The sequence below is a fragment of the Gavia stellata genome, chromosome 1, assembly GCF_030936135.1.
Source record: "Gavia stellata isolate bGavSte3 chromosome 1, bGavSte3.hap2, whole genome shotgun sequence".
NCBI classification, from domain to species: Eukaryota; Metazoa; Chordata; class Aves; order Gaviiformes; family Gaviidae; genus Gavia; species Gavia stellata.
Window position 1 is genome coordinate 115,774,112 of NC_082594.1, and position 72,089 is coordinate 115,846,200.

Below are 72,089 nucleotides of genomic sequence, written 5' to 3' on the forward strand. Positions count from 1 at the left end.
GAGTCCAACTGTTTGGAATGGGGAAAGGAAAATGCTATTGCCACTTTAAAAGATTGAAAATTCTCCTTGCAAGACCTATATATTGCTAAATGCCCAGTCACTGTTGTAGGCAGCCAGTTGGTAAAAATGGCTTGCCTGGCAGGGACTCCCAGCTCCAAAGCTCTCTTATCCAGAGATAATGTTAAGAGCCCTTATTGCTGAAATGTAGGTGTTGGGGTTTTTTTCTTCTAGAAACAATATTTTTTCCCCATCACAAGATGTGATAAGAAAAGATACTCTAATTAAAAAGATATACAGCCTCTTCTCCCTCTCTTTCACAACATAACATAAACATAGTGCTTTCTTTTTGCCAAAAGACCATAAAATTTACATAAATACACAATAGTTACGCTGGGCAAGATGGTCTTTGAATTTAGCATACCCTACAGCTTTCCTAACTTCAGCAATGTGAGCAACCTCTGTCAAGAGATGGCCAAACTAATTTTTTAGGAGTCAAAGGTCATGTTTCTAATAAAGTTTCTGCATGCTCAACGAGCCACTCCTATTAGTAACCACTAATCACACTTTGCTGACTGTAAATTGAAAAATGTTGCTACATTTCCACTAACACTTCGTGCTTGCTAGTATTTTATCCACCAGACTACACAGAGACCAGCTTTTAAAAATGTAGAAGATGCTAAGTGATAAATTAGCCACCAGAGAAGCGTCTCCAGCTTCATAAATATAATCCAACCCAACAAAGACTGACAAAAGAAATACACCTGAACATTAACATATTTTAATGCAGGCAGTTGCAGGATTCAAAGTGCAATCCAGGTTTCACTCTGACCCTTGTATATGTAATCAAAGGTGTGGGGGGGAAATCAGATTTCATTTCCTTTTTTCTTTCCTGTAAAAGCAGAAAAATAGCACATTGCATCACATGTTTATCTGTTACTAACACACCTCTTAAAATTTTTAGAAGCAGCGCTACAATGAATGGTGCTTATATATCAAAGAGCTATAAAGTAAACAACTGAGATTGGCTCCCCAATTAACATAAATCCTGGGTAAAATTCTGATAAATCCCAAAAGGGGAGAAGAGACATGCAAAGGTAGCAAAGAGCATCCTCTTTACGAAGAGAGATCTTGGGACAGCGGTGCACAAGAAGCAACTGGAATGATTACTACACGTGCTCATCCGGCTAGTGAAGCGAGGCAGTTTAATCTCCGCTGAAGGCACTATGGGCTGACATTTATGACATTACAGCATAAATGTTAAGTGCTGCAATTACATTTTACGCTGTTTATAATTCTTGTGTATTGCTTTAGTTTTCTCTTCTAATTCTCTTCTAATTCTCTCTCTGGAGCTTCATTTTATTTTTGCAGACAAGGCTATCAGTTGCATTTTCACAAATGTTTCAGCCATTCAAGCTCTTCCCTAGAAAAGCCCTATACCAAATAGCAATGGGTTTATTCCTGTTCTCTCTGCCTTCCAAGAAAACCCCACATGTACTAGACAGTAATTCCACAAGGGGGTTTCTCCGTTTGCTGCTATAACTGAACACAAGCTTGATCTTCTGCTTTCCAGAATTTTTGGTTTTGTTACTATACAAGAGGTTACACAAAGTCCTTTAGCAGTACTAGCAGTTATGTGTGCTGCCTGAAGACAGCATGATAGATGTCCTAAAGAACAGAAACCAACGAGGTTAGAAATTCTATAGGAAACTGGAACGTATCTGCACATAAGCTGAAGAGAACATAACAGTATGGGACAATATGTGAAAAGCATATTAATACAAGGTTTTTCCAGTCAACAAATAAATTAGAAGGCACAGACCAATACAAGTTAAGTTTCTGTCAAGACCGCCAGGAAGATAGTAAAAAATAATCCCTTACCCGTAATAAAAAGGTGAGCAATAGAGATACAGAGCATGAAAGCTCTCAGATCAAAGATTTATCCCTGGGAACAGCAATAAAACTAGCTACTGCAATTTAATTATGAGAGGGAAACATCTTGGACAACAAATTTACAGTGAGGTTCCAACACACAAATTAAGATGCACTACTTTGTATCTTATGGAATTATCCCTACTCACCATAAATCAACAGAATATGAACCTCATGCAAAGCCCAGCAAAGCTAAACAGCTACCACTGCCTTCCTGAGGCTGCAAAGCAAGCCCTTACACAGAAACTTTCCTTTAGATTCAGAGGAAAAGGAACAGCTGCACTTTTTCTCCTGCCGTATTATCAAATAATAAAGGAGTGCATATGAGACAACTGCTGGCTTCTTCCCTTTTTGAAAAGTCAGGTTAAGGAAAATAACTGTGACATAAAAAGCAAGAACGCCTCAAAAATCTACAAACTATGCTGGAAGCTGCATAGGGTGAGGTTTTTGGGTTTTTTTAGAATTTAGAAATGGTGTTTCTTGTTCTGAAGCTTTCACTCTAGCCCTTAGGTTTTTATTCCATGAATAGCATAATTAAGAAGTGCTGAATTTCAGAATTCTGCATAAAAATTTGGATTCACATCCACTCCTTTTGGACTTCTTCATAGGCGTTCTGAGGGAGTGTAAAATATAAAGATGTGTATGCTGAAGGAAATCTAAAGCTTTCTGGAAAACTTTTAAGAATCCAAAGGCCTGATGCTGCTCCCTGTTGACTTTAAGGAAAAATTCCATTAACTTCTATTGTGTCTTTGAAATCAGACCTAAAATGAAGAATAATTTGTTCATATATTACTGCTGATTTTCAGCAGCTTAAGCCAATCAAAAAGAAAAAAAAAATAAATCTATACTTATAAAGTAAACCTTACCTCAGCAAAGCACTGATGAAAAAAGGGCTAACAAATCCTAGCTTAATAAAGTAGGTATTTATTAACAGGTTCTGATTTTGCAACCTTTTCTTGCATGTAACCCAGCCTAACTACAGCTTAAGTACTTCATAAAATCTGACTGGTTTTGAGCATGTGCTTAAATGGCGTGCTGACACAGGCCTTGGGGATGTCTGAACAGGATTTACTGTGGAACAATACATTTATTTAGCATCTGCTGAAGAAGGATTTCTGTCTGTCATGGAACACACTGTATTATGGTACAGGAGAGGCTTTGGATGGTGTGTTCGTTGCCTTCCCTCCATTCACATCCCTGCTGGATTTCCATCTTATTAAGTTTTCACATTGAACAATTCCCTAATCTAGTTTAAAGCGATATAGTGTGAGTGAACAGCAAGCTAGTGACTTAAGCACCCAGTGAGGTGGGATAAGGAAAGCAGAGTGGCTGTGCAGGATTTAAATGCACCACAACAGACTCATTTTTAGCTACTCTTTATAGTCTATAATTACCCCTTATGCTATCATTCTAATTACCCTGATAGATGTCTTCTGTTGACAAGCACCTATAATCATACAGCTTAATTAAAACATAACTGAAATACCTGTGGTGATAAAAATAACTCTAGGAAAAAAAAAGTGAAAAGCCTTGAGTATAAAGGAAGCTTACTTTACATTTGCTACTAGTCCCTGTGTCTGCCTTCCTGCACCCTCACAGCAGAGTTTGTCTTGGTGCTCTGCAAGTTAAGCATATATTTGTACTCAGCCACCACAAGGAATTTGGAATAATACTGCTGTATTCTTATTAGAAAATAAAACCTGGTTCCAAACCTTACTAACATTTTATTTACTCACATACATTTATGCAAAATCAGTCAACAACTGGTGAAACCAAGCAATTCAGAGCAGTAGTACTTCAGAGATGCTTTGCACCAGGTACATACTGATTATTCAGGGAGGACAACTGTGGAAAAGCTGGCCTACGGCTGCCCAAAGTACTCAGGCTGATAAACATCTTTATGCCATGGTTGCCCTTTCAGAAAACAGGCTATATACTAAGAGCAGTTAACACCTTTCAGGATAAAATAATAAATAGTAAAACTCAAAAGCAACCTTTATATCTTCTGAAAGTGACACCATCTTGTCCAAGTAGCTGGAACTGCCGTGAAAGAAAAATGGTGTGCTCTCTGTGAACATAGGGAGGTGATGCTTCCCCTCAGCCCTGGTGAGAGGACATCGGGAGCACTGTGTCCAGTACATGACAGGGACATACTGCAGCAAATCTAGCAAAGGGCCACAAAGATGAAAAAGGGACTGGAGCATCTCTCATATGAGGACAGGCTGAGAGAGCTGGGACTGTTCAGTCTGGAGAAGGCTCATGGGGATCTTATCAATATGTATAAATGGGGGAGTGATGTTCGAGATGGTGGGGGCAGACACTTCACAGTGGTGCCTGGTGAAAGGACAAGGGACAATTGGCACACATTGAAATACAGGAAATTCCATTTAAACGTAAGAAAAAAACCCCTTCTTTATTGTGAGAGCGGTAGCACACACAGTGTAGCCTCAGCAGTCTTTGACAGTAGCTAATCAAAGATAGATGTCTACACTACACAGCATTTATCCCTTCAAAGCCACATCATAGTGCCTTTAAACTCTACATTGATTTCTCTTTCCTTGTGACTTTATCTTTTTTTCCCCCTCTGTGTCCAGGCAGGTCTTATTCCTGACACTTTCTCAGTAATGTCTCATTCTGAAAAATCTCATTAGCAATGAGCAAAATACAGGAGAAGGTGGCTTCTATAAGTCGTCATTTTTATCAGTTGATGCCGTTTTCTACAGATCCTGAAAAGGCATCCTAAAGTTACAGAATACTATCAATATTTACTATACATTTGAGAAAAGAGAAAGGTAGAGTTTCCAGAAATTAATGCAGTATACTTTTTACGCAACTTAGCTTGTTCCATCAATTTTCAAACTGCTTTTTAGCTCTCCACGATTGTATGCACCTGTTAAACTGAGAGGATCACATGCAGTGCCTTTTCTACTTAAATTATTCGAATTCAGACTTGAATTCTAAATCTCTCAAAAATCAAGAGTCATTTAATACACTAGCAGGAACATTACAGGTTAAATTTATGAATATATATCCTTATAATTTGTTTCATTCCACATGTAGGCATGCACAGATTTTAAGCACTATTATAAGACATTAGGAATTTAAATTAAATATTAATTAGAAAGAAATTACTGAATTTAGCAGCAGAGAGATCCGGACAACAGTTTGCTTGAGATTCGTTTCCAAGCCACAAGAGAAAAGGAGACTGATAGTGCCATCTGTTGGTCAATTTAAAATGGACATAATTTAATGGAAGTTTGTGGTCTAAGGTATTGTCTATTATGCTTAATATAACACCAGCAAGGTATTACTCTTGTTAGCCACCTGAATAGTCTTAATAGTGAACCACACTGTACTCAGTTCACAGCTGTGTGTGCAGCACACAGTGGGTCCACAACACCCCAACACAGAGATGGGGAATTAAAGCTCTGCTCAAACAGGCACAGTTGACCTTAAGAAGCTTTTAAGAGTGGATTTTTTTGATTGATACACCATGTAGAGTACATATTGGAAGACAGTTTTTCAGAGCAGGGCTTTGTTACTGTTTTAAGGCACTTGAAGCAAATCCCCTGATCATCCCTGCTAACTGCACACAGGTTCAGATGGTTGAGCGGTGCACAAGAACTGGATTGCTGTTCATGATGTGCTCCAGGTGCACACATAGCACACTCCAGTGGCTAATGGGATGAAAAAAGTCTGAACTAATGAGCAGGCCATACAAACTTGAAGCCCTCCAGCATGTTCCCAGCTTGCATGATGCAACAGACTGCTCTCCAACTGCTGAAGGCTCATATGACATCCCAAAGTACTTCTTATGCTATGTAAAAAGTCATATGGCACCTAGGTCGTTACAGCTCGCCTCTGATGGGCCATGGTAGCACATTTCAAATACAGGAAGAGGTTCCTGAAATGGCTTCTGACAATGCTCCAGCTCTGGTGCCAGGTCCCAGGAGACAGCATTGACTGTGCCACTCTGCCCTAAAGTTCTCCACGCACTGCTGTTTTCTCCACATCCCAAGGACTATGTGGTCCCCCAGTACCGAGTACATTGCCCAGGCCCACAGCTTCCTGCCAACTGAGGACATAGGATTCTCTTGACAAGGACTTCCAGACTGTTAGTGTCCATCAGACAACAGGACATCTAGGATGGAGAGAATAATTTCACAGTGTGTGTGTATGCTTCCCAGAATAGCTGCCAAAGCCTCAGAGGGAAGAAACATTTCACCAGACAGCACTTCTGTTTGCCCCGTGACAAGACTCAGCATCAGAAGCTGGTTGAGTAGTAGGCACCACGGCGTCATTTGTAAAGATGCAGGGACAGAAGTACGGCAAGAACACAAGGAGGAACAGAAATAAAACTTCTTTTGTATCGGCATACAACCCACATGCACATACATACTTACAGGCAAACATTATTTCTCTATGAATCCTCACACAGGAATTAAAAGATTAAATAGCTAAGGAATATGCTGGCAGCAAGTAGGAACAGTAATAGGCTTAGACAGGATGCTGAGCAACAGCATGATATGAAGACAGAGTGAGGGTCTTTTAAAGATTTAATGTCAAGGACATCACTTTTGAAATACATTTACATATTTAGATTTACCTTTGGTCTCTGGTCTCTTTTTCCATTCACAGCTAATTTTTGCAACTAAGACATTGATCAAGGGGGTGGGAGATAGTAGGGGAACAAAACAGATATTAACAGATTATGAATTTCATGTCCACTCACAAAAAAGTAGAATTATGCTGAAGAACAATAATGTTTCAGTGACTATTAGCAGGCCTGTCCATATATATTGAAGCCCTTGTAGGGAGAGGAGGAGGAAACCACTCTATAAAACTTTCTTTTCACAGCATATATTTTGGGTTGAGAATTAAAAACACTGTCATATCTCAGGATTATTTACTCCATATACATATGGCCTCTTGCACATGAAACTGTCAATGTACTCTATCGTCACAAAGTATTTATTCCAGACAGCTGGACTATTCCAGACTATTGAAAGATAGTACAGCAACACGTTACACTCCATAACAGCTTTTAGTCAGATCAAAGGACATAAATGACTGTAAAAGCATTTGCACAGTTTCACTGAATTCAGTTTGATTTCAATAAGGATCTGACCTTTTACATTTGCCATAGCAAAGACACGCTCTGTTACTAAATATTTATTTCCTTTTTTAATGTATTTAAATAAGGAGTAGTATATCTGGGGGCAGGGGGAAGGATCTTTGGGCAATTGGCTTTTCCAAAACGTTTGCAGATATAATTGGAAAATGTCTTGAAAATGCTGCCAATCACCTTAATAGATGCAAAAATCTTATATACTTCCTGAGAGACAGAGATGCTCCTGAGGGACAGCAGGAGACAGCTAGACTGTATTTGATAAGAAGTCTCCATTGGAAAGCAGTTTCAGAGTACACCATAATTTCATTAATACTCCATGTCTTATGTCTTCTCCCAATCATTCTACTGTACCTGCTAATTATTACAGAAGAAACCTTTTTTCTTCTGTTACACAGGAAAACATTAAACACAAAACCCCTCTGAATGAAAGCACTTTAAGAATTTTGTAGTATGAAAACTTTCCTGAGGCAGAGACAAACAAGCACAGCAGTCAAAAAAAATCAGTAGTAAAACACATACCTATATTATTTCACTACTTCTTTACAAATTTTCTCTCAGACCTGCAGTATAAGACTGTTTCAAATCTTTGTTTGATATTCACTTGTCCAGTGCCTACAGGGCCCTTTGTCACCAACTATAGAAACACCCTATCTTTCTTGCATCTCTGCATATATTGAAACCTGAGATACAAGAGTCAAATGATGTTACAGATATTATTGCAGTATTTTGTATTGACTAAGAATCCTAGAAGTTTTAACAGACCCTTTTTTCCTTTTAAACTTTACACAAGTAAAAAACCTTGAATTAAAAAAAGTCTGTTATGTTCCTACATAAAACGATCGAAAAATCGATCTTTTACAGATTCACTGCTTTTGCAGCACAGTTTGCCTCCACTTACCATTTGGAATTCACCAGCTGATATATTTGGATTAGTCTTCTCTGGCTACGTACCAAAGAGAAGGAAAAACCATCACAAAGAAACAGACCTTTCACCACTACTGGTATGTTTTCCAAAACAAATGCTACAGAAAACAGAGAAGGAAACGGATAATTTGCTGATCAGCAAACCAGCTCAAACAGTAGGAGTTGAATCCAGTAAATTGGCAATGTAGAACCTTGCATAGAATAACTGCTAATTTTCAGAAGGGCAAGTGGCTCACTAGGTATGTAGCACAGTTCTGACTTAAGAGATAGTTTTCTCTAAGCCCTACTGACAGTTAGCCCAAGCCACATTCATCAGTCAAAGCAAGCTATGGCACATACCGCTCTTTATTCAGCTTCTGTAATCCTGTCTCAAGCCTTTGGTGCGCATCAAGAAGAGGAGCACGTTTATATGCCAGACTGACACGTCGTACAGTAAAACATTGTACCAAGCTGTCATTCTTCATACAAAAAAAATGAAACACAAGATTTACTACTCCCATCCTCAGTGAACTAGAAGAGCAATCACAACAGCAGGTGGTTAACTATTTTGACTTAGCCGTTATCTAATAAACTCCCATAAAACCCATTTTGCATATTTAAATCTTCATTACAATGGCGCTGAGTAAAACTGTAGACCAAAACAGGGCTCCAGTGTTTGATAGCTGAAAAGGTCTGGCCAGAGAAGTTATCAAGGATCACAGAAGTTATCAAGAATTACACAAAACTGTGGCAAATAACAAGCTATGTATTTGCTTTCTGACAACAGCACACAAAACAACTTCAGACTAACACATTTTTGAGCTCAGACAGAAGCTACTTGGCTACAAATGAACAAAATGGCAAATGCACATATATAAAAAGAGACCCATAGAATGTGATCCTCCCTCTCCAAGGGCAGTCTGAATGCCATCAGCTCAGTTTAAATTTTAATTAGATTTTACTGTAACAAATACCATAGACTGTGCTGCAGCATGCATACCTGAGTACTGCTGCCAAGACTGCTAATAAAATATTATGTCTCTTCACAATTTAGATAATCACAAATCTGTCCTTTATTTTCAGCCAAAACGCATTCTTAAAATTCAGAACGATAGGTTGTTTTAGGTTGATGAAATAGTCAACATAATTGCAGAAACAGCTTGTTTCTCTCCCAGATGAAAAAAAAAAAAAAAGATACAATGACCATTTCTCAACCACAAAATCCTATTTATTATTTCTTAGGACATTTGCACAAATTCTGGAATGCAGCTTTATGATGCTATTTTTTTGACCATGCCATTATATCCTCTTTCACACAGTGTTTTGAAACACATGCACATTAGACACTTTCTTGCTCTACATAGAATATTTATGGAAGATTTTAACTGCAAGTCATAAATTAATTAATAATGGTAGACAGTAACACCAAGAGTCAAAAACCAGTCCCCGCTAAGTACTATCTTTTCAAAGTAGTTAATGACAACCCTTTATACAAGACACCAGCCTATCCGAGACAAAATTTTTATCCCAAAAAAAAGAGATTGCTTAGACTATCTATGTTCGTTTTTATATATTCAGCTTCCTCAGTGTGACAATACACTCTGTACAGGATATCTGAATTAAAAAAAGATATAATTTGAATCTGTTACCCAGTCATAAAACTGGACCTTGTGCCTTTCTTCATGGCAATGAGAAACTTTGTTTCAGATTTATGTGTCTGCATTGAAATAGTTTTATGTTGCAAATTTTCTGAAGTTCTCACTCTTCAAATGTCATAGGGGTCCTTTATATAAGGGCAATACTTTCCAGATAGTATTGGCTACTTTTATGTCTCTACTTCAAAGTACACATTTTTGTTGTCCACTAAATATTAAAGTGATATACTCTTCTTTCAGATAATTGTTTAAGAAATTTGCATCAATCAGTTGATATATGACAGCTTGCAACTAGATGTAACTTATGTCAACATCAAGGATATTTTGTATGCTAATGAGAAGGTTTTTTTGGTAATACAATCAGTTGTAAATGGAAGATGACATTACAATACAAAACTGATTAACTGGTTAAATTTAGAACTATTTAAGTTTAAAGACTAATATTTGTTCAAATATAAAAAGTTTGTTTTAATTTATTGAAGGAATATAGCAAAAGAGGAGTTGTTTTTGGTTTGGTGGTTTGTTTTTTTTATTCATCATATTAAAACTCTTTCTGGAGCTGAGTTAATGTCACAGGTGAGGTAAAACTCTAAACATGTTCTTACATCTTCCTGACCAAAAGACAAAAGTAAAGGAACTAGAAAGTTGAAGAGTCATGACCTTCCTAGATGTTCTTGAGCTGGAGCCACCAGTAAAACCATCCTATGACACCTTTGAGCCCAAGAAAAGATGACAGCGATACTTGAACTGAAGCAGTATTGAAAGAAATGGTCTTCCACCTCCTAAGAGATCTTCAATCAGAAGAATATATATTCATCTGAATATGGACATTTCTGCAGTATGACTACTAATTCAGGGACAATCATGAGATGGAGTTTCTAAAAGCACAAGAGATTTATTTATTTATCAGCATTTTTTATTGATTTTAAGCAAATTGAAGTTCCATTAAAACTTAAAATGCTAGCACATTGTCCTGGCACAGACCAGATTGTTCAGGCTATGTTTCCCCCAAAAAAAAGAGATGTGAATTGACCTTGTTAAAAGGCAAAAAATAGTGGAATTTAATTTGAATGCAAGTGTGTTAATACCAGTTGGTTGGTTGTTTCAGTATGAGACTCTGAGGAGCTGTTTTTAAGCGACAAAGTTTAAATACTTTTGTTAGGTTTGCAGGCTGTGATTAAGATCGCTACCTTTTCCCATTGATGCACTCTATTAGTGATAGAAGTGGATTCACTAACGCTTAAGTATAAATTCCTTTGCCAATTCATAAACTGACTTAGTTACCCCTAATATACTTCTACAGAGTAGAGTATGGCTTGGTCTTATTTTACTTTAGTGAGATTATTCCTTCAGATACACACTTTTCTCACTGAACAGGAACATTTTAGCATTTGTCAGCTATGCTTTGCTGAGATGATTAATAAAGTTTATAACTACACTTGGGGCTGATAGGTGTCTACACAGATCTGCTTTTCTTTAGTGGGATGGAAAACACTAGGAATTACCCAGTAAAAAGCTTTGAAGCATTAACTGGATAAAAATAGATGACCATGAGCAAGTAAGAATAAGCAGACAAGAATACAATAAAACTCAAATGTCATACAAATAGTTTTTGTGACTGTATTTAGCAAAAGAGTGCCAAGAATCCTCCATCTGTTCCTGCAAGTGTTCCCATTATTCCTGTCCCAGTGTTAATGCCCTTTTAGGGGTACTGATAACTTTGATATCGAAACCTAGATCCAAAAAGCTAAGTTAAAAAAATTGTGAAATTCACTGTTTTTCAATTAGCTGTGGAACTTCAAGATAAATTAAATTAGGGTTTTTTTCATTTACAGAAGAATTTTTTAGAGTAAAATAGTCACAAAACAAACTCTCACCATTTTGCAGATCTATTCATTTATAAAGGATTCACTAAGTAACCAGAGAACGAAATTCTCTTCCAACTTCCACCATTCTAAATTAGGACAGCTGAAATTAAACTGAATCACAACATTGTAACAATGGCATAAATTACAAAAGGGTGTCAATTTTATTGCCTACAGCTTTCAGAAAACTGTAGAGGATACAACAAATGTGTGAAAAGTCTTGCATAATCCCTCATTTTCCCACCAGCCGAGGGTGCAATCTCTGCAGTGCTCTAAGGGTTGAGCTGTGCATCATCTATTACTCCAGCACTTTAGAAAATCCATATATTTTGAAACATGCAATACCTCAGATGCTAGTGATTAAAACAGATAACTGTTTTGTCCAGATCGCTGTGAGCATTAAAATGTGCATTTGTCTAAGAAGGCTAACTCTAGGCAAATACATCTCTCTCGAGCTGTGTGAAGGTAGCACAAGGGTTAAGAAAAAGTTTAACAGCCACGTTATATTGGAGCAATCATTGTGATGCCAGTGCTCTGGGCAATGACAATCTGTTAGCTCTTTTCTAAACACAGTACAAGCATTTGTAATGCAAATGTTAGCGCGATGAATATATGGCACTGTTTCTACACTCATTCATACGAGGGAGGGGAAGAAACCATGTGGCTCCATCCTCCCTCCGCAGCGATTTGCTCCCTTTAGTTCTTGTTTACTTCCCTCTGTTTTCGCTAATCTAGTTTTAAATGTCATTAAGCACAGAGATTGTTGTTCAGGACTGGTTATAGTGTTGGTTAGCCTTGCCTCTCCTTCCCAGCATATAGTGGTGGCACTCCAAGTTTAGTGCTCTATAAACAATTACCTTTTTAGAAAATGGGAACAGGAGTAATGGTCAAGTGTTTTGAGAAATTTATGGCTCGATTTCCTTGAAATCTGTACACTTGGTAAACTACTCAAAAACTGGGAAACTGAGTCTCCAACTGAGAAAGGTTCAAGGTTAAAGAAGAACAGTATGAAGGAAAATGGTTCCTACTTGATGTTGCCATTCAGTTAGCTGCAGAAAATATACAGAAAAACGATATGCATACAGCTTTTTGTGTGCATGTGTGCAACACCACCCTATAGCACTGGTTTGCAACCGTTTTTTGTTTGGAAGCCACCACAAGAATTTTATTGTATTACATTTATTGTGTTCCTAAACATATAAAACAATTCCATTTTGAATGGAAACAAACAAATAAAATTATTAATGGTTGAAAACAACAAAGTTCGTATTTCTTCCCCATAGTTAATTAAAGACATTATCATGAGACCTTAGGGGCAAAAAAAGAAAAAGAAGATACAGTTGCATTTAGCATGTCAATGAGATCAGAAGGGAAGTCCTATTTGAAGGACTAACTCTCCTTAATGCCCTTATTCTTCCTTCATTATGTCATCGATGTCTCATGACAACAACATTAATTTGACAGGGATGAGTTATGACCCACTGTTTCTTGCACAAGTCTCAAGAAGCCCAAGGCAGGGTTTTCTACTTTGGGTATTGGGGCCAGAAAGACCATGCATAAAACCAGTGCAGCAATTAAGCTACAGGTTGTTTTGCTGTAAGCAGTTAACCAGCTGTGCCTAATAAATTACTTGATTATACAACATCCTATAGTTTCAACATCGATTGTAACCATGCATAAAACTAACATTCAGTGATTTTGTATATTTGCTTGTGTGATTATATCATTAATTCCTCCTGGCACTCATTAGTGCACCCTGCCAATCCAGCACAATTGGGTTTTCCATACAAGCGGTCAGCATGCTCACAGCACCTCAAAAACAGGGACTAATAAAATACAACAATGCTGGGAAGAAAGCAGGAAATGATTGCTCTTCCTATTTGCTGACGAGAAAGAGACCTGTGCAAGGCCACTCGCACACAGAGTAGAAATGAATAAAAGAGTGAAACTGAGACATGTATACATCATATGTGTGTATGTATACAATGGACATACACACATGTAAGTACATATACATGCACAAAGCATAATTCAGTAGAGATATCCAAGAAATTCTTTAACTAGAAGCCTGATATATATTTTTATGGGTAGAATACCATGCTAACGTACACACTCTGTTTCTGGCACCTGCACTACTTTGCTCAGCAGCTCTCCATCACCTCCACATACCCTGCTTCATGCTTGGTAGCTGTAATGATGGCAATCACATTTCCCAGTCCCACACTGGCTCTGTACTACCCTGCCTTCTCAAAAAAGAAAGGGGAATTTGCTTTGATAAGAAAGCCAGATTACGAGGTCTTGCACAGACTTGAATTAAAAAAATCGCAGTGGTTGTGAAGTCTGTTTCACAGTAAGTCTGAGCAGCTGCCCACCTTGACCATGTCCATTCCCTAAAAAATGCTAGCACATGAGTCCTTTTCATAGAGGAGAGCCATCTTCTCACGTGACCACAAAGAACCATGGGTGGCTGTAATTGTTCTCTAGCTAGAAGTTTCAGTCCTCTGGTGAGGACCCAGAAACTGTCAAGACGACTCAGAGAACCATCACATATCACATGTAACAAAGCAGTGAATTAAGCACGTCTCAAAAAAATTCAGGCAGCAATTCATAAACTATTAAATGGAAGATTATGAATAACAAACAGATGAATGTAAATTCAGTTCTCCATGGACAATACATGTACAAAAATGCTAATTTTTCAGGATAAATTATTCACAACGAATGAGTCAATCAGCCCTATTCCCTCACAGACCACTATTTCCAGAAGCTATTTATAAGTGAGACAAAATTAGTGTGTTTGTAACATCTATTTCTGTACAAGAGGAAAGAGCATGATAATACTCTTTCTATTCCCTTTATTAAGGTATCCCATGAATACCAATAGCAACAATGAACACAAGAACCAGCTGTAATTGATACTGCAGTGAGAGCTAAATTGCAACTTGGTGGATTTGGCTATCATTACAAATTTCAGTAGTTCTGATCAGGCACTCAATAACAAAATACCTCATTTATTAAGGGATGTAGTCAGCAGAACTCTGAACAAAGCAGCCTGTTTCAGAATTCTGTCACCATCATGTAAAATACCCATTGTACAGGGACTATTCCTAAAACCAAAATATCTGTAATTCCCAGGAGCAGTTACAGTTGAAAACCGCTATTGCAAAAAAGGCAGATCACACACAGAGCTGCTCTTCCCTGACTTCCCAGCCAGCTGTATTTCCCCCAACCACAGGATCCTCTCCTACTTGGAGGGACGTGGCTCTCCTGGGCAGCCGAGAGCAAAACACAGTTGAGTTTCTTTCCCCTCTGCTCCACAGAGCAAGGCTTCTGCCTACTGCAGTTTGCTGTGCATTATACGAAACAGCAAAAACAGAGGCAGGAACCAAATCTTCCCTCTCAGCAGAATAGCCGTATCTCTGATGCATTTTCAAAACTGGAGCAGGTCCTGATAAAAGGACTTTTCTTCTGAGTCTGCATGCAAGTGCTTGATCCTTCGTGCAGCAGAACTTTGCTGAACTGGGACATCAAAACCACCTGTAGTTCACGCTCTTCCTCTAACGCTGGGCCAAGATCCATAATTGTCACACGCACATTTTTGGCAATTATAGCCATATAAGAATCAAGGAGTAAGTTAACTTAGTGAAACTATTTTACAAGCAAACAGTTGCTATGTTAGTCACTTCAACAACTTGATACAAGTTAAGAAAAAACAGAGCCACCATAGAGACATTTTTTCAGATACAATTTAAAGGTTAAGCCAGACAAGTCCCCTGAATAGGGATCTAATTAGATCCAAAGGCTCAGCTCAGGAGACTGGATGTTGTATGAGCAAAGGAGAGGCTGCTCAGCATTGCTTCTGTCAGCAACAGCTGAGTCTCCCAGAAGGCTACAGACACTTACATGTGGATCCTGGCTACTTCACTTACCAATGAAACATCCCAATTAACTTATAAAGGGATTATCCATATGAATTCTCACTGAAATTCATGTGGCCAAATGCTTTCCTGGTTTCATAGAACTGAATCCTCATTTACATGTGGCTGACCTCCCCTGCACTGTCCCTGGAATTGGCACATGTTTTACCCTAGCTGTATAAAGTGATGATGTCGTTAAAGGGTTAAGAAAGAAATTGTTAAGCATGATGTAAAAATAGAGTTTGAACTAACTTAAAATAAACAGAATGCCTTTTTAAACAGTGAAAACAGCATTGGTGTAATTTTTTCAATACTGATTCACACATAGACAACAAAGAGAACATGGATTCAACTAAAATAAAATGAGATTCAAAATTGCTTCCAGAGTTGGTGCTGAAAACAAAGCATGCACAAGGGTCTACTACACTGCACTCTTGCAAGGCATAAACAGGGTCTGCAATAAACTGCTTGATGCTGTCTTGCTGGTCATAAAGCTATGAAAAAAAGGGATATGCCATTTTTTATAACACTTTAGGGCCCAATGCAATATAAAATATATCTGGCTTTCTGGCAGTATATGCTTTGGGAGCAGATTCTAGTGACTTTGAGTTTTATATACACTTCTGCGATACAGGAACTGAACATATTTTTTGTTGGATTGGACCATTAGGTAGCTACAGCTATTCTCAAAGGACAGCATAAGTGACAAGCATTCTAAACCCCAGTGAAAATATAAATCATTGACAAAGAGATCAACATGAGAAATCCTTGATTTGACATTTCCAGTGTTGAGATATTTTTGTATTTCTTTTATACTGAAAAGAAACATCAACTTTTCTAAAAATATTAAAATTACTTTGTCTTTATGTGGATACAAGAATACCATCACAACTCCACTAAATAAACATTTGCTTGTTCTCACAGCTATCAAAAGACTGAATAATAAATGTTTTAAAGTATTGCAAAATCATAATAAGTAAAACAATTTCTTGCCTTCTTAAGGGATAAAGAATATCATGCATTTTATTTACAATAAAATTAATATTTAAGTACTTCCAATTTATCGAACTTCTAAAAAATATCCTCTCCATAAATACAATTACAAAAATGCTAAAAATAATGTAGAATTGCATGTATTAAGGATGCACCCTTTCATTTTCATAAGGCCCTCTCCTCAGTTTCCTTTCTCTCTATTCTGTTTCTGAAGAGTCTCATTCATTAGTACAAAACCTCCACTATCCCACCTATTCTGATAACGTAAAGCTCTGCTTCTCTAGTCCAGACTTCTTTCTATTTGAATTGAAATGTCAGCCTCTTTGTCCACCATTAGCTTATAGATATTCAGCTCTATAGGGCAGCGTTTCCATTCTTTCACCCACCCAGTGCTTCCAACCTTCTCCCTTTCCTCATCGGTACGATCACCACCACCGTCATTTCCATTACCGAGGGTGGTCAGCTGAGGGTCACCTCCAGATGCTCATCATTTTAGCTGTATAAAAATCTTACCACTCCCTCTCACAGAGCAGCTCTGCTAGACCAGCCCTTCCTATCGAGTCACAAAGCTGAAGCTTTAGACCAGATGCTCATTAATGTGATGCAAGATGAGTGCAATGCCTTTCTTCACATCCCTGGTGAATCCAACCTGGCTCCTTTTGCAAAAGGCCATCTTCTTAGTTCATTACTTCGATCACGTTGCCATTTTCATTGCCTCCTTCCAAGTGGTTCCTTCATGTATTCACCACAAACAGGGCGTCTCTATTCAAGGCCTTCCCCGGCCTCTCCCAGGCTCTGTACCACCTCCACACCACCTCACATTCACAGTCCACACTGACTCCTTCCCTCAGTTCTCATTAACTCTAGCTTTTAGCAACCAGTTATTAATTTTGCTTCTGACAACCATCTTTTGTCTTCTCCTTATCTACTGATCACTGTTGGAAGGCCTTCTTCACAAACTGACACAAAGGCCTTTTTCCAAATGCTTAACACCTTTTTACTTCGGCAGCTACGCACAGACAGTATGTGAGGAAACTTCTGGTTTCTTTGCACTGCCCAGTCTGTTGGCATCCACATATTATTTCTTATAATGTTGGGACAATATGTTCCCTGGGGGATGGAGTGGTTTTCTTTCACCTTTATAGCATTCCTAGCCCAAAGCAGTCAGATGCTTAGATAATAATGTAACAAAAATAAAAAACAATAACAACCTTAAACTGAATTTCCTAGGTTTGTAACGCATTATTTTAGAACAACTACTTGTAGTGTGTTTTACTAGAAAAAAATAAAACTGTACACACATTCCCAAATCTGAACTTACTTAACACAGGTCTTGATGTGTTAAATCTTGATGCGTACTGAATTCCAGCTAAGTGAAATATAACAACTCTACCATTAATGCAGCATTTTGCCTGGGCAACATACACTAGATTTTATCTAAGATACACATAGGAAGTACAAACAATAAGAACATTGCCAAAAAGGCCTTCCCTTTAGGATCAACGGATTTGGGTTAAAGGCAAATTGTTTGAAACCAAGTTACTGAGGCAATATTCAATCAAAATCACTACTATCAGCCATAAACATACGGGACCCTCTAACTACCCAAGGTAATAAGTCTTGTATATTATTGCTGGGAATTCCTTCAAAGCCCAAATCATTTTTAGTTTGCAAAGCTCTTTAATTTATTTTCCATGGTTGAGAGGAATCTGCTGGTGAACTAAAAATACAGTTTTACCCCCCATTATCTCTGCACATAAAGATCACAGAGCTTCAGGCTAGAATTAACATGAGATAGTCTATTATGGCTGCAAGAACATTTAGCAGTCCCTGTTGACTTTGTGGTTTGTATTAATAAATACCCTCCCCATAATCTCTCACTCTTTCTTCTAAACTTGATGCCTTGAGGAGTTCTTGAAGCTTGTGATAAAATGCTAACAGTATTTACCTATTTTGTTGCTAGCCTAGATTTCCTTTTCTCCTTGGGCAAAGTCATTTAAAGATACGATATTTGCAAGCAAATGCTTTTAAAAAGTATAACCCTCGATTTCATGAATGCCCTACAGAAATATGATGTCCTACTGTACTTGATTACTGAAGCAAAACTAAATCTGCTTGTACAAAGTAATGGCACTATTTTATAATGAAGTGTTAGCTCTTTCACATCTGATTGCAAGGTTCTTCCTTGGTGAAGGTTATGAAAGATGTAGTCTGCAACTCAGAAGTATCTTATTATCACCAATCAAGGTAATAATTAAAGCCAGATTTCCATAAGGAGGGGTTAGGCATTTAGAGGGTTTCACAAAGTACTGAACTTCATGCACATACTAAATAGTGTAAAGTACTTACACTTTATTAAGAAGAAGCTAAAAGTGACTGAAACTAAGGCGTAATCTTGCATACGTGCATAAGTATCTTACTTTGATATGCTGTTTCCGTGCAACAGAAAAAAATTACTTGCCTAGTTACTCGCCTGTATTAAGGATGGTTGGTTTTTTTTATTTTGTTTTTTTCCAGAATTGTTTGCAAATACATCCAGGAGTAAAAAATTAAGAAGACGACAACATCCTTTAAATGTTCAGAGTTCCAGTTCACTAAAAGCTCTTCAGCAAATTCTACTACAACATTTCACATTTAAGATACTACCGTTTAACACATTCTTGCCATTTTTTTACTTACTCAGAAGTCTGACAAGTGAATTCAGTGGATTATCAGGCAAAAAAATGCACTTCACAAAGCTGCCCTCACATAAAAAGACGATTTCAGTCTCCACGGATGTCACACAGTCCTCACAAGAGCAAATCAAATCAAACCATGCTTCCACACCTAAATGCGTATTTCCCTCTATTCTGTACACCTTATATGCTGTAAGGCACAGATGAGTAGCAATCTATTAGCAATTGCTCCTTTTTAGACAGAGAAAGCAAGAAACAATTAAATTACTCATAAGCCAAACAATACAGTCTCTCTGCTTCACATACATGCCCAATTCAACTTCAATTGTGAACAGATGGGTAGCAAGACATTCACTCATATTTCAGATTCACCACATTCCTCAATATTTTCTTAAATTAGTGAAAAATATCCTTTTTTTGAAAATGAAAGTGTTTAGAATTATAAACTATTTCCAAATAGATAATCTGCCAATTGTTCTGTAGCTCACTGACTTGATTCTCATTGCAACCTCATTTATTTCGGCATAATTCTTACCTGACAGCAATTCACTACTGCCATTATTTGTCGACAGTTAAATAGTTTTCCCTTATGACATCTATCTCATAATTTTACTCTCAGTGTTTCTAAGGGTTATTTCATACCTGTGTATTTGCTAGATGCGACTCCCCCTTTCCTCCTATGAATGAGGTATTTTTCAGTTCTCGTGAGCTTTCTACAAAAGTTGCTGGGAAGTTGTCTAATCTGCAAAGTGAGGGTGAGATGTGCTGTATAAAACACTTTTTTAAACTTGTACACATAAATAAGTGATTTCATTTTGAACAAAGCAGAGAAAATTAATTTCAGAACCAGGGTATCGGGGGAACCTGGACCATCTTACAGCTGCACCATTTCAACTGCTCTTCTCCATCCTTTTTGTCCTCACCTCTAGGGCCTTCTTCATTTATTCCTATTGTTTCTAACTCTATTCTTCACAGATCCCCACGCACACCTTTTGTGATGACCACTGATCCTCTCCTGCCCCTTTCCGCTTCACCTTCTCCCCAGTGTCTCACATTCTGCGTTGCCATCACCTCTCTGCCCTGGAGAGCGCACTCCGATTTCCAACTACCATTACTAATGAATGCAATTAGAGAGAACATCATGACATACACGCAGGGTTCAGCGGAGCCATACATTTAAACACAGACATAGCATTCAGCCCGTGCCACAACAGATTCTTATTCAGGGAAGAAATTCAGGTGTTGAGCTGAACTGCAGCCTGAGCTTCCACAGGGTTTGCGACTCTCTCCCTGCCTTTTCCTTTCTGTCTCCCTCCTAACTCAGCCTACCTTCATACGACGAGGTATAAGGTCATGTAGCCTGCGCAGCACAATCTCACAAGTTCTTGCACATGTAAGCGCTGTGTCATTAGATTTCAGTGAAGCTCTTCCAAAATAAGTAAAGCGTTAGCAAGTCCTTGCAGGATTTGGAAGACGGTCAGTTGCTGAGGCCCCAAAGGTTATGAGAAGTGTCTTATTTTACACGTAAAGAGCTGTGCATTTCATATAACAATACATTTATACCAGTCTTTGATCATTTATCTCCTTCAGGCTCCTGTAATTTTCAACTTACCCACTTCATTCTTTAACACACACAGCCTCATTTAATTTCCTTACATCTGCAGATGAGAAACTAGACAGGCCCAGAATAGGTCAAACAGAGTACTGAATTTGGGTCATTATCCACAAAGCATCCCAAGACAGTCTGCCTTAGCTAGTCAGCTGAAGTTCACTTGCAATGTTTCCCTCACCCTAGAAAGGGAGATAAGGAAGACTAATAGCTTTCATTAGATCAGCTCTTACAGCCAGAAAGCTTGAAAAGATTTGAAGCATAACCTTAAGAGTTTCTTCAAGACTCACATGCCTGAAAGCTCACCTCTCCTTTTTCTCCTGGGAGTGCATCAGAAAAGTACTTTTACGAATCAGCCACTATCTCTACTATTCTAAAGAATAGTACCTGAAAGAGATGATTTGCAAAGGTCTCTTCGTAGCAGCCATTTCATCAGAGCACCTGAACATGTTTAGCTTTAAGCAGACTGAACCTAGTCACCTGGTTTAAATTAACAATATGCTTAAATACTTCAATGGACCAATGCCAGAGTAGCTTATATATGTATTTAATAACAACCGCCATCTTTTTCTAAGTACAGCTCTGGAATGCAGATCAGCTTCCCTGCAATTAACCTGCTTTCCTTATCCAAATTAATTTTTTGTACTTTGATTTGAAGGCGCTCAATTTCAAATTAATATAGGATATTGTATCTTCCTTCTAAACCAGTTTTGCATCCCGCTTTACTCAATATTCAACAAACAGAAAATACACAGTTCCTGCTTTTGTTTACTACTGATATTTGCATACAGTCACTAAGGAAAGGTTATTTATTCTATCTGGTTGATTTTTAAGGTTTCTCCATAGCATAAAGGACTAAGATATTCTTTTTACATTTTGATTTGCAAATAGATCCTGAACAAGACATTGAGAATCTAAAAGAAACACTGAAGTTTAAGCATTATTCTTTTAAAAGAGAAATTCAAGGGCTTCTCTTATCCTACCACCACTACCAAAAATTCAAATCAAGTATACAATAGCATTGCAGCATTCAGGCTTAGAGCACAAAAAAGTAAGTCTTGGCAAGCAATAGCTCAACCACACTTTATTTATTGCGATCATGAAGCCCATTACGGACATCTTTGTTTACCTCATCACAAGTAAACATTCATGAAGAAATATTGTGGAAAAATGCTTTTCTGGTCTCATAGCTAATTAGCACAACTTAACAGTACCCCATAGTGAAGCTGCCCAGCCTCTCTCTCAAGGAAAGTGGGGAACTGAATCTAAATTACAAATAGCCTCCTCCCCTTCATCTGTGCATTTTCAAAGCCAGGATTTCAGTTTTGCTTACTAACTCATCTCTGACCAACCTGACCTAACAGACAGTACAGACATACAGGAATAAACTTGCAAAGAGTATTTTATTAAACTTATCTCGTAGTGAATCGCTAAACTTCCATAGTATCTATGTCATCACAGATGATCTGCATTTCAGTCTAGCACAATCGGTGAAAAAGAACCAAAACACCACGTGAAAAACAGTGAAAACTTGCTATTTGCAGTAAAATCAGTATTTTCAGAAAATCAAGAAATACTGGCACCAAATACATAGTTTGTACCTACCTATGTTCACATATATCTTTACACTGCTATTATAATAGTCTAATAGATTTTTTTCCATGCAAGGTTATAAAAGTGTGGTTTATTAGGGTACTGCCACCATAAACTTACAATTCTTCCTCAGGTTAAATTTATATCTAGCTATCAAAATACATCACTACATTACAATCACTTGTTTTCCCTTGCAAATTAACATAAACCCCCAATGCTTTAAAGTAAGTGAAGGTATATCTAGCTAGTATTCAAACCAATAGCTCTGTATTTTCTACTGTAGCTCCTTTTTTATTTTCTAAGGTTATGGTATGTCCACAGGTAATTGCCAATGATGAAACCACAGCTACATTATAAACTGCCTTATTAAAAATTAAGGATTGTAATTAGACACTGAAAACCAAGAAAATCATTATTCCTTTTTCCATACTCTCACGTCTCGTGTACCACGGTAGCTGTGATCCTCAAAGGCTTATCTTAGAAAATTAAGGTATGATCCGTTCCCTAGGTAGGGCCTGGTGCAATAGGACAAGGGGTAATGGTTTTAAACAAAAAGAGGGTGCATTTAGACTAGATATAAGGCAGAAATTTTTTACAATGAGGGTGGTGAGACACTGGGACGGGTTTCCCAGAGAGGTGGTAGATGCCCCATCCCTGGAAACATTCCAGCTCAGGTTGGACGGGGCTCTGAGCAACCTGATCCAGGTGAAGATGTCCCTGCTCATTGCAGGGCGGTTGGGCTAGATGACCTTCAGAGGCCCCTTCCCACCCAGACCGTTCCACGAACGGCTCAGGACCAGGGCTGAAAGCCGGGAAGCCCCGTCAGGAGAACGCACGGCGTACTCGCCCCGGCTGCTGACGCGCCGCACTCCACCCGCACCTCGCCCGGCGACACGCGCGCGCTGCAGCCCCGCGCGCCGTGAGCCACAGGCGGGAGCCGACCCCCACGCGTGTTGCGATTTACCGCCTGAGCCCGGATGCCGCCAGCTGCCCCCGCCCCACGCTGCACGGGGAGAGGCGGCGCGGCAGCTGCGCCCGAAGAGCACTACGTTGCTGAACGTAATTGATTTTTAGTAACTAAACATACGTGACGAAGACCTCAACCATTCAGCGGTGAACGGGGCGGGGAAGCCACGATGGCCCAGCCCGACCCCGCCGCCGGGCGGGCTTCCCCGCGCTCCCCTGAGCCGCGCCCCAGGCTCGTCCCCCCGCGCCGCACCGGCACCCCGGCGCCCCTCTCCCACGGCTCGGGGTGACCGAACCCGTGCGCGGAGAGAAACCCGGGAGGGAGGTGCTGCTGCTGCCCCGTCCCTCCCCGGGCAGTGACTCCCCCGAGGGGAGAAGCGGCCCCCCTGCTGCGGCGGCCCCGGCGAGGAGCGCGGCCCGCACGGCCAGCAGCCGCCCCGAGCCGCTGCCGCCGCCGCCGCCGCCACCGGGTAGGCGGGGGCAGCGCGGAGGCCCGTCCCGTCCCGTCCCAGCCCCGTCCCGCCCCTCGCCGGCGGGGAGGCGGAGCCGGGCGGGTCTGCGCGGCCCGGCCGCTTCCTGGTCACCTGAGGTGGCGGCAGGAGCCCGCTGAGGAGGTGGCAGGGGGCTCCGGCTTTGGCTGCCGCCATGGCCTCGCTCTTCAAGAAGAAGACTGTGGAGGGTGAGTGGGACGCAGGGCCGCCGGCGCCCGGGGGAGGGCCGCGCCCCTCTCGCAGCTGGGGGCGGCTGCCCCTGTCCCTCGCGCGATCGCGGACGGGGAGCTGGCCCCGGCCTGGGCCCGGGGTGGGGGGAGCGGGAGCCCGGGGGTGGGAGCGGTGCCTGCGGGGCGGCCTCGGGCCCTGTGTCCCGGCGGAGCGGGAAGTCGTAGGGAGAGGAGGAGGCCAGAGCCCGCGTGGGGTGACTCACCGGCGGCCCTCGGGCCAGGCGGGGCGGCGGGGAGGGTCCCCGGGCCGGCCCGGCCCCCTGGGACAGCGAGGCGGGGGGTTCCCGGGGCCCCGGGCCCTGTGGGACGGCTGGGCCGGGGCGAGGTGTGGTGGGAGCCGGGCCCTGGTGATCGCGGTCTGGGGGTGAGGGAGGAGGAGGAACGTCTCTCGCTGGCAGCGAGGGAACAGAACAGGCCCGCGAAGAGTTGCTGGTGCCGGGAATGAAGTGGGACGCGGGCGGTGCTGGTCTGCGGGAGCCAGCTCTCCGCGGCGGGGGGAAGGCGGCGGAGCACGGCCGCAGGCTGCGGGAGCCGCTGCCGAAAGAGCGGCTGGAGCAGCTGCCGAACCGCCACCGCTTGCCGCCCTTGGCTTTGTATGCGGGTCTTAAGATAAGTTGGTCTTGATGTTTTTGTAGTCAGTCTGTTGACAAAACTCTTAACACAGAAATAGCGTTCTCTGAAGTAAAGCCAGAAAAGATTGCTTACCTGACTGCAGTCCTGTGGGTGACGGTCAGCCCTCCAAATTGGTGTGCCCCACGCATGGCTGTGGGGCAGAGGCTGGCTGGGGGTTGGCAGGAGCCCCAGAGCGGGCTGGCTGGCATGTTGGGTGCCCTGTGTCAAATCGGGTGGGTCCTCTTTCGAAAACGGCTCGCCAAAAATGACGCTGTGCGTCGGCCAATTGTATGTCACCAAGGGAGAATGCGTATGTTTCCCACTTGTCTCTTCCCATTTTTGGTGCAACACGTGAGAGGGGAGGAAGGGGGAGATGGCACTAAGCTTCCCATGACCAAGGCCGATTGTAGGAGCCAGGTCAAGCCCTGATGGGTGTCTCTTGTCCAACCTGTTTTAAGGAATGGAGGTGCTTCCTTCTTACCCTGGTGTGCGAGGCAGGGGCGTGACACATGGGAGTGGCTGTCTGCAAAAGGCTGTCTCAGGGATACCCCATCTTCTTCTGTCTGCTGGAGTAAAGCTAGGAATTTGTGTCAGTTATCACAGAGAAACAAGAACGAAGTTCTCATCTTGACCTTCGCTTGCAAAAACAAATGGAAGGGCCTGTAACTGCAGATAGTTGTTGTTTTCGGTTTATTGCTATCCTTAGTTTGAGCCACTATGTGAGATCAGAAATAAGCATCACGCTCACCCTTATCATCTCCTGACTTAAGTACAGTTCTTGTTTCTTATCATCATGAAGTTGCTACTTCTCAAGCTTTCTACGCTACGGGATTTTTTTCTTAATAGTTATTGTAGTTAGAAAAGACAGTCTTATATGTAGCTATTAAGCTTTTTCTTTCATTTTTGCAAGTGCAGCTGTGCAAGTAATATATGTTTCTCTACCTTCAAAATTACTTGCCTGTAGCATTGTTTTCAGAATAATTTTCACTGCTGCTTTGCCAGTGTGAAGAATGCAGTGTTCAATTCGTGTCATCTTTCAGCTCTTCGTTATTGTCCATTGAAAAGTCGACATCTGAAGATGCTTTTTGTGTAGTTCTCGGAGAAGTAGTTGCACTGTAAAAACAGGTCTCTTTTTCACATAGTTTTTTTGGAATATGTATTTAATTGGCCAAAAACAATTGGTGGGAGGGGGTAGTGTATATGCCCTCTTTAAGATGCCACTGAAGGTTTGGGGTTTTTCTGATTCAAAGCTATTAAGGTTGACATAATTTCAGCAATGGATGTTTTACAGTATTTCTGATTGTGGGAATGAAGAACGTGAATGCTTTCTGTTTATAGAAAAACTGTCGCAAGCCTTAAAAAATGAAAAGGGTGGCTGCGGTTTCCAGAATTTATCCTTCATGCCTTTGTTTCTGTTAGTAACTCTGCCTGTTTGTATTGATTTTCACATGCTTCAAACTTTGTAAGTACAATAGCAGTGCCCTGCCATGATATTACTTCTGTGGATTAGGAGAGCTCTAAACAAAGTTGATGTGACAGTCTGTTCCTTTTGAACTCCCACCCAAAGTTTATCTGATGTTGTGTAGACACATACATTAGGAGTAGATGAATCTTTTCCTAAAGGTACTAACTTCTTTCCTCTATAAATGTCAGAGGATGCTGAGTCAGATACAGTCTCTCTACCTTTGCCCAGGTGAATCACACCTAAGCATGTGCTGTAAATTCGAACAAATTTAATTGCAACTAGCATCATTGATTCCTGTATTGTAAATAATACTTGCTTTAATAAGTGGATGTTACAGCTAAATAATTTTTAAGTAGTACAGTGGACAAAACTCCTATGAGGGATGATATGTCTCACCTGACAGACAGTGTTCAAGCTTCTGCTGGCTACATCAGTTGTCAGGAAACTAAAATTTGCTATAAAGGCCTCCACTTTCATATCTTAATATTCTTAAGCATCTGCCAATTGAAAAAATTTGAACATTATTGCCTTATAGTCTGACTTGAAGTTGGGCTGCACAGATGTGGTACATTTGTGGAGGAGAGTAATCTCTGTTGAACCAGAATAAGGACAGAGAACAGCAGGATCCAGGACTTGCATTTAGGAATATCTTCACAGAATCACTAAGGTTGGAAAAGACCTGTAAGATCATCAAGTGCAACCATCAGCCAACACCACCATGCCTACTAAACCATGTCCCACAATGCCACATCCACATGTTCCTTGAACACCTTCAGGGATGGTGACTCCCCCACCTCCCTGGGCAGCCTGTTCCAGTGTTTCACCACTCTCTCAGTAAAGAAATTTTTCCTAATATCCAGCCTGAACCTCCCCTGGCGCAACTTGAGGCCATTTCCTCTAGTCCTGTCACTAGTCACTTGGGAGAAGAGACCAGCACCCACCTCTCTGCAACCCCCTTTCACTGTTTTAATGCACTTAGGAACTCCTTAACTGCTCTGAGATCTCATATATAAGGTTTCTTCAGCTGATCTGTCTGTTGCAGTTAGGCCTGACTGGTTGAAAAGCAGTGGGCGCACAGTGAATATGTTATTGCTGAGTTAGGGCTGAACATGCAGAAAAGCGTGTGTACCTAACTCTTACTGTGTGGTTAAGGCTTTTGCTATGGTTATGGCGCAAAGAAACATACTAGGTAAAATAGCCTTTTTGTTATGGGATACGGCCTGTGCTGCTGAAACATAATCATGTTGTATACATACAATTGTATTTTGCTAATATTTCACGTATTTGAAATGCTGACAATTCTTCGATAGCTGACAGTTCATTCTGAACAAAGGGAGGCTGTCAAGCATATTGCATATCTACAGAGTGCTTAGCAGACAAGGTGTTTATGTAGTATTGAAAACTTTTCCCAGCTATAAATATTTTCTTTCCAGATATAATAAAGGAGCAAAATCGAGAGTTAAGAGGTACACAGAGGGCTATAACCAGAGATAGAGCAGCACTCGAAAAACAGGAAAAACAACTGGTAAGTAGAGCAGGGAACTTTATTTTACTCTTTGAAAACAAACACGCATCCCCAATATAACAGAAAACTTGCAAAGTGCTAAAGATACAACTCAATGTATAATAATTGAAGACTAGAAAAGTTGTCTTCCCCTTTTGACTTTTCAATTATTAAAACAGTGTCGGAAAACAAATACTATCTAAAAGTGATTCTCAGTCTTTAACATAGGAAAAGCCTAAAATAGTGTGTTTAGATTAAATAACCACATTCATTTTTTCCCTTCCATTCTTAGCATTCTCTATCCTTCAGAAGGTTATTTCTAATAGGCTTGTAAATAAATGGTCCTGTGCTGGAAAAACTAAAAGAAGTGTCAGTGCTATCATGTGTTACCATGACTCTCTGGTGGGAGACAGTACTTGAAAAACCGTAGGGTATCATGAATACCCCATAGGGTTGTTATTTTCATTCATATAGAACTTCCCTAAAACTAGCTAATAATAGCAAAACTATCTGCCTAAATTAAGATCTATTTAAAACTTAGAGTGTGTGAGCTATCAAGTATTCAGTGAATGGATGCTGCACCTGTGTGCCAGTATAATTGGATAAATGGTTGTGACAGATGGTGGAGTTTGATGCATGAAGACATGCTCAGACTGTGGGACAAGCTATGCAAATCCATCCACTGTTTCAGTAGCTATTGAGGTGTTTCATGGTAGCAGGTGGCATGAATACCAAGAGCTGGGAATAACAAACTAAAAGAGGTCAGAGAATTTTTTCTGGAAGCCTTGAACGTGTAAGATGTAACAGGTTACTCACAGATAAGGCATTTTTCAGTATGAAATATTCTGACTCTGGAAATAGCCTTCATTTTCATAAATGCTCAGGTTGAAGTTTTGATTACTTACTGTAATAAATTGTTTCAGAAATGTTGGATTTCTGAGGAGAAGAAGAAAGGAGAAGTGAAATATGTCTTTGAAAAAGTTCGCTGTTAGGATGAGAGAATCAATGGACAATAAATATTAATTTTCGGAGTCAGATCAGGTGAAAAAGGACCAAAGGCTTGTCAGTCAATCTCAGAACATTTTGTTATGTACCTTCTTCAGAAAGACTTTTTTTTTTTCCCTTAACTATGTGGTACTACTTTGAGAAAACCTAGTTATATTAATTCTATGTGTAAAAATACCTTAAGGATGGAGGCAGTTCTGTTTCAGTTCAGTAACCTCATATGACTATATGAATTTTGATTATTTTTTTTGAGAAGAACATAACTGACTTTAATAAGCTTTCCCCAAACCTCTCAAAAGCAAATAATGTATTGCAGCTCTTTACCCAAATTCTTTTTCATTAAGAATAAAATCATCTATATATAGAGTTTGACTTCTGCAGCTGGATTATCTGCAGTGATTTAGCAATAGTTGGTGTAGGTTTTGTATTTTGCTTTGAAAATCAAGTTATAAATGCTACTTAGGTATTTCATCTCAGTGAGAAAATCCCTGTTTTCAAATGTTTGCTGTTAAAACTAGGGTGCAAACTGGTGTTTGCTAGTGTGCAGAGTAATCCCTCCTATCCTTCATAATACTTGAGGTATGAAAAAAGCAGATAATATTCTGGGCATGCTGTAGAAATTTGTTTTTGTGGTCTCTGTGAGCTATGTATGAAAAGGACAGTTTTACATAGATTTCAGGTCTCTAATGTTTGAACAGTCTCATGCTCCTTATTTGCTGTTCTGTACCTTCTTGGATTAAAAATTATATAACACAGCCTTTCAGAAATTACAGATTTACAGAGAAGATCTTGTGCCAGTGCCATCTCTATAGTAAACTTAACCATGATCTTTCCTAGTAGTAAAGCTAATGCAGTGGGTCAGTTTACACTTGTCTTTAAACATGACTGTTTTGCATATCCCGGTGACTGGTATTTACCTTTTCAGAGCAACATATCTTTTTATAAGTGCAGTTTTCTGGACTACCAGTGCACAAAAAGTGAAGCAACTGTATTCCTGTAGCAGGTATATTCTCCTGAAGAATCACAGGATAAAGCTGGTCTTTAAAGGCTGCTTTTACTTAATGGTAAAATTCAAAATGTACAATTGGACATATACAAAGAACTGAGATACTATGGCAAGTCTTCCTTAAAAAGGCTGAAAAGGAAAAAAAGTGGTTGAAAAGTTTACATTACCAAGTCACAAATCAGAAGGCATACTTTGAAAAATCCCAACTGACAAGATTGTTTGTGCCAAACTTTCCTGGTATCTCTGACTAAGTAGCTTGCTATTTTTCCTTGAATTGATAGATTGGGGTTTGGGGTTTTTTTTGTAAGCCAGAAGTGTCTGTCTTAAGGTTTAAGCACATGTTGTAGACAAATTATACCACTTTTATTATGAGCTAGGTTAAATCCAGCTAAATTATGTGGTGAAATAGCCTATAATTATTGCTCATCTAATTTTACCTACTTCCCCAAAAGGTTATGAGATTCTCTCAAGTCTGAAAAAGTGTTAAAAAGAACCTATGAACTCCCTGTTTCTTCCATGGGTGATGTGGCTTGATTGAGGGTAGTTAACTTTTGGAATTTAATTATTAGTGTTAAGGCTTAATTATAGTCTTTGTTTGAATGAAAATTCTGTAGAATGAATTTTATACGTTTTTTAACAGGAACTGGAAATAAAGAAAATGGCTAAGACTGGTAACAAAGAAGCCTGTAAAGTGCTAGCAAAACAGCTTGTACAACTGCGGAAGCAGAAAAATCGAACATACGCTGTTAGCTCTAAAGTCACTTCTATGTCAACTCAAACAAAGGTCATGAACTCTCAGATGAAGATGGCAGGAGCTATGTCAACTACAGCAAAAGTAAGGTGTTACAAGACATTCCTTAACATTAAAATGCAGCATATGGTTGCAAAAGTTAAGTTGTGTTACTTTGTATAACGTAATTGAAGGGATAAAACTTATTGCTTAATACCACAAATGGTGTTGAGGATACAGTAGGGAAATGTAATTTGATTCATATTATGAAATTTTCGTCTAGTCAATCCAACCAGTTAGCAGCTAACTAAGCATATTTTCTTGGGCTAGACATCTGTCAAATGTTTGCGTGATAAAAATAAACTCTAATGCCAGTGGAAGAACTCTTTTAGTACATCAAAAAAACCCAAACCATGCCGCTACAGTGTCTTGCCCGTATATCTTGTCATAAGCAGTTTTTATTAGGAAAAAGTAGGGCATGCTTCATCTACAAATCAAGGCAGTATGTCACAGTAACTTTACAGCTTGTGCAAAAAGTAGGTTATTGCTTTAGATCTTAAGTTCCTAAGGAAATCTAATCTGGAGTTCCCTGTCATTCTCGCTCTCCGTGCTCTAAGGAAACAGCATTGTGTTAAGTTTTCTCACAAATCTCATCTCATAACTGAGATTTTTCAGACTCTCTCTTCTGAGATAGTTGTGAACTTTCCCCTATTTCCCTGAATTGATAAATAGGGAGTTTGATTTTGGCAAGGAGGATTGTTCAGCTTGAGGTGTAGGAGACAGAATTAGCGTGCATCATTGTAGACAAGTTGTGCTTTTATCACAGTCCACGTTAACTGGCAAGTAACCAGATTTAAACAGGGTAATGCAACACAACTTAGTGCAGAAAGTAATTAGTGCTAAGGCCTTGCTGTCGAGTATCTTTTAGAAGCAGTATGTTGGCAGGTATCAGCCATTCGGTGATACAAAGTTGTGGCTCTGTAGCAAACTTTCCATCCTCCTTGACTGACCCATAAAGGAGGGGCTTGTCTCCCTGTACAACGGACCAGATTAAACAGCTTACTCAGTATTCCTACAACAGTGTTGCATCTGAACAAGTTGGTCTTATACTTTAATTATTACATGGTTGACTTGTTTTTATCAATGAGATGGCTTAAATTTCTCAAAACCAAAGTCACTAGACTAATTATGAAGGTTAAGGCAGTAGAAAAACCAAAAATATTAAAAAATAAATTAACCAGTGCCCAGAAAAGTGATGTTTTTTGAAACACAGCAGGTACTTCTATGGACTAGTTTGTGTAACATTATTGGAGAGGAGGGTGTTAAATTCTTTTGGTCACTTTTAAAGTGAGTATTTTGTCTTCTCAACATGGGAAGCTTAAGAAAGGAAAGCATTCAGTTGTTCATTTTGAAGCTTATAAACTATTCTTAGTCTCATACAACCATCAGTGAAAAATATATGGAATCAGTTGCCTCAACAAGCAAGACAAATACATGAATGTGAAGCTTTTGAAGTATTTTCTATATACTTTTTAGCATGTATAGCACTAATTTTGGACATAATAAAGTCCCGTTAATAGTTACCTGTTTCTTTTAATCATGCATCTGACTTATAGAGTTTATATATCTTCAGAACATATCAGTTTAGTGCAAATATTTTTGATGTCCATCTATAACTCTTGCAAAAGAATTCTAAAGAACCAACACCCTCTAAGTCCAGAACAACTTTTAAAATTCAAATAATGTGACTATGAACACAGTCTTTGAAATTCAAGTAACATTAGAAGCGTAATACATTATCACTTTAAACAAACTCAGACATGAAGGCAGGAGAGCTTCTAACGAAGCCAGTAGTGGCTGTAGTAGCTTGATAGCATTCCTTTTAATTAACTAACTCTTTTATCTTCTCCAAGATGGTTAGACTTTACATTTGAATTGCTCATGTCTATATTTAGGTTTTGACGTCCCGTGAGAGATATAGTATCTTTCTTCTTAAGAAAGAAGAAAATATTAAATACCGGTGCCTGCAAAGGCAGTGCTGCATACTTGTAGTAAAACAGGTGACGTTTATTACACTGTCACAGGAAGACCTCTACCCATTACAAAAGTTCACCCTAAGCTAATATGTACTTCCTGAACACTTCGATATTTGCTTTTCAGAGAAAAGTAATTCTTCCATTAAATTATAACATAAAGAAATAATTGCAATTTAATGCCTGTCCTCTAGTGGTGGTTTAAATAAATGTTCCTTGCTGAAAAAAAAACCTGCAGCCATTTACCTCTTTAAAGTGTGTAGTCTGCAAGTTAGGAAATACTGTCCCATTCTTTGCATTAATACAAGGCCAGGAGAAGGGTCATGGTGCAAGAAAGATGCATACATTTAAAAGCATATATTTCTTACTAGGTGCAGACTGTACTACTGATCTGTTGTGCGTCTACAGTCTCACGGGATGTAAAGAGACAAAGAAAGTGATATTTGGATGGAAGGGGTTTTTTATTAGAAAAGTCTTATTTCTTCTTAATGTATATATTGGTATTACTAATGTCTCATTGTATGATTAAGGGTTTTTTTCAATATTAATAGACAATGCAAGCAGTTAATAAGAAAATGGATCCACAAAAGACTCTACAAACTATGCAGAATTTCCAGAAGGAAAACATGAAGATGGAAATGACTGAAGAAATGAGTAAGTTCTGCATTGCAGGGAACAGCTAGCTGCAGCCCACAGTGCCCTTGAAGGGTAGAACCAGTCTAGAAATACTGATGCTTGAAGTTTTATTTCTACAATTAATGAAGTGAAGAGCAAACAAAACAATGCATGTCTGAGCAGGGAGGCTGAGCCTTAGGCTTTTTAGTAGCTCTAGAAACTAAATCTAGAATCCATTCCTTCCCATCTTCATGCAAAACATCCATCATACTTCTAGAAAGAACATACTGGAAGGGAAGATGGTTTGAGACCAGTTCAAAACCTTGTTGGCATAACTGGTAGGGGGACTTGAAAAATTGCCCTTTCTGTAGCTGATAGTTCTGCATGTGCTTTTTCTTCTGGGACTGGATGCTTAATTTAGATATTATTGATAATCTCAGCTTTATGTACATGGTGGTATGGGATGGTTTTGTTTCCTTTTTTTTTTCATTTTAAGCCACAAGCTACTTCTCGGGGGGTGGCAAGTTTCTTGTTCCCAGTTGCATCTGTCCATGGTCAACTAAATGATACCAAACTTCCTGGTGTGGCTAGCACAGTCTGTTTCCTATCCTAATCCCGGCCACTGTGTTGGCCGTAGTAAGTAGCATGGACTCAAAATGATATTTTTGAGCAAGATGTGAACACCTCAACTGCGCAGAACTGCATGTTGCAATTCAGAAATTAGCTGAGTAGTTAGCAATTTTGCAACTTACTTGGAGGAGGAAGAAAGAGATTTTTATGGAACTGTAGAAGGTGTTTTTAAGAAATGTTAAAATCTAGTAGGGGGGGAGATAGAACAACTGAACTATTTTGGTAAAACCTAATAATTTTTATAAAAGCAGTCATGCCTTACCCTGTTGTTACTCTAGCTGTGCTCACAGGCTTTGCAAGGCAGAGGTAAGAAAGCCTTTCCAATATACAGGTGCTTTCTATTGGTATTACTACTACATTCTGGGAGGATAGAAAGATGGTACTAGGTTATTTTAGTAACCTTTTTACTTAATGCAATGTGGATTTTTTTTTTTCTTCTAAGTTAATGATACGCTGGATGATATTTTTGATGCTTCTGATGAAGAGGAAGAAAGCCAAGATATTGTTAACCAAGTGCTTGATGAGATAGGAATTGAAATCTCTGGAAAGGTATAGCTATTTTTACCCAGTTCGTGTGCTTCTTCCCCTTCATTCCGTTTAAGTAGTTTGTTATAGCAGCCCTCATTTTACAGTCTTATTCAACGTATTATTTGACTGAAGAAAACTTCTGTTTTCTTCTAGATGGCCAAAGCTCCATCAGCTGCCAGAGGCTTACCATCTGCATCAACATCAAAAGCTGCTACCATATCAGATGAAGAGATTGAACGACAGCTCAAAGCTTTGGGAGTTGATTAGCTTGATGGCAATATACAGTCTGCCTTCTAATTATTCAGCTGCAGACAGATGTAAAAAGTGCAAATACTCTTTCAGTGCAACTGATGTCTAGGAAAACTCTGAAGCTTCAGAAGTGACAACTTGAAGTTGGTACTGGGGGAAGGAGAAGGGGAGAATATTTTGAACCAATTTACAGGGAGACGTACACTTGGTGTGTCCATTGCATGGGGTCTTTTTGAGCACTGGACCAACCAGGGATGTAGTTCTAATGATCAATTCATTTATACCTGATCTGAATCTGTCCTCTGAATTCAAAGTTTTCTTCTATCTCAGTTCCTGATCTATCTTTAGAATTGGCTATTCAGTGGCTGGTGGTGATGCCTCCTAGGACAGCACCTATATAATATATATCATTTTTATAAAACTATCGCTATAGAAAAATGCTTAGTCTGTCATCTTAGCACAAATGAAACTTCACCTTTACTCTTAGTTGGAAACTATTTTCTTTTGATGAGAAACAGCCTTGAAAGTCTAGCAAATTTAGGCAGAAAGAAAAAGAATTTTATGTATTTCTTTCAAGTTCCTATAGTAACTTTGAGGTGATTAAATAATAGCTGGTTATTCTTTTTACCGAAAGAGAAGGATACAGTCCTTGTGCAGTTAATTTTACTGGAAGAGGATTTAAATTTGTTAGTGAACTTTGTTGCATGAAAGGCACTGATTGAACTCTATTGTACTGTAACATAGCTGATTTCAACAGAATTGCTGTGCCTTTATGTATATAAATCTTGTACCTTTGTGATTTTTTTCAGAATGAGTCTTTGAAAGGTGAGTAAACTTGTAATTAAGAGGGTTTCACAAAACACTATGGCGAGACCTCTGTGTACACTTGATGGGACTCAGTGCTGAAGTTCAGAAATGCACTTGTTTAGAAATGCAACTTGCGCACTTGCAAAAAGGACATTTGCCTGAAACAACATTTGTATATATTTTACAGTATTTCTTAATGGAAGATAACTGTGCATAATTGTATTGTTTACTAAGATGCAATTGATCACATTGATAAGCTAAATCTAAATTTCAGTTTTGAGAATTTTGGATGATACCTGATAATTATTTGTCTAAACAATATAATAAAAATGTTCTGGTTCTGTGAAGGTTTTTCTATGGTCTCTGAACTGCATCAGCATGATTCTAGCTTTAAGTGGAATGCATTGGGCTAATGAAATAAGAACTGTTGATATTTTAAATAGATGACAAAGTCTGAGAATGCAGTTCCCAGTTACGACTTCCCACATGGTATGAAGTTCCTCAGCCCTTACTCTGCTGGAGATTATTTGCCCCTCAGTTGTGCTGATTTAGTGGGGCTGTCCATTGAACAGAAACAACAAAAGCATCTTGGCTTTAAAAAGAAAAAAGCAAAATACCTCCCGAGAGTGAAAACAGGATGACTGCGGGGGGACAAACTTCCTAAAGAGACTTTGCTGCCCGAGAATGTGTAGCAGGAAACCATAATCTCTATGAATCTACTATTGTCGCACCACCTGCTTTTTAGGATTGAAGTCAGCAGAGAAAGAAAAAACAGGTGAGCCTTCATCTGTTTTTTGGCATAGAAATGCAGGTGTTCTTTCCCTTTGAAGGAAGTAACGGATAAATTATGAATCTGTGAGGTAGTGGGTAGGAATGTATAAGTTTATATATTGCATATATCTGATATGAGGTGAATTTTCTTTTTTTTTTTACAAGTTATTTTGTAATAATCTAATAAAAGGCTTTTTATTCCACAGTGACTTTGTCCTCTGTAGGGTTAGTCTTATACGTCTTCTTTTAGTGGGCTTTCTTTGGACTCCTGTTAGCCCTGATAAATTTTCCTTTGACCTGAGCTACAAAGCAGCATAATATTTGTTGTAGTTGCTTGTGGGCCTTTGACGTAAACTCAACATTCAGTAAAGACTTGATCAAGTTTGCATTCCCTTCTGTAACTGGGTGCCCAAGTACTGCTGTTAGGCACTGAAGGAGGAACCATAATGTGAAATTAGTTAGGTACAAAATGTTATTGAGTGATTGTATTTTGGTTGAACACCAAGGCTTATGTCCTTTCTAAATAAAGCGTGCACTTTAATTGACTGTCAAAATTGGGCATAATTCTATTATGAGTTCTTTCCTCTATCTATGGGGTCTTTGACTAACAGGAATAAAGGCATTGCTTTTTGGTGTCAGTAAGACTGCTGAACTAGGGCTACTGTCAATATCTATCTGGTGTTTCTGTTAACAGTTACCTTTTAAGTCCTGCAGCTCTAACCTGTATAAAAATCTTTCAGTAGCAGTGAGAAGTGTTGTAGGTTTGCAGGCTTGCTTATGTTCATTTCAGTTGTAGTTAGTAGCATCCCCTACTTAGAAATAGATTCCTTTTAAATCACTCTTAGCAGACTAAAAAAACCAACCCATTCAATCCTTAAACTCCTTTTTCCTTGCTGACACCTTAATAGCAACTGAATCTGAAAGTCCTCCACCCAAGAACAGCAATGCAATTGTGCACGCACCTAAGAAGGGCTCTATTAGGGCAGACCAAGGCCCATGTCACCCATAATCCTACTCCACAAGTGCCCATAAAGCAATGTCCAGGAAAATATGAGAACAAGATAAATGTATTGACACTTCCTCCCCAAATACTCTTCCAACCTGTAACTATTTTCAGTTTAGAGCACTTCCAGAGCCATATGTAAGTTCCTCTATATACAACAGCTTTGAGTGGCTCTCTCATCTGTGAACTTGTCCATACAAATAAACTTCTGGCACCCACAGTTTTTAGTAGAGGAGTCCCACAGATTTTTCCCCACCACATTAAGAACCACCACTTTTGTTTTTTCTTAACCTGCTTTCCAGCTTCAGATGTTTACTCCTAGTTCTTACATGAGGCAAGATGGTGAACAGCCTGCCTCCATCCAGCCTTTCAATACAGCTCATAATTCAGTAGACCTCTATAGCATTCAATGCGCGTGTGTTAAATCTGGAAGAGAGATGGTAGCTTAAACAGTTACTCATCTTGCCTTTGATCATCAGCTTTGCCTGTATAGAGGCCTTCTCTAGGTCTATTGTATCCTTCAGATGAGGGCGACAGAATGCTACACAGTACTTCGGACACAGGTGAACCACAGATTTGTATGTTGTCATAATGTCTTGTTTTGTCCTTTATTTTAGTTTTAACAGCCTGCCTAAAGTTACCACGGGAAAAGTAAAAGCAAGAAAACACCCCACAAACATCTCGAAGAAAAATAGTGCAGCCTGTGTTAGTCAAATGGCCAATTAAACTCTTACTTGCAGGTTTATAAAGCTACCCTCAGAAGTCTTATCAAGAGTGACTGATGGCAATTACCCAGTGAGTAAGTTGTTCCTACAGAAAAAAAATGAATTGCCATGTTCTCTAAGTCTAATGGCTGCAGCTGCAGCACATTAAATTGATTTCATCCAGCTTTTTTTCTTTAAACAATTCTGCTCTAATTTGTTTGTGTTTCTGTGGCAACAACTAGATGTGTTTAAATGGTGACTGCTTCCTTCACAGCCTTTTGTCATTTTGCAAGAAAATGGCATTATATGTCACCTTTCATTTTATTTTGCTATGCTTCTGCAATTAGCCTTTACTTGTGAGACTTTTTGTAAGACTAGAAATCACAACGTTACCGTAAGTCTGCTCTTGAATTAATTATTGCAGCATGCTAAAATGAGTAAGCACATCAGCATGATACACAACTAAGAAAAGTAAAATGTTACTAAAACAGAACTACAAACCATTACCTGGAATATCAAATGTATAAGAATACTTTATTGGATGGGGGGGTTGGGAAGTACAGGCTTATAGCATTTCTAGGAAGCCTTTTATAATTAAGAAAATAATTTAGAATATAAATAAAATTTATATATCAAATAGTAGTTTCAACATACATAACATTTGATGACATAACATGAAAGGTAGACAAATGCATGCCACCACCTTCACTGGGTGCTAATCTTCTCAACTGTATTTATATTTCATCCTTTTGGAAAGTTCATGTTCTGTCGATACACGTGATGGATAAAGGCTGCAGCTTGGCCTTTCTCTGCTGTAGTGGGAGAGCTATGCTAGTGATGAGAACAGCCTGGAGAGAGTACATAGCACAATTTCTCCCCTTTGAGTTATTAAATTGAAGTTTTCTTCTAAATTAAGGGGTTATAGCAATGCATTCATCCATAAAATATATTTTTTTTAAATCCAGGAGCCTGATTTCCGTAGCTGAATATGCCTATGGTCACTGTAATAGGTATTAGAGATAATTTAACGTACACTAGAGAGAGCGTGCTTAACTTGTACACACTGCTTCTAAGTGGTCTTGAACATTAAACTACTTTTTCTTTCTGTGGGCATATTATCTAGACATTTTCTAAATCATCAGGTCTGTTTTATGGAAAAATAAAATGTATCTGGCCATTACTACTTGTGTGTACTCACTTAATTTCAGTCCTGGGAAAACAGTCAAAAATACACATATGGTAATGGGCTATTCTAATAATAATGAGCAGGGCTGATGAGATGGCCGGATAATCTATCCCTGGAGAGTAGTGCAGTCATTAATTCAGTTTCTTGGTGCCTGGCTTTCTGATAGGTGGAGCTTTGGCACTGGGGTTTTTTTTCCTGATTATCTCTCTAGGCTAGAGGATGACAAATAAGGGATTATTTTCAATTAGTGGGATGTAAGAGAGTAGGAATGTGCAGTGCAATAAATGCTTTGTGTGGATACTTATTTCAGAGCGCAAGGGCTTTCTTTTTTTAGCTTAACACACTATCTCTGGTGTAAGTATGTCCACACATGGATTTAATCAGAAAAAATACAATGCAGAGCAAGTCCAAAGCAATAAAAACCCTGATAATTCTCTAGTTTTTTTTCCCCTCAGGTCATAAAGTCTTAAGGTAAGGTAAATTGTATCCCAATTTTTATAGCCAAGCCTATCCAAATCAAACTTTAAGGCATATAATAAATTAGCAAGAATTACCTTTGATAACAAGCATTAAAAAAAGTCACTTCTATTTGACACCCATTTAAGGCAGTCAAACGGTATGCTGAGACAAGAGCACACAGTAGGAACAGCGTTGACACGTCCATACTGGTAAGCTCACTCTACCGTAAATAATGACAGCAATTATGGCACATTTCTAATGGCTTTGTCCTGAACTTACACAAGGAATTTACCTGAAATGCTTCACTCAGAGGTGTACAGCTGTTGTGTCGTGAGTGGATAGCTGAGCTTGAGCCATTCTTTGGAAAGGCAGGTCTTCAGCTAGCGTTCCTCTAGCTGGCTCTCAGATCTAGTGGCAGTCCTACAACAGCACACAGGTATATCCCATCCTTGGCCATAACTAGATATTCAGTAGTGTCACCACTGCTTGTTTAAGGTCGTTTATTCACCACCTCTTCTTCGAAGTTCTCATTTCTCACTGATGTTCAGCATTCACCGCTGGAGACGGGACCCTGCCATGTGCCTAATGGCTTACAGTCTTGCAAAGGTTAGCACAGTTAGCTAGTTAGCACGGGGCGGCTGAGGTGGTGGGTAAAGCACATGCATGGACATGCAGAGGCAAGATCCTTTCAAAACTACAGCTGCTGATATCAAGCTTTGTAACCTTTCTTCACATACAACACAAAGGCTTTGTTTCCTGATGCTTAGGGTACCTACATGGGGTTCTCCGTTAATCATTAAAGATACCACAGATGCAAGAAAGGCACAGGGAAACTGCAAATACTTGGGCAACTTGGAAAGCATTTCTAGTTGGATAATGCATAGCAGGTTCCTTGCAGTTAGGCAGAGACCTCCAACTCTTCAAATATATGCAGTAGCATTTAATTTGTTTCCACCCTTTTACATTAAAATCAGGTCTTCCATAACAGACTACATCTGAAGCTGCCTAGCTTGTAAGAGAAACAAGTGGTTTACTGATTTTTCTTTTTTTTTTTCTTAAACAACATAATATTTACAATATTTACAAAATGCAAAACAGAAATCCACATCTATACATGGAAAAGCTTTACCGGCATTCGTGATGCTCCTTGATAATAGAACTAAAGGCGTTCTGATGTAAACTTGTCTTCACTCTCTTTTCCCTTTGTCTTCTGTTGCAAAACCAAACTCTCACAACTTCTTTCTCAAGATTGAGCCCCTCAGCCATCCTCATAATTTCCTGAGAAGAAGGCTTACTTTGTTCTCCAAAGTGCCTCTCTAGGGCTTCTTTGGCAGCAATACTGGATAAAGGGATAAAATTTCACCTTTAAAAACTTTTCTGACACATTCAGGCTTTCACCCCTAGTTCAGGAGAAGGGTCAAGTAAGAACACTGAAGGTAGTGACTTGGTTTGTTTTACTCTCTTTCTATGTAAAGGAAACCCGCAGAACTTAAAGTACACTGTAGTTCGTTGCTGACGTGAACAGCATCACATCATGCAGAATTTCAGCACAGTAATTTAAAGGCAAAACTAGCATCAAGTTCAGTGCAATTTCAGTGGTAATTATGAAATATTTATGCTTCTTGGTGTTCTCTAGGAGACACAGCTACTAACTAGACATGAATGGGATCACAGGAATTGGAACAAGCCTGACCACCCATTCTTCCCAGCCACAGCAGTGTTGTAGGGGTTCAGCAAATGCACAGCAGCGGGGTTACCTAGTTGTATCAAATCATTTGGGTTTACAAAGGGCAAGAGCTCCATCACTTACAAATTGGGAAATGTTGTATGTTGTATCAAGTTCTGCATCTCATTTTGTTATAGAAAGGGCACTAGAGTATTTCTAGAAATCACAGAGATTACAGCAAGCTGTTTTAGCAATCAACACATTTTCTAAAAGGGTGCCTTAATCTATTCCTCAGAGTCAGCAGTGACCAAAGTTGAGTGGTTCAATAAACAAAGTGAGTTAAGACTACTATGTTTCCTTATTGCCAGATAGAATTTGCTTCCTGTTCGTGTTACATTTTCTCAGAAACCAAAGAGTATCTGCGACATGCTTGTGTGCCACCAGGACGCATCCAAAACTGGCTTCAGCAGTAGCTGTAATTTCTTTGGACACAAGAGGGCACTTCAGGCATTATTCTGGAAATGAGGTGCAGGTATTTCTGTTATGGAAATATGCAAAGTATCTGCTGGATTCTTGTTATTTCACTACTTCATCTGCAATACCTTGTTGTTTTTTCATTTATAGGTCTCTTTCACAATATTTAGTAACATTACCAAAACTACCTAATTAGTAGCATGGTGTTCTGCACACATAGAAGTATAGAAACATAATTGGTTTTGACTAACAGTTTCTTAGGCTTTCTGATCAAACCAGAAAAGAAAATAACTTCCACAAATTCAAATTAAGTAGTTTTTGCTCAGGGTATGACTAACCTAATTTAGTTAGTGGGACTTCTGTTTTACGTCTAGTTTACCTTCAAACCTCCATTAGGATTGCTAAGACTAAAGCTGCAGTTCAGGTAAAGTCCATCTCCCTGATTAGTTTGAGGTCTTCAAACTGAGGTCCTATATGCCTTCAAAGGAACAATTAATATTTTCTTACTACATGGGATTTGGTCCTGAACTTCCCCTCAATTATCTGTGCCCTTGACAACCTGCCATATTTGATACTCCCAGTGCAGTGGAGTCAGATGTAAAAGCAGGAACAATTTAAAAATGCTTAACATGAGAACTGGTTTCCTCAACAGCTGTTGAAAAACAACACCAAAACCCACAATGTTAGATGAGCAATCTTCAGTGGGCTCCTCTTGCCAGGGGAAAACACCTGGGACAGACATGCTCTCAACTCACAGCTCTCACGCAGGCCATACTGCATAAACTGGGCAAGGTCTTGGCACTACTGCTGAGAGGAGAAACTGGCCTCCCAAGAGTAAAGCTTCATCCCTTGTGAGGTGCTGTGATGAGCAAACAAGCTATGAAGCATCTCCCATCCTCAACTCACTCCTAATTGAGGAGCATCCCATCAGAGGAATATTTACTTCAAAAGTCAGAGAGAAATCACATCTTCATTTTATTCCTTATATTAAAGGCAATATGATTCAAAAAAGAAGTCTCAAGTTGAACGTGAAAGGAAAAGGTATATGTTGTGACTGTGGGGTTCTGAGGCTGGGGAACAACAGAGCAGTCTATGTCTCTGGGAGGTGGAATGGCACATCAGGAATGATCCCTGTTCAAAGAACAAGCACTTCACTGTAACAAGTAGGGCCTGGCAACACCAGGGTTGTGCCCAGAGGCAGCCAAATCCCCTTCCTGTGGGAGAATGCTACAGCTCCTTGGAGGTCCCCTGAGTGAATTCTTCTTCACCAAAGATTATAAGAGCCTGGGATATCTAAAGGAGAAAGAATTACCCCATGTTCTCATTTTGCCTATTTGGTAATTGTTTTGTAATACGATTTACCAGCCTACTTGATTTCCATATGGAGTTGAGGCTAGATAGAGGGTAGTTTTTGACTACCAGAGATGTGAAAAGCAGGAGAAGGAGATTCCCAGAACAACTCCCTTTTTTCCATTTGGCTCATTAAAGTGCTTCTTTGGGAACTTCAGAGAATGCAATGACAGAGGATAGGGATGGGCATCCAATATTATGTGTAAAAGCTTGCTCTCAAACTTCCAAGACCTCAATTCTCTGGCAAAATAATGCAAATTATTTTGGTATAATGTAGAACCTCCCAAAATGAAAACAAGGGTGCTCTGATACCTTATTCACTATATAAATATCATATAATTTGGGTAGAACTGGAATATTTTGTCATATTAAAGTATGTTGTCATATGTTGAAAAAAAGTCTTTAATTGGGAAATGTAGTATATTTGGAGCAAATTGGGGTGTTGGAGGGTTACGCTGTTATTTTTCACTGGAATGTTTCAAAATAGCTAAACATTTTGAAACACTAGCTATAGAAACTCATTAATAGAAAATAACACTTTGATTTCAAGCCCAAGAAAAAGAAGCGTCTTAGCCAAAGGGGCAACATGTAACAACCTAAATATTTATTACCTTATGGTGGTTCTGCGCTTCCTCTTCCGCTCATTCACTCCAACTTTTTCATTGTATAAAGCTGCATTAAAAACAAAACAAAACAAAACCAAACCCAGCAGTTACCTTCCACAGGAGATGAAAACCAAGCACAATTATCTCCACAAAAAAGTCCCTGTCTTTGAAGACAGAAGAAAGCTGTCAGATAATGCCGCTGATTAAGAGCAGCACTACACATAGAAGCACTTTTTTCTTTAAGATATGTTGGTCATTGTTTTATCTCCAGCTGTAAATGGTTATTAGCAAAAATGGTGTGTCACCGGTAAAGCTGCAAACAGCACTGGCTCTATGTACCCGCAGAGCCGTACATCAGCCCCATCCTTTTACATACCTTCTTCCTCCTACACTGCAGGGTATAGTCTAGGGAGGTGGAATCCATTTCCATACCCCTTGGCTCACCCTCTTTCTTCAGAAACACAGCCTTGACTTCCAACCCCATTTTTCATCTGCCTCTTCCACTGCACTTTCTGATGGACAAGTCCCCCCTCACTTCTCAGGGGCCGCTGCCTGCACACATGATCCTACCCTGCAGCTCAAGCCTGTAACACTGCTCACGCAGTCAGCAACTGCTACCCACCCCAAACCCCTTAACAAGCAATTCTTGCAATGTGCCCGCCACATTAGGAGAGTCCGGCTTCTAGTGCAGTTACAGGGGAAGGAAGCTTTCTACATTTGGTTCAAAGGAAATTGAAGTGTGTGGCAGAAGGAGCTGTTTAACAATGTTTCCTACTGTTGAACACAATGGCAAATCCAAAAAAATAGCATTAAGATCATCTTCTCTTTCTTCCCATGCTAGGCGAGTACTGTACAGTGGTAGTTCTGGCTTTCACTGTCACCTCCAGGCACACTGCTTCCCAGCATCACAAATCATCCCGCTGAAAAGGCTGTTCTTTAAAACAACCCACTTCCTTTAAATCAACCAACCTGTTCTAAAGTATGCTTTGCCCAGTGAACCCCATTCCTCCTGTAACCAGAAAGTAACTGGGCAAAAGGAAGGGAATCTCCTAGCAGCAAAAAGGTCACATCAAAAACCTCTATGCCATGCTATTCTTCTTCAGGGTTTAAAGACCACTGCCTCAGCTGAAATCATATCCTTTCCCCCATGCCACATCTCATATGCCAGAGGCTGGAAGGAAGAGTCATTTGCTAGTGAAGAATCCCTGTACACTGCTAAATGGGCTGTCCTGCAGATCCTAATAACAGCTCTGACCTATGCCACAGGAGTGGAGCTAGTTTGCTGGGATGGGACTGAAAGAAATTACTTCCAGTAGGCCAAGTGACGGTTCTGCTATTCTGCACCCTCCATGCATTTCAGTTTGCCCCTCCTTGCTCACCCAAAAAAGATAACTAAAATTTAATATAAGCACACCTCTAGTATTTAAAGCTGGTAAAACAAAAACTTTAGTCTATGGAAGACACATACTAGTCCTTCAATTTATATAGAGGATTCTGGCTTAAATACAAATCAATATTTAGAGGATTTCAATTCTCTACCTCCTACTTGTTCTGCTTCCTCCAGCCACTTGGACAGTATTGATTTCAGTTTGCATGCGTTCTTGAAACTCAGCTGCAAGTTTTCAAACCGGCAAATAGTAGTTTGGCTGAATTCAGAGCCGTGCACAGCAGCCAGTGCTTCTCCAACGTTGGTTTGCGTATAACCTGTCAAAAACGAAGAGAAAAAAGTCACTTTGAAGCTTTCTAGAAAGCGTCACTTTCCTTGAGATGCTTAGCCCTTCGCTGTTGACTCTTAGGAAGAGTGTATGCCTGCAGTGTCTTCAGGATGGGCTTTCTGCAGAGGGACTCTGAGCTCACCGCAGAGATGTGTTCAGTCTCCTGTTGGTTTCAGTGGAGTTTTACACTAATTTAGTGGAGTTCTACACTCTGAGATCAGGGATTTGAGAAGGATCCAGACCCCGTATCGTTCTTTCTGTAGATGGTGCAATGGCAATGAGCTGATCCCTGGTGGCACTGCTGGTCTCCTGTCATTTGTTGTGACAAGTAAGTTGAAGCGATCAGAGGAATGCTGCAGTTTCCGTGTAGACACTGACTTTGTAACAGCAGCTCCCTGTTCAGTGCTCTGAATGTGTACCTGACATGTTCAGGGGACTGGCTCATCGTTCTTCCTTTCTGCCTCTGCGCCAGAATGGGCATGATCTCTTTAGACACTGAATGTCTCACGAGGCAGCTTTTTACCTTCATTTTGATTGCTTTAACTCTATGTCTCTCAGTCTCAGACCCACAGCCCATATTAACTCTGTCTTCCCTTGTAAAGCTCAACCTCAGATTAGTTTTCCTGTGCAAATTGCATTTTTCCCATCAGAGCATTAAGCCCAGGCTTACAGGCTCTGTGCAATTTGTTTGCATCAGATGAAGCTTTGTTCCCTCACAAATTCAGGATGAAGATGCAGTAATAATTACAGTGATTAATAACTTGGGGCCTAGCAAACCTTTCCGTTGCTGTGGCTGATATAAAATACGTGATATACAGCAAAACTGACCAAGTTGCAAATACTATTTTAAACCCTAAATTTTTGTTTCGGTCCTTATTTTTACACTGCAAATGGAATACACTAGCTTTCTAGCTGTTGAGGTAATGCATAGATACCTGTAATAACCTTTTAATTCTTTTCCATTTATAAAGCTGGATTTTTGTAGGATGCCCTATTTTGTAATGGTACAATGTAACACTACAAGCAATAATGTAAAAATTGCAACTCTTCTTTCAGAGTGTGCAATGTTCATAAGCAGGATGAACCTGCAGCACCAGGTGGGGGTTTTTTTTCAGTATAGTTCAAACAAGAAGGAGACAGGCTTTTACTTTGCAATGTACCTCAATCATTCTGTAGAAAGGAGAAATTCCCTACAGATGAGAAAGACAGGGCTCAGTCCACCTTTGTCCTCAGCTAGGACTGCCCAGTGAAGGCAAAGCAGCTCACCAGAGACCCTCTAATGCAATCTGTCTCACATTGGCCCCAGTAGTTATCAGATAGCAACAAAGATACCAGTTGCTGCTGTACCTGTGTCTTGGCACAAGAAAATAAAACAAGAAGAGAAGCTTCCCACTGCTATGAAAGGTTTGCCACGGATGTCACCCATCTTGTATACTAAAATGACATTGCACCTTCTTGTGAGATGGGGAAGAGAATGGGCATAAGAGGTGAGAGCACGTACTGCCCTAAGTTGCAGAAAATTTTGGGCTGTGCAAAATAATGCACCTGCTACTGAATGTAATTTAATGAACAGCAATAATTTTCTCTGCACTTAAGACAAATAATTTAAGGGCAGGAAAGTTTAAAGTCACTTTCTGTGTACTAAGTTGCAAAAAGCTGAAGTTCATTAATTCTGTGCAAGTCTTCTAGGAAAGGAGAAAGTTTGGCAATGCAAGGCAGGACTAGAGTTATGATTAGACAACTGCAGAATCTAGACCATAAAACATTTGGAAATAATTGGCCTTCCATTAGAATTTTTCAGCCTTTTGTTTGCGGATGTAAAGCACATACCCAGCTTAATTCTCCGCAGCTTGAATTCATTAGCAAATTTCTCCAGTTCCCTGATTTCAGGGGAGTCCATGTCGACGGGCTCTTCAACAGACTTGCTTTTTCTGCGGAACTCCTGCTTGAAGTCTGCGGTGGTGGGATCATCTGCAAGGAGGGACTGGTGCATGGGCGTGAAGCCGTGGCCCAGGGCACAGGAGCTGGCACTCAGGGCGTGCTCCGGGAATTTGTAAAGGCAAGGGGTCAGGCTGCCTGAGCAACACCAAAAAGAAAACTCAGTACAGTTATTCTTTACCACTACACAATAAAAACATGCCTTCATCACTTCATAATCCATGTCTGTAATATTTATTATATAACATATGTGAAGGTACCCAAGAGCGAGGATCTTCTAGGAGATACGGTCTCTTTCTTATCCCAATACATGAAAACCGACTGACAGCCATCCTATTTCTTAGCAAACTGTGATGCACTTAAATAAGATGGTAAATGGCCCAAACTTAAACAAATAACAATCCAAGGCCTTAGCTAGAATTAAGTGGCACAACAAGATTGATGGATCTATGTCATTTTGAGCCACCTAAAATGTGCCAGTCTCTATTTTCTGGTACAGATATTTCCATGTAAATACCATTTGATGCTCAGACAAGATACTATCTTGGTTTAGCTTCAGCATAAAATTTGAGGAAAGTACACGGGGAAGAGCTCAAAAAATAAACCAAACCAAAAAACCCAAAAGCCAGGACACATTCAGAATGATCGTTCTGGCTTAATAAGAAATTGCTCTAGGACAAAACAAGACTATCTGATGCTACCTTTTGTTCACAAATATCAGACTTAACAGGAGATTCAGTTAAGAGTGAAGGCTGTTTTTTTGCTAGATATTGTACGTAGAGCTAAAGGGTCTCTGACTTGAAGGGGAAAAAAAATAATTGGTGAAATATTAACACTCTTCAGTGTACCTGGAATATCCAGTAAATTCCTGGTTCTCAGGACACCCTTCCCAATTTTCTAAGTTATACAAAACTTTGTAGCAGAACTCAGAACTTCATTAATCTCCCACCCTTTCCTCCATTTACTTTTCGTGTCTTCACTGCCCCGATTGCTCTCACCAGTGTTGGAGGTTCTAACCCTGTAGGAATATTTAATATGCTTCACAGAGGATAACCACAAAAAAAAGATTTTTTCAAAGAGTAAGGGAAAAGACTAAAAAAGAGAAGGACTTGCTTTGCAAGGTGCCAACACCATTTACCACATTGGGATGTGGCATGCTGCATGTCTGTAAGATGCGACTCTGGGAGAGACTTGCTGATAACATCTCTGGAGTTGCAGGCTTGATACCTAAAAAAAAGGTAAGGGTAAAAAATGAAAGGAGAAAAATGAAGATGTATTTATGAGCTTCTGAGCAATACCTTTTGTTTAACACCTATAAATTTTTCTTGGTGATCTGTACAATGCCAGGGATGTTTGCAACAGACACATAAATGCACAACAAAATAGGAGCATTTGGACATTTGCACACCGTGAAGGATACTCTCTGTCCCTAAAAAGTCCCTATGCAAATGTATTCATCTATGCTGACTTACTCTAATATTTCCTTCATTCTTAAGTGAAATAAAATGCTGAGTTTGATTTTGGATTAGCTCTGACTCACGATTGTTTCCTGGGAATCGTGTTAATTTGGTTCATGGCATTATCTTATTGACTACTACTTGAACTTGCATGGAATAACAGTTCCTCTTTCTTACTCAGCCTGGGACATGGAAAATTGAGCAGGATGCTAGCATACATTCATGTGTGTAAAAATCCATGATCATTTGTATGATCTGCCTGCTGAATTCAGCTATTCTTCCACTATACCACCATTCTGTTTTATAGCTCCAGTCAGGGCTCCACCACTCCAGGTATTGCTAATACACAGGTATATTCGGTACATTATTCCTGGTCCCTCAAAAAGTGATGACTACCAGGGGAAGTGGGCATAGGTAAGCAAAAAGAGCAGTGCTGTCCTAGTCTTGTAGAGAGAAATAAGATACAGAGCGATTTCCTGAGAGATGCAGAGGTTTGGGAAAACTCTGGGCACTGACCCCTAATTTCCTAACCCCTCATTTAGTACCTTAATCCCAGTCCTGTCCTCTTTAAGCTGCTGTCTTGAATCAGTCCTTCTAAAGGAAAACTGGCCAAAATCAACATGCTAATAGCTAACCCAGTTGAGGGTATATTTCTTACCTGCCATCACCCCATAGGTAGACGGTTGATTTCCATAATGACAGGAAGGCACAGAGTAATGAAGGCCTGCCAAAGCGTTTCCCAAAGTCGTCATGGCAAAGCAGATACGGGAACATATAGGAGTTCGGATCAAAGACAAAACAGATAGGACTGGTAAGAAAATGTGTGAGGATTCAAGACACAGCCTTTAAGTTCAGAGGCAGACAGTACCCTTGTATGCAGTTTTCATGTGCATTCAGCAGGCATTTAACTCTGGGCCATAATTATCAGGTTAACACCACTGGAAGTCCAAACAGTTGGCCAGGTTGCACCACGATGAGACTGAAGTATAAATAGTGAGATGCCCTCTGAGCCAAGACCAGAAATTGTCGTGCTGTGGTCTCAATGCGTTATTTTTAGTATAATCTATCGGCACAACCCACTTTACATATACTGCTGAGCAAGGGAAACATTGAACTCTCCAGGAAGAGACTGGTTCGTCTCCCCACCCGAATTCCACACACCATTTCTTTTAATCTTAGATAAAAACTTGCTCTTTGTTCCCAAAAAATTGATTGGCTTCACTGTCGTGCAAATCCCACAGTAAACACAGGCATTAAGAAAGGCAATATTTTATGTATGCCTAAAACCTGGGTGTCCAAAAGCAGCGGTTTGGGACATTTGCTTTGAGGCCTCCAGAAGTCACATTTTCTTAAGTGCCAAGCCACCAAAAACATTTCAGAGTGCTTTGGCAGGGTGGTAGGGAAACAGGATGATAGAGTCTGGGCTCTTCTAAAAAGTTAGGCCTAAATCAAGGTTTTCCATCATCAGCACCAACAAACACACATTTATCTCCAGTGTTTTCACAGGGGTGTTTCAGATCTGTGCTCAGTAATTGCCAGTGCCTGAAGAATCAGACAATTTTTTACTGAATGCAAAATGAGAGATATGGCTGTTTCTCAAGCATAAGGAGGCACAGAAATGCACATACTGTCCCTTCTAACAACTGCTATAAAGTATAATATTAAAAATTCATGTTCATGAACATTCAGATATGTGAAACTGCACTTTAGAGCACACATTCCACTTGTTCAAAACAATATAATTAAGAGATTAGAATCTCTGTTTTTTACAATAGTAATCATAAGAGCAAAATGTCCTGTTTAGATACACTTATACGGATATAAAATCTACTGAAACAGGCATGCTTATACTAGTATAAATGCACCCAAAATAAAGATTACATTAATAATACTGAAGCATTTAGAGCAATGCAACTTTTATGTTGAGATAAGATCTAAGTGTTTACTGGTGTTTTTTTCTTCTATTATTTCATAATCCATAGACCATAATTTTTATGCATAAAAATAGCATCTTTAACTAGCAAATAAGGATTTAAAATTAAATAGTGAGGATCATGCTATTTAAATTAAATAATAACAATTAAAGTGTTAAGGGTACTGCAGAACATCAGCTGTATGCCATGGTATAGTACTTGAACAGAAGTGTATTCACCTCTATTTTGTGATGCAGAATTGTCACATGCTTTTTAAAAAATTGTGAAATTAAACATAAGTCATTATTCAAAATTCTTTCACATCTACTTTGTGCACAAATTCTCCTTAGATGCTTTCACCAGAATGGCATTGTTTATTACAATTTCTGAATCTATGTATGAAGTTTGTAAACCTTTACTCATAGCTAGCACTCTCTGTCACTGCTTCCATTCTCACAGGGTCATCTGCTAGGTGGGATTCTGCAGACAAAATTCCCACTGACTACAGTGGTATTTGTTCTTGGGTGGTAACTACAAAATATCAAAATGCAAATCTGAAGCAGACGAGCAAATGCTTTTGGCTGGCTGACACCGTATACTTTTAGTTATGAATCAGATGAATCTAGAAAATACTACTATGATACAGATACATAAATTTGGTCTCATACAAAATTTACATTCTCCTATTCCCTACTACCACTGCTAACCAACAGCCATATTAGGATATTTTGAGCCTCCTGCTTAATGTATAATATCCTGCTATCTATTACCAATGCCTCAGTTTTCATTACTTACATGCTTTTTCTAGTATTAAAATGTTTTATTACCAATGCATTTCAGGAGAAGGCTAGTTTCTTGTTGAGACTCCAAATAAGATTCTTACTTTAATGCAATTTCAAATAAATCAAAACTATTTCTTTTGCTGTTCCTGAAAGCTTTCCATCAACAATTACTGTATTCCAGAATCTCACTTCTGCAGGTTTAAGGCTGCAAGAAAACTCTTTCTCTCTGTCTGTCTCTCAGATAGTTCAGTGATTACATAGTCCTAGTTTTTAAGTGCAATTAATTGGATTATATACACAAAGACACAAAATTCAAAAATATTCATGAGGCTTCTGCTACCAATTTTGAACATCCCACTTAAATCTTAGTCTTGATTCAGTATGCAATATGCTTTGTAAAGCAACGTTTTTGCTTCTTGAAAGCTTCCCCAAATGATATTTAGACCTGACCTGTTTTAAATACATTTCCTATTTAAAGTAACTTATCTTAAATTGTGGTTACATAATAAACAAACTTTCAATTAATTTACATGACACTTATCATTGAAGACTATATAGCCATAACAACAGTGACAGTGTTTGAACCTATTCTAAGTTAATGCATTGGTAGCATACTTGAGCCTAATCTTGTAACAAACTAAGAGAAAGTTACAAATTTAGCTAAACCACAAACATTTGGGGTGTTCCTGATTCACTCATCATGCAGAGTTTTCTGAAAATGCTTCTACTTTAATGTAGTCCCAATCTGACATAGCATTGATACCAAACATTTAAATATTGCAGAACTCAATGAACGTGTATCGTCCAAAAGCATTACAAATGAGAGTTACTGAGAGCAAGATTATTTTTAAAAAGTACCTGTAGACACAACATTGGTGGCATGGTTAGAAACCGGCAGGCACTCTGCAGCGCTGTGATGCATTATCAGAGGCAGAGAGGGAGAAGAGTCAGAACTCAAAGGTACAAAGGTGTCAGATGAAGCAAATGCTTGGCAAGTCATACCCTCTAACAGGCAAAAGAGCCACTTGCCCCTGTTTTCTAACAGAACAGATCCTGCACGATTAACGGCAGCTCAAACTCTGTTCCAGGCTTTTTACCTGCATATACATATACAGGAGGACTCCAGAGCACAGGGAGGTCGTGTGCAGGTATTTATACCACTAGGAAATCCCTTTATCCATTTTAATGTTCTTTTCCCAGCAATATTGCTATACTGCTATAGAGCCTCCTTCCTTCCCACACAAACACAATATGTGTCCAATTAATGGCGGGGAAAGAAGAGGGAAACCAGAGACATGATTTGACAGATATTTTCAATTAGGTCTTTTGTGAAGAACAATGACCAGAAAAAAAAATATAAAAGTATTGTCTCCAAAGTCGGTAGCAATGAGACAGGTACGTTTAATACTAAATAGGTTTCCACAGTTAACACCTGCCCCCAAAATCTCATCCGGGCAATTTTCTGGAAGGCAACCCAGCTGAGATCTCAGTCGAAAGTCTGCAAAAATCAAGAACCTATAGCAAAATAATCTAAATAAACCAAATTCCCGTCAGTTGCACAGTGCTCATTTGTCTTAACATATACTGGTATAAATCAAAGACATCTAATATGGAGCAACTGTATCCGCGAGGAAGTTTCTGAACAGATAGTTTTACATAAGCATGAAGTGCTAAATGTTTATCTAAGATAAACTTTTGAAAGAGCCCATAGTGTCACATAAAAATCACTCACAGTTCCTATCATTAATTTATACTGCTGCAGCATCTACCGTCTCATCCAGAAGGTCCTGGTCTTTATTGTGCTACACACTAAGTAAAAGCAGGATCTTTTATCAAAGAATTTACTAAGTGATTTGCTGGCATGAGATTGGATTTACTTTGGAGCAGTAAAGAACGTATGGGTTACTCTAAAAGTGATGAAAATTACTGCAGTACACCACAGTCACATATTCTATGTACGTCCCACAAATTTTAAAGGAAAAAATTACACAGATTGTCTATTTCATTTATTTTTACTTTTTAGGAGGTAAAATGTACTGATGTGGAGGGGTTTTATTGTGGTCTGGTTTTTGGGGTGGTGGGTTTTTTGGTGTTTAATGACCAAAGATAGCGGGGTCAGACCTTTTATTTATTTGATGTAAAGATGATGATACTTTCTGTATGTTTGGTATTCCAAACTCGTTCAAATATCTGAATTAGGATTTTGATGGCACAGACTTCAGATACGTGATATTGGAGCAATCATACATGTAATTGTGCCATTTTTCATGGATTATTGCATTGAGCTGTTCTGTAGGATTCTTGATATTATCTTTAAATGTGTTTTGAGGATGGCTGTGTCTGAGGTTGTTGAGAAATTCCACAAGTACTGCATATGGCAAATTGCACTTGTGCTCTAACAGTGGTGAGGCTCTATGCTCTTAACTACTATCTGTACATGCACTTCCATATTAGAAAATATACAAAAAATTTAAAATAATCCTTGTGAAGTTATGGAAGATTCTGTCATCAAATGAACTGCCACTTATATTACTTTGGGCTTGGTCCAATATATCTTGAAGTCTGTGGACTCGTAAATACACTGACTAATGAATGAGAACTGAGTTTTAATTCTAGTATTTAATTCAGCTGAGGGTATATTTGGAACCCATAGAATTCTCAGATCAGACCATGGCACTGAAGAAAACTAGGACAGAATTCAACAATGATGACAGTGTCTTATACCACCTTACAGACTACAAACAGTTCTCAAATGGTATATCCTTCTTATGACACAAAAACTTTTGTTAGCTCCAATGCAGATGTGTTGCACACTTGGCCAGAGTGCTATACCTAATAGAAAGTGCATAAACTGTTACTCAATTGAGTGGAAATTCAACATTTTTTTTTAAGCATTTTCACCTCTGGTCACCTTTTCTCCCTCAGCAAGGAGCATGATACAACCACGAAGAGCTTCAGTCCACCTATCTACTAGGGCCTTGAAACCGTGGGAGAACAAGAAACACTAAGAAAAACTTTACAGCCTTGTCCTTGACAATTCTTTTTTCTCAAATCCCAACAGGTAAGATTTCTACTGCAAACTCATAGCTAGATGCAAAGAGGTTGTAGCCTGTCCCTAAGTGCAAGATGAAGCTCACTTCCAGATTTCCATTTATTCCTGAGGTCAGGAGACTTACCTAACTTTGCCCAGGTACTCAAGCTTTACAGACCTATACAGTTCATTAGAGGAGGTTGCAGTAGGTACATGAAGGGTGCTCACCCACAGAAGCTGGGACCAAGAGAGACTGGGAAAGTACATTCAGCCAGCAATCATGAGGCATTGAGCTTTTCCTCAGAGTACAGTAAAAAGCTATTCTGTGACACCATCCCAGACACCACCTCAAATGAGTTTTTCATGCCACTGCTATTTAGTGTTGTGCTTCATACTGCTGAATGACTTGGATATTTATTTTTATGTGTTTGTGCCACATTGCCTACTTCTCACTACAGGTAACTGCTTCACTATTTTTTCTTTTTGTTTTGATTATGACTGAGTTTTTAGTTGCATTCACTTTAAAATAAAGTTATTTGGCTGCATTTTTGAGGATCCTGAATAGCTAGACTCTGTTACCAATACTAGGTATTTGACAAATTTCACATTCATCAGATAGAATAATGGAGCTTATTTCTAAAGAGAATAGCACCTCTCCTAAAGTTTTGTTACAGCCCTCTGTGGGTCCTGTGCTAATCTGTTACTACTTCTGTTCTGCCAAGAATGCCTTGGTGGTGAAGCCCTGACATGCCAGCCACACTCGGCTATTTGGCTGGGCTTCAGACTGTGTCTTACCTAAACTTACCCTATGACTCTGTAGATAATAATTTCATGGTCAGTTTTAAACTCTGCCTCACAAGGATTTTGCCAACATTTGCTCTTCTTATACCAGCTCCTATCTAGATCTGCAGTAATAGATACTTTCCTGCTTGTTTAGGGAGGTCCTGGGGCCACATGGACCTGAGAAGGGCCTCCTTACTGCCATGCTGACATGTCAGGAACCTGTGCCAGGCCTTTGTCCAAGGATGCTCCATTCTGGCCATGAGAACATGCTCATCGTAAGCAAAAAGGATGAGACAGTGCTCCTCTCCTGTGTCAAGAAGCAATCAGATTTTGGGACTGAAGAAGTCAGGTTGAACTAACAGCAGTTTCTCTCCTCTTCTGACTACACTCACAGAAGATCCAAGTTGTTCCAGTCTGGTAGATCACAAATGGGAGACCTTGGAGTGATGGGGGGTTTTTGGGTTGGTTGGTTGTTTTTTTTTAAAAAATCTTAATCTTACAGGACTGTAAAGGCTACCCAAGTCCCTTTTTTCCTCCTCAGAAATGAACAGGATGTGCCAGCTTATCTACAACCTTAGAGCAGAAATACTCCCCCTTACTTCATTATACGACCTATATCTGTCCTCCCTCCAAACTGCAGTCTTTGGCCAGATCTTAAATAGAAAGGCAGGACTGTACTAATTTTGTACTAATAAATCCCAGTCACCATCTGAATCTCAACACTCAGCCATCCCGAGTTTGGACAGCTTATGGAAAACAAATGGACGTGTCCTTTTCTGGTGAGAGAGTGCCTTATGAATGAGAAAGGCTTCACAGGACATACTCAAATAGACCAAGATATATATATGGAAGCTATTATCACCCAGAGAGCCCTCTCTTCCTTTATTTCTGAATTGTTTTCTAATAGTTAAAAGTGAAAGAGTAACACTTCAGCTGAGGGTTTCTGCCAGCAATTTCAGACCTGCTGCCACCGACTGAAGGAGATTGTCCCTTCTCTACACTTACAAATGCTCTCAAAAATTCAGTGGGGGTTTTCTGCCCTGAGACACAGACCCCATTCTCCGCTTGGATGGTGGTGTGATGTTGGCACATGTCACAGTAAAGCCCATCTGCCTCCTCCTGAATCCTCAGTTGAAACTGGCCTTTCAAGTGGCTATTACTTCTATAAGGAGGACTAGGGAAAATTAAAATTTTTCATGACTGAGCCCCTTTTTACACTGTCCATTATGGGATAATGCTGAGCTCACTTTAATTTCTTCCCTTAAGTTATCTCCAATTTTTACTTCACATCAGGAGACGGACTCTTTTAACCATAAAACTCTTCTGATTGAATCCCAAAATACTGAAGAGAGCCTTCAAAAGACCTTTGAGTTTTTGTTTAGACAGAATTAAGCTATTTGTTTTCATGGCAGAAAGATCCCTTCACATGGTTTTCTCAGCCCAGAGATAGCCTCTCATTGTAGGCTCTCAGGACTGGCTTTGAGACAGCCAGGGAAAGCACTATCATTTTGCTCACAGGAGCAAGTATCTCTGTTCCCAAGAGATGATCCCATGCTGATCAACAACATAGATTTTCATCCTCACCTTTGCAAAGCACTACATAATTGCAAAGGAAACCACACACAATGCAGGTCTTGGCAGCATCATTCATTCATTTCTTTTTCTGGGTCTCCAACAACACCTTCTAGATAAGTTGCAAATATAAGTCTTGTTCAAAGAAAGAGCTTGTAGAGATGGAAGTCTTTACAAGCATAATCACTATGAAACTCCTAAGGCTGAAACTTGTCCCACTCAATCGCCCGCATGTACATTGGGACTCTGGAGAGAGTGTGTGTGGATAGATATATGTCTATACACCCATGTATCCCTCTCTCCCAATAATGCATCCCAGAGAATCTCTGGTTCCTTGGGGAGTAAGCTTCACTTTTGCCTTTACGGCACATGAGGTGGAGAATCTTTAAGTCTTTCTGTTTCTGATACTTCTACAATTTGCACCCTGTCACCCCTGTATGTTTTTGCACAATGTACTTGTATGTAGAAATTCCTCTGTCATACGTTTCATTATTATGCAGAATACCTAACTTCGCAAGTTTTAATTCCACAATTTCATGGTTAGTTTTTACTAAGTTGGGTAAAAACTATAAAATAAATAGAAAGGAAACAGAAAACTATCTTGTGACTTGTTTCTATTTTGCCAGTAACAGTCTTTTGCAGATACATGATAAAACAACAGGTTGAGCATGCTCCAACTGCATTCCAGATTTCCAGAGTCCTAGCTCTACTGCGGCTTTCAGTTGTACATGCCCCTGTGTAGGGTATTTTCTTAATTCATTGTAATCCTGGCACACGCTGCACTGCTCAGAAATCATGCAAAGCTGAGGAGTCTGTTGTAACTGCATGAAGCATCCAAGCCTGCTGCCTGCTCAATGCTGCGTAACAAAAGCATCTGCAAAACATAGTGGAGGCCATTTCATGTGCACACAGATTTTAAAAGATCCTTATTGGAACAGCAAGTGCACAGTTCCTCCTCTTCCCGTGTCAATGCAGTAGCACACTTGGGCCTCAGCTCTCAGGCAGAAATACTCTATTGTTGCTGCACAGGCTACATCGGAAAGCTGGTCTCTGAAGCCCACGGTAATGGCAAGGGTAGCCCCTTAAACACAGATGCTTGGGCTGCTCCTCAGTATCGCAAGAGCACTTTATTTTTCAAGGACTTGTCTTCACACAGTGAGCAGTCCCAACAGTAGGTGATATCAACAGGAGCTGGAAGTATTGAGCATCACAAAAAGGCAAGGCTGAGAGCGATTTCAGCATGTCTTGGAACATATGCATTAAATATGCCAGTATTATCACATAAAATCAGTGACCTGGGTGGAAATAAGCACTAATGATATAACTGCAGATGCTGTGTCATGTTTGCAACATTTTAATATTTTCAGTAGTTCACAACTGCTCTAAAGATCTGCACGTTTACACAATTCTTCTCCGTATTTTTACTATCCAGAAAGATCTTTAACTGAAATTACTATGCTCATGTTATTGAAATACAAAAAAGACCAAGGGATATCATAGATTTAGGGTTTACTTCCCTCACTGTAATTGAAAAAGACATCTCTAAGTACATTACACTGTGCACAGGAAAAAAAAAGATCTTTCTCAGGTAAGACGTAAATTGACTAACTAACTGTCAGTGTATGCCATGGATAGTTTCATCCACAAATGATCGGGACGGAGGGCGGATTAAACGTTTTCAAGGAAGACACTTTCCCAGGGACCAGCACAATGCAATTCACTTTTAAAAACCTACAGAAGGCTTAGCTGGTCTTGCTGCCAAAGTCTGGTTCGCCGGAGTCTGAGTAAAAAACATGTGTAATTGCATTAGAGCAAACAATAGACTTAAAGCCTGATTTAGACCAAGTGGGACCACTTGATAAAGACCGAAAAGAACGTAAGATTATTTGTTTCTCCGAACCACCTGTCCTTAACGTTACATCATCTCCGCAGAAAAGAGCCCCTGAACATACAGCACAGACATGATCTGTTATCTGCAGGGAAAGGTGTTGTTCCCACGGCTCTCAAAGAACAACCTGAGCCTTGTTGTCAGCAGCTCCCCATACAGGGAGCATCATAAAATGTGTTTAAACTTATAGATAAGATCTACAAACTTAAGTAACACAGATATACAAGTTCAATTGGTTTGCTTCATGCTCGCAGTCAGACCGGTGCTTCTCAAAATGTTATGCACTGCCCATACACTGCTAGAGGGAGACCCTGACCCTTCATGGCAGTGGTCCAAGCTCGTCCCAGCATAAGTCTAGTGAAAAGCAGTGTAGGCTCGGGCTGCAAACAGTTATGACTGGGGCCCAGCCAGTGCACCTATACCAGGCACAAATTTAGCCAAGTATGTGGGGAAAGAAAGTTATAGTCAACATCTTTTAAACATTTACGAAATACTACTACTAATAACAATTTCATAATTGTTAAACGCCAGGTTTAAAACTCAGATGTGTTATGATTGACTCACTTTCAGTTAATTCAGGACCACATAACATCCTTTTCAGTGGCAAAAGTCTATTTTTTCCCCATAATTTTTCATTTGGAAAATTGGAACTTTTCCACACAGAAAAAGATGTTCATATACCTGGTTATGAATTTAAATCCACGCAGTGCTATTTCTAACAACTTAGCTTTTCAGTGAGTGCTCTTATTCCTGTCCAAGTGACTTCCTTCGATTTTTCTTATGTCATTTCAGAAAGGGTGTCTGTAACACCAGGAAGCTTTTATCATGCAAACATGCGCTTTTGCTACAGCAGCCAGACCATTAATTCTTTCCTAGTTTTCCCTTTCATATTACAAGACAAACATTGCTTTCACAAAGCATTTGTAAATATTCATGTACACTGAATACAGTGTAAATCGTACTGTAAATCTTGTAAATTCAACATGGCCTTGCAGCTTCAAAGTACTTGACTTCATTCTTTAGCTGCATCTAAGCTGAGTTGTCAATTATGAAACAACTGCAGACAGAAGTCATATTTCTTGACATTTTCAGACTCAAAAGTGTGTCCAACTACAAAAAACTACTTTCAAAAGTTCAGATCATTCATCCTTACCACATAGCATAGGTTTACTAAAACTTAGTTAAAACAAACAACAAGAAAATCAGAGTAGTTTTGTAAGGGTCAAACATTATAAAATGGTATCATCTGCTAAGACTTTGATTTCACAGTACTTTCTTAAAAAGATAAAAGCTCTCGACATGGTACTTGAGCAAACAAATGATGGTTAGACATGGGGTTTTTTTGCCTGCTGGATAGTAACACAAAATATTTGGAAAACTCTAACATATAAAAGTTACTATAGCATAGAAATGAGTTACATGTACTATAAAGGTCCCTTCACATTCCCCAAAATGGTACAAAGAGATACATCCCCTGCTTCTCAGTTTATACTTTCATTAGCAGAACAGTTTCTCCCCAAATACAGTTAATCAAAAAGTCAAGTTTATTTAAAACATAAGTTAAAAAAAAAAAAAAGGAAAGAAGGGGAATTGACCAGCTCCAGGTCTGAAACGTTACAGAAATATCCCTTTATACCCTGAAGTGACACAAAGATGGAAAGAAACAAAATGTAAAAGAATGACTTAAAGCACACCAGGGCAAAGAAAGTACAGCAAATGAAGCAGACCTAAAAGAGTCAGTTTTCCAGTGTAAAGCTGCTAACCCAGTTGCCTGAGATCATAAAGCTCTCCCCAGAAAATGCCTTGGAACCACCCAGATCAGCCATCCAAATACCTACCAACCTAATACTGAAATTCATCAACATTACATATACCTAAGACCACATCATCTAATCTCTGCAGCTTTGCTATGAATTAGTCCATTTACTATTAAAGATGACAAGGATCTGCCAGAAAAGACAGAATCTAACTGGCAGCACAAGCTTTCCCCTATCCGAAGAGCAAAAATCTACTGAACAAAACTTTTTCTCAGAAACTGGGCTTATACAATGAAGCAATTGTATTAAACAATGACAATGAACAAACCCTCAAATATGTTTCTTGAAAGTATCTTTCACTTCAAATATCTCCAAAAGCAAAATTTCTTCTTAATTCCCAGATAGGGCATTGAATACTAGCCTCACTATCTTTTGAAAGGATTTAAGAAATTTCCTTCTAGAGGTTAAAAATTCTGAAAGGATCAGACTACATTTAAAGACTCAAAACGTTCTTCCATGGCTGTTTATCACAGCAAGATGCCTTTGGCATTACAGTCTGTGCCGTCTTTGAACAACATACACCTTCTGTATTTTCCTGGGAAGATGAATTTCAGTGATCTGGGTTTAGGCCCATCTCCAGCTCTTGGTGGATCACAGCAAAGTTTCTGCTATATCAAGACAATCCTCATGAGCATCTTCACCCCTTTCATGCTATGTAGTAAAATAACATGGTTTACCACATATTCTGTATGTGACCTCATCTCCGACTCCTTACAATTAACTTAATTAGAATGAATAGCAAAGAAATGTTGGTAGTGTAGACACTTACTATAAGCTGTCAGCAATCTCAGATGATTCACAGCCAGAGGCAAACGTGTGCCTCACATGCCCAAGTCTCTCTAGGGGAGTGTGAGCGGCGTGTAATAGGTAACAACTGAAATCACATTCTGGGAGACTGATTAATACTTTTGCCCTTTGCTCAACTTTATTGGAAACCTGGGACAAGGATAAGTTAAAACTCACGGGAAATGTACTGAATAATGAGGATTCTCTTTTTTTTTTCCTTCTTTTCTCCCTCTGGCATAACAATTGCCCTCTGATGTGCTCATCTGCTTCTCTCCTCTGCTCTGTGCCTCCTGTCCCTACTCCCCACTTCTCCCTCATTATGTGTCACAGAAAAGAGGAACAGGTTGATATGTGCCCAATTATATTTGGATATCTGACCAGCAGAACTGATGAACAGTTTTCAGCTATAAAATTGTTCCAAAACTAAAATCAGAATCTTCAGTTTCAACAATTTTGGCATAAAATAAATGAAAACAATGTACTTAAATTGAAAATCTCAGCTTTAATGAAAAGTCATTCAGAATTTCAGAAACTATATTGAAGGCCTCACCTCATGCTCTGGGCATCTTCGATGAGCTTTCATAAATTAAATCAAATAACTTTTTTTTTTTAATTATCTGAGGTTGTTTTAGATAAAATACTCAAAGATTTTTGATTTGCAGTATTACCAGTGCTGTTTAATGCAGATAACACAGACAGCTTATATAGAATAAATTGTGGGAGGAAAGCTTTCCAGATAAACTGCAACTTTAGACATCCACTCTTTTGGGTTTAAACTGAAGTTGTGATAATTTATAGGATTACAATGTTACTTGATAAGATTTACAGTAGTAAAGGCCCAAGATAAAAGAGAAATCTGTGGATTTTTCTGTATTTAATTTGAATCTTCTGAGGTTACTGCCTTTTACATTTTTTAAACAACTCTAATACTTGAGATCACAGCTTATACAAATACCTTTTGCTCTTTCTTACCAAAAGAACTGTAACATTCATACTTCATCTTAAAAAATAACCTATATTAATCTAGGCTCAGTCTAATTAAAATGACAGCAACAATCAAGTAAAGAAACCAACCCCAAAACCAGACTCCGAAATACATTCAAAATATTAGGGTCAGACTTTAATATCCTCACTGAGCAGTACGTTAAGCAGTAAACAGTCTCAAAATACTTCAAAAGCACTACTCAGTACAAGCACAGCTGGCAAGAGATTGGCTAAACGGGACTTTCTAATTTGCTAAAATGATTAGTGATGAGAACTCAATTATTTCTGTATTCATGGAGCTAAGTGATAAAATAATGCTGCTTTCTTTCATTATCAGTGTAAAAATAAAGGTCATCAGCTGGCTACAAAGATCAAGACCTAAAAGAGACTATTATATGAGCTTCCAGAAAATCCTCGTCATCTATATTCATACCTGAACTTTGCCTGCACACACTGCATTGATGAATATTAGTGTATTAGACAGACAAACATCATCAGTTCAACACGGTTAGTAGTTTTGAGTTTCATTACCAAACAAAACATCTGCGAGCAAAGTGATTTCATTAGCATATTCAAAGCACTGACTGGCTCAGTCTGAAGGTCATTTAAAATTCTTTGAAATACTAGACAAAATTTTAATTCTTAAATCTCAAATAACATTTAAAATGCATTATTCTTTAGGAAAGTATTTCATAACTTTCAATAAAAATGTAATCCACACAACTTGATTAATCATTACCAAGCAGTGTTAAACCTGAAAAGTGTACCTTCTCAGTAAAAGAATAATCATCATGGTATAGCATCACTTCACCCTTCGATATCTCCTTTCATCTAAAGACCTCTTTGTTGTCCACAAAGGTATTGCTTCCATTTTATAGGTGAGAAAACTGATGTGTTAAGTAGCTCGCCCAAGAGAATACAAAATCAGTGGCCCGCCTAGGGATAGCAGCCAGATCTAGTAATGACAGTTTGATCAATGCTTCACTGATAAAATTATACAGCTGTGTCATAGGAAAAGCCCGAAATGTCTCACTAGGTGGACATAAGGACTCAAAAATTCCACTTGCACTTTCCACGGTGCATCCAAGGGCAAAGGACCATTCTTGTCCAGTCTCCAAATTCAGAAGCCACTGTCCAAGATCTGAGCTGATTCAGTCTCAATACAAGTTGACAACTGAGAGATCATCCTCTCATTTCAAATATAAGTGAGAATGGGGGTTAGGGAGAGGGGGCTTTCTGATTTTTTTTAAAGGTGAGAAGTAAAATGATCTCATTCATATACGCACCCCTCTTAAAATATTGCTCACGTAAAAGCCAGAAAGTGGGAATCTTTCCAAAGCAAAACACAACTAAACTCAAACAATAACAATGGAGTGATCGCCATAAACAATTTACATGGGACTATAAGAATTACTTATTGTTTGAAAGAATTCGGACTTGTTCCTTTTTCCCCAAGGCAAGTATTTTAATGCTTCTTGTTGGAACTGTGTCTACAGCCCTTTCACAACATCACTAGGGCCTCACTTTCCTTTTAAAGCACCCTACCACACAGGTACTGTCCTTATGGAAACCATGCTGGGAGGCAGGCACAACATGGCTTTGAAATTTCCTTTTAAATCACAGCACTGCATTTTAATCTGACAGCATACACACGTAACACATGGCAAGAAGCTTCTCAGTGTACCAGCAGGTGTGGCTGGCCTGAAGGAGCAGATATTTAAATAAAATACTGTGCCATTTTCCAGGTGTTAAAACAAACTAGCACAACAAACATGTACTTGAGAGGGGGGAAGCAGAAGAGGGGAGCCCTTCTGCTTCTTTACAGGGAATCACCCCTGGCAAATGAAATCCTAAGTTTAGCTCAACAGCATTTAGACCTTTGAAATCTTCTCTTTCTTCCCATGCAAGGAAGCCTCACAGACAGAGCAGCAGTAGCCTGTAGGTAGGGAGCATTATTCTCAGCACGGCTCTATTATGGGGGACCTCCTCTACTTCTTACCATACCTGAAGCTGTCATGCAATGTGGTGGCCTTCCTTCTGTTCCACCACAATCAGGAAGAGGCAGCTGGCCAGTCTCCACCTCCCCCCGGTACTGTCGGAGAGCCTGTGGGGCCAGCAGGCAGCCAGGGAGCATCAGCATGAGACATGGCCACCCAGGAATTCTTACATTTCACATGCAAGGTGCAGCAGTCATATAACTTTGTGGGATTTCCCCTTTGGAGGGGGATTTCTTCCCCTCCAGAGCAGTCAAACACTCCCCAGCTTGCTATTCTTCAGTGCCTGCAAGAGCCTTACAAGGAACCTAAAGGATTCTCCCAGGCAAAACCCTTTTCCTTCCATGCCAGGCCATGCCCATCTTGGGACTGCACAGCATCTCAGTAGCTGGGCTTTTAAGTAAGTCTCCATAAGGACACTCTTGCAAAAGATGCGTTAAGTCAGGGGACTCCCATAGTAAGGAGCACAATACACATAACCTAGGGACTTTAAACATGATTTTTCTCTGCGCACTCTTTCCTATGGGGGGAAGAAGTTTACCACAGTGAAATTCCACCATTCACCATTGCAGTCTCCCCTGCATAGCAAGGATGGGATAGGGAAGGGACAGCATGCACAAGCTGACCACCATTCTCTACACCTTTTGCACCATTTACCACAATACTGCAGTGGATGAGGGGAAATAAGGAAGTTATTGCAAGGAAGACATAAGCCAACTCTTGCAGTAGCTTAACACCAAGAAACAGGAATAGCATCCTTCATAAGTCACTGTCAAACTATCGGGTTTCTTTTACAAGAATAATAATTATCCATGTGTGATGCTTAATAGCAAGTGAGTAATACAGAGTATTCTGTGCAGACTACATACTCCAAAAGGGCTATACACAAGGAAATACTAACCTTTCCTAGACGCGCTACATGGACAAAGGGTGTGAATAGACAGAAACAAAAGGAGCTCCTTATCCACATAACACAGCCTAGGAAGAGCACTAACTGAATTCCCCTCCCCGTTCACCCTCTCTGGTTCAGATCAGTATGAATGAGTGTTTTGAGAAGCAAAGGGGAAGCAAGCACAGAGAGATGGTTTGCAAACAGCATCTTTGAATTTGGCATAGTCTCGAAGTCTACACTGATAATGGTGCCATATCCCCACCACTGCACTATGAAATATATTTACAGTTGTGGACTTTCAACAGTTCAAGTGAAGAATAAAAAAAAAAAAAAAAATGCCACTTTTACTAAACTTTCCATAACACAATCCATTATAAACCACAAGAAAAGCCTCAAGCCAAGCATCTATGTGAAACATGTTACTCTACAAAATGTAATCTTGTTGAATGCATCTTCCCAACACACTTTGGTTTGTCAAACAGATAAGGAAATTTTTGTCTTTTCTGTCACCTTCTTACTTCTCTTTGTTGTTTCCCCCTCTTTTCAGACCCTGCTTCCCTCCCCCCCCCGCCCCCAGTTTGGAACTGGCTACTTTTCTAAGCTCCCTCCAACTACTTAGTTGACTCAATTTTGCACATGGTGCAAAATCACTTGCATTAGAGGACACCACCTTTTTCTTGTTGTCCAGTAAAACCTGAAACTACAAGTTGAACAAAAATATACAATATATTAAAAAAAGAGCTGTCATGTCTGAAAGAAAGCCAGTTTTAGCACAATTGTTCAGAGATTAGGTACAGTCTAACCATTTTATATTTAACTGGAAGTTAATTTGGGAGGCATATTACTGTTTCCTCAACGAGAATAAGAAAATAACAGATACCCCAGCACATCCCCTGTCACAAAACTATAGTAAAGGTGGAAACCACCACTGTTTTCTCTGCCAGTTGGCATTTACTAGAAGAAGATCATAGTAATATCACCATATTCCAATTGCTTTTATGTAACACTAGTTTTATAAACAGTAAGTTGATTTCTTCCAGATCTTCCCTTTGGATTGTCTCAGACTGACTAAACAGCTACCTTCCCCACAGGAGAGAGGCTTCATTAGATCTCAGTAAACACCAGCTTTTGGTTTTCAGTCTTGTTGGAGCTATTTAAAAAAGCTGGTGAACTACCTGACTGCTCCTGACTGCCAGAGACCACGCAGGCTTCTGCCCCCCTGTTTGCACTGTGCACCCTGACGCAGAGTGAAAGGAACACAAAATCAGATCGCTTGTCTCTATTCCAGTGCACTGAGAGCATGATGACTTTTCCAAACACCTGGGAAAAAATACATTTGATTTTTTTAACATCCTCATGCTGATGTGATTCACAGCTATTGTTATTTATTCTGCTATACAGCTTTCATGCAGATCATCAGCCAAGTAATCTGAATGATGAATTAAGTCCTTATGGTGAAATTCTACCATGCTCAGTGACTGTTTTATACTAGCCTGAAACAAATTACCTTTGAGTTCACAAAAGCTTTAACAGAGAAAGCTAACTAAGAAATACGGCATTATAGAAAAAACATATGTTGCTAGTAATGGCTATGGTAACCTATCATCTCCACATAGCAAACGCGGTACCTGAGCGGAAGATTTCCACAAAGCCATCTCTTAATCTTTTTCTTAATCCAACACTCAGACTCATCTTCATGTTTGCAAAACATAACCACTTGTTCTTTTTTCCCCAAACTGTTGAAAGCACGTCCATATCATCTACGGAATATTCTTCTAAATGAATAGAATGATGTATTCCCAATAGCAAGCCATTTTTCAAGAGGCAACAAACTTATATAGAGAATAAATAAATTTATAAAATGAATACTTCATATCTAAAGAGAGAACTAATTGATATTACTAAGTGCCTCCACCTGTCAGAGGATTTTATTAATAGCTTAGGTTTAAATAATCATTCTTAGGTAAAGATTGTTTATTTAATTTTCACTCTTTGCTCAATGATTAAGAATGATATAAACCAGTAAAATATCACATTAGTGATGTCTGTTTCAAAAGTATCACCTTCGTAGTGAAAGATACTAGAGTGATATTAGAAAGGAGGTATATACTGACACAAACCTATTTGCCATAAAAGAGGTAGGGAAGACACCATTTTAGTGTGAGTTTGGATTTAAACACATAAATAATCCAGTAAGATTTTCCATGTTCTTACACTAAACTACATGTTAAAAATAAGGCTACTAGTTTAATATTAGTTTTGACAGCATGCTTGGCTGTCACTCTGAGCCTGTCAACTCTCAGAAGCTGAGTTCTGCAAGATCAGAATTTTTCCATGATCAGGAATCATCTTGTAAGCATAGGAAATCCATGGGCAAAAATGGTAAAAGTTTACAACATGTATTTGTTTATATACAAATATTTACACATACTTCACAGCTTTGCTTTGGGCAGAGAGATAGATTGTGTGCTTATGTCATAAATATAGCAGAAATGAAGAAGCTGTTTAATATCAATACAGCATCTTTCAAAATTAAGATACTTAACTGTCATGCAAGCTTTTTTTACCGTTCTTACACTGATGCAAATTAGATCTGGAATACTATTTAAAATAATGATTTTCACTACGGTTTTCAGAGAAAATACTGTTAAAATCTTCCATTCTGAAAGTTTGCCACCCTTTAGCAAGTTGGTTTGGGGATTTTGGAGCTTCTATTCCAAACTTCATGCATGCCCAAACACCATCCTGCATATAGGTCATTTTTGGAAAGTTAATACTGAAGCCTATATGGAATCTTAGCATAGCATTGTTTAGGTTGAAAAAGACCTTTAAGATCATCAAGTCCAACTGTTAACCTAACGCTGCTAAGTCTACCACTAAACCATGTCCCTAAGCGCCTCATCCACATGTCTTTTAAATACCTCCAGGGATGGTGACTCAACCACCTCCCTGGGCAGCCTGTTCCAATGTCTGACAACCCTTATATAAAAAAGGAAAGAATTACCCACCCTTTCCTTAACCGGAAGAAAGTGAATTATATGAAAGTTGGACTATGGGTCTGTTCAAACATATCAGCTAGTTCCACTTTCCTCAGCTGCCGACCTGAATACTTACAGAGAGGAAAAAAGTTTAATAAAAGCCAATTTTTTTTGAAAAGCATCATGCCCATTTTTAAGCATTTGTCTGTTTTTATTGAGAATGTCTAAATACAACAACCTTCTCTTAACTGAAATTTGGAAAGTAAAAAGTGATGTAAGAGTGTGTGCATGAATGTGGATTTAAGCCAATACTTTTATGTTCTCTGGTAGCGAGAGCTATTGCATACTTTAAATATAATACCTCAAAATATATTTTAAAATAATCACCAAGAGCTGAGGTTCAATGTGATCTCTAAGTATAAACTTTGAATGAAATTTGCAGAGGAATAGGGTTATTAAAATACAGAATTTCCTTAGCAACTGGTTGAACACAGAATGATCACAAATCTCACTAAGTTTACTTAGTACCCTTCTACTTTCAGTTTTCTAACGTAAACCACACATACATTTAAACTCTCTCTTAGCTCCTCAAAAACACTCTTCCACAACTTAAATTGTTGCAATTTTTTTTTTTAATGAACTAGTTACAAACATGATCACCATTAACAACACCAGCCAGCCACAGTGGTCAATAAAATACAGGAAGATGCTCAGATACTGCAGTATCAAGATCACCTCTAGACAGAGTACAGACATGTGGATACATGTAACAGATAAACTTTCATACCAAATACCTAGGAAAAAACTTGGGAATTAGGGTTAAATGAAGTAAACAGAATTATTAATAAAAAGGAATGGCATGGACTTTTTTTCTTAGTAATCGAAAAATAAAGGAGCAATAAAACTGATTTGAGATTCATCTTTCATAAAAAGAAGTAGCTGGCAGCGTTCAGTATATCTTGAATGCCAGATTTTACAACACACTGAATCTTGTATAGAAAAATTAGCATAAAAATGAATCGGATGTTACAAAGACACCAATTACAAAAAGTTGCGTGCTCATGCGCATATGCACACACACGCTAATCTCTACATTGTACTCTTTCCATAGTGTTGGCTAGAATTTTTGGCACATCAGAAATCAAAAGTAAGATTTCTGTTTCAGCAGACACTTTATATCTATATTCAAACTAAAGCACAGTGGATAAATTAACCCCCTCATAGTCAATCCAATGTTCAGTTCTATGTAGGCTTAATCTAGTTTTTCCACAGAGGGCCAGAAAAATTGCCCCACAGAGATTTTAGGTGTACATTTGCACCATTACTCTTTTCATTTTAGAACCACAGGGGATAAAAAAATCTGGCAAGGTTTCAATGCTCAGACTCAATCAGATACCGTAAAACTTAATTACAGGTCAGTCTCATTATTTTCTCTTTTAATTTTATGTCAGCTTAATACTTCAGGCAGAAACAACAAATTCTTTGGGCTGTGCAAGCACCTACTAACTCCACAATTTGAGGAATTGGTACCCAAGAGTTGTTGCAAGCTTCTCTACAGAATTTAGTTTCAGGATTCACAAAACAATGAGTGGTAGTCAGAAATGGAAATTCAGATCATCCAACTCTTGGCCTCTTGCTTTAGCAAGTGTCCCACGCCTTTTCTTTCCCAACACCACACATATGTAAAACAGTCTCTCTGAATACCTCTCTCTCATAATATGCAGATCAACTTCTTAGAAAGCAAAGCTATGAACTACTGGCACAAATGAAGAGGCTTGTTTACATAGCTCAAGTTCACTTTCTTCACCGGGGGCAGCTCCTGATTTGGACCTCACCACTGACAGGAGAGGCATGCATTAAGTTACGTGTCACTAGTGAGTAAGACTAAACCATGCCACCCATTGCTCTTGTGTGGTGCCGCTCACCACGGTGGGCTTTGCCATCCTAAAGAAGTAAAGTATGGCCTCTGTTGATTTTTCTGATCTTAGGGTGAAAAGCTTTGATTTTAAATTCAAGTGAGTTGTTATTTAAGAAATATAAAACATGTATGCCTTTTCTCCTACCTATCAAGCCAGGAGCATATGTAATGCCCATGCCTGGAGCAGTTGATTTGTTTGAAAGCTGAGAAATTGGTAGCTGTTCCAAATGTGCTCCAAGGGCAGCCCCAGAGCCATGAGCAAGCTGCTGATAGCATCACCTTTCTGGTCTCAGCAGTCTCATTCATTGCACTGTAGCCTTTAAAATTGGGCCATTTATATTCAGAGCTTAGAGGCCTGGGACTGGAGTCTGAGGATGACTGTATTTGACCAGTGAGCTACAGTTCTTAGGGGGCACCAAGTTGTAATCTTTGAAAGCTTTAGGCTTTCAGTGGTAGCTATTTAGACTACTTTCAAAAGTACCTCATCTGCATTCAGTGAAGGAGAGAGAGATTTGCCTTCCCATGGACCCTTAACATACAGGTGCAAGTGCATAACATTCTCCTGTGACCAGCAACAAGGTCTTCCTTACCCCTTCCTTTCAATTTCCCTCCTCCTAGATCAGATAACATATTCAGTGTCTATCCAAAATCAATGCCGTATGCCAGACCTGAAACATTTTGTAGTCGTATGTGTTCCTTAGTTGCAAAGCAGCGAGGAGTATAAGGGGTCTATGGTCTCTGCTAAAGCACCAGCCACAGTGATGGATGCTACTATAACATGATGCAGTCATGTTAACATACACCCTCTGACCTCCAGCTCTGCTGGGGCTATACACAGTCCTGTGTACAGTTCCTCACACGTGCACCTGCATTTTCTTCTGGGCAGAATGGTAATCTTTGTGGTATTGATTGTATTGGGAAAGAGTAAAAATATTTAAGAAAAAAAATGTAAGTCCTATCTTCAGAATAACTTTTCTGACATATTAATAGGTCAACTTCTGTTGTTTCCATAGACCTACCAGTTACAAGCAAATCAAAACAATTACCTGCTCTAGCTTAGGCACACACCCTACCTGCAAAGTCAAATACTCAAAATGCAGATATCTCAATGCTTTCATCTAACCTCTTCAAAATAAACATATCCTGGAGAAGGCTTTAGTGGCACAAACATACACGGTCTTCACTGCTGATTCTTTATGTGTTTGAACTCTTTTTGTCCTGTCTTCCCTAGTCTGCCCCTATCTCATATTTATCGCCATACCTTTGGCTCATCATCACTGCTCATCACCTTCAAGTGGGAAGATTCATAAATGTTCATGGTTGCATCCCCCAGAAACTTTTTGCTGTTTTGGAGTGAGTTACAGTTTTTCAATGCTATTTCATTGACCAAGCACAGGTCAGTTTTCAAAGGGATGTTAAAACACATCTCTCCATATTCCGAATTTTAAGCATAGGGGAGAAACACACACAACTCAAGAGAGGTTTTTTTGTTTGTTTTTGTGGTTTTTTAAACACGATCAAAGTAATTTCCCTTGCTCTTCTCTCATAAAAAGCGGAATTGGTGAAACTGTCCATAAAAATTCATCTGAGACTCCCACTAAGCATGAAAAATTTCAACCTGAATTGTCAATGCCTGACAGCTATAAATAACTGCTAGCAACTCACAATCAAACAAAGGGCTGGGCAGCCTTAACAACAGGCAACCCTAGCTATAACTCAACCCATTTTTCATCAGGGAAGGGAATAGATGTTTATTATAATGCCTTGAAAGAAACAAAGCTGAAGTCCAAGGAGTCACTCGCCCCGCCTTCAGTCCCCACACACCTCAACAGGGGAGGTGGAGAGAGAAGTGGAAAACAATTCTTTTATGAACTGGAGGGAGGGACAAAAAAAGAGGCAGAGAGGAACGCCATGTGTGCCCTGTCCCTATATGTACATGGAGAGGAGAGGAAGGAAAGCAGGTCCCCTTGCAGAACTGCCCCATGAGCCCATAGACACAGATTCAGCTGAATCCACCTGAAAATTAATTCTGTGCCTGTTAGGGGCAAATGACAGGCATGTACAAGGGTGTGGAGCAGGACCAGACAGCACAGACTTTGTGGCCTTCAATAAAACCACCCTGCTACGGCAAGTCCCCTTCAAGCATCTGACCTGCAGGTCCTCACACAAGTCATTTGAAATGCCTCTCCTTCCCTGTGATTGCCACAGCAGGTCTCAGACCTCGCCCATGTCCAACTCCCGCTTCACAAGTCATCAAATCACTGCTCAAACAGCAAATAGCA

The 72,089-nt window shown here is 39.4% G+C and overlaps 2 protein-coding genes across 4 annotated transcripts; one reads left to right on the forward strand and one right to left on the reverse strand.

The window, feature by feature from the left end:
- The first annotated feature begins 23,821 nt into the window (after positions 1-23,821).
- CHMP2B (charged multivesicular body protein 2B) lies at positions 23,822-36,118 on the forward strand. Of its 2 annotated transcripts, none has more exons than XM_059819658.1 (6): positions 23,822-23,915; positions 27,468-27,559; positions 30,190-30,384; positions 32,864-32,966; positions 34,000-34,106; positions 34,239-36,118. In XM_059819658.1, exons 1-6 carry the CDS (start codon positions 23,882-23,884, stop codon positions 34,350-34,352), a joined length of 645 nt encoding a protein of 214 aa, XP_059675641.1. In that variant the 5' UTR covers positions 23,822-23,881; the 3' UTR covers positions 34,353-36,118. The 2 variants fall into 2 exon arrangements, with proteins under 2 accessions (XP_059675641.1, XP_059675649.1); XM_059819666.1 differs by lacking the exon at positions 23,822-23,915 and adding an exon at positions 25,220-25,244.
- Positions 36,119-40,389: 4,271 nt separating this feature from the next.
- On the reverse strand, positions 40,390-52,164 carry POU1F1 (POU class 1 homeobox 1). Of its 2 annotated transcripts, none has more exons than XM_009821823.2 (6): positions 52,023-52,164; positions 49,128-49,193; positions 46,905-47,150; positions 44,899-45,063; positions 43,366-43,426; positions 40,390-40,603 (listed from the first exon to the last, which is right to left on the reverse strand). In XM_009821823.2, the coding sequence occupies exons 1-6, from the start codon at positions 52,162-52,164 to the stop codon at positions 40,390-40,392; spliced, it is 894 nt and encodes a 297-aa protein (XP_009820125.1). The 2 variants fall into 2 exon arrangements, with proteins under 2 accessions (XP_009820125.1, XP_009820118.1); XM_009821816.2 differs by having other exon boundaries at positions 49,128-49,277.
- Between the last annotated feature and the right edge of the window lie 19,925 nt (positions 52,165-72,089).

What these genes read in the sequence shown, in the direction of transcription:
- CHMP2B (XM_059819658.1), top strand. Translation starts at nt 23,882, where the DNA reads ATGGCCTCGCTCTTCAAGAAGAAGACTGTGGAGG. An exon ending in AAAAACAGGAAAAACAACTG is followed by an intron (nt 27,560 to 30,189) that starts GTAAGTAGAGCA and finishes GTTTTTTAACAG; the next exon opens with GAACTGGAAATAAAGAAAAT. An exon ending in GGAAATGACTGAAGAAATGA is followed by an intron (nt 32,967 to 33,999) that starts GTAAGTTCTGCA and finishes TTTTCTTCTAAG; the next exon opens with TTAATGATACGCTGGATGAT.
- POU1F1 (XM_009821816.2), bottom strand. Translation starts at nt 52,164, where the DNA reads ATGACTTGCCAAGCATTTGCTTCATCTGACACCTTTGTACCTTTGAGT. An exon ending in GCTGCGGAGAATTAAGCTGG is followed by an intron (nt 45,064 to 46,904) that starts GTATGTGCTTTA and finishes CGTTTTTGACAG; the next exon opens with GTTATACGCAAACCAACGTT. An exon ending in AAGCGCAGAACCACCATAAG is followed by an intron (nt 40,604 to 43,365) that starts GTAATAAATATT and finishes CCCTTTATCCAG; the next exon opens with TATTGCTGCCAAAGAAGCCC.